A 72,089-nucleotide genomic window follows, 5' to 3' on the forward strand; every position below is an offset into this window, starting at 1 on the left:
TGCACGGTTCATTCTTGGCATTTATCTCTTGTAGTTCGGATCGGCAGTGTGCATGATCATATCCTGGCATTTAAACCTTGGTGGTTGAATCTGCAGCAGTGTGCGCGATTCATTATTGGCATTTAACTCTTGAGATTCGCGATTCATTCTTGGCATTTAACTCTTGTAGTTCAGATCAGCAGTGTGTGCAATCATGTTTTGACATTTGAACCTTGATGGTCGAATCGGCATCAGTATGTGCAATTCATTCTTGGCAATTAAAACTTGCAACTCAGATCGGCAGAGTGCGCGATCGGATTTTGACATTTAAATCCTGATGGTTGAATCAATGGCAGAGTGCGTGAGTCATTCTTGGCATTTAACTCTTGTGTTTCAGATCGGCAGACTGCGCGATCATTTCTAGACATTGAAATCTTGATGCACAGTTTGATATTCAAAGTGTATAATAATTTCTAAGCAATTGAATCTTGAAAGTCTAGATAGAGTGTGTTCTTGCAGTATCATTCATGAGCTTATCACAGTTTATTCCTGAAAACCAATGTGTTCATTCATGAGCTTATCACAGTTTATTCCTGAAAACCAATGTGTTCATTGATTACTGTTATAGTGTGTCCTTACAGTATCATTCATGAGTCTAACACAGTTTATTCCAGAAAACGAACGTGTTTATTGATTACTGTTATTAAGTAGTTTCTAGTCAAAGAAATAACTTGAGTCAGCTCAAGGTTCAGAGCATAAGATTGTATTCTACAAAACTCTCATATGAAAGCTAGCATAATCCTTATTTATTTTCCAGGTACTCAGAGCTAATAAGGTCATGATATAGGAAAGCTCTTGATCATTCATTATATCAGTATATAGATATTATGAACAAAGCTTATGAAAGTCAATGTGAATAATCTGGCTATTGTGTTCTTAACTTTTGCTTCCACAGGTCTCCATCCCCGCTGTTCACAACCTAAAACCCCATCCCCCACTTGGCCATTCTTTAACTCTGTGCTATAATGGCTAATAGAGTTTGGAGCTGCCAAGAGGTGGACATATTGGGATCAGGCGCAAACCCCGAGGATCCGGACTTCCTGACACATTCCAATTGACATTGGTACAGTACATTGATGATTGTTGATTGCATCAAAGACAAGCGAAGAGTACAAATATGACACGATTTCCTTACTGAATCATTTGGGAGAGAATGGTCATAAAGTGTCCCGAACTAAATTACAATACTGTCAGAAAGAAGTAAAATATATGGGTCAGCAGATTGAAAAGGGAATTAGGAAAATATCCAGAGAAAGGGTCACCGCCATATTGCAGATGAGTCCCCCAGCCACCCAGAGAGATGTCAGGATGTTCTTGGGAATGGTGGGCTACTGTAGCCAGTGGATTCCTAACTTTTCAGTCATATCGAAGCAATTGCAGAAGCTGACTCACAAAGAAGTCACTGATCCCCTACTGACAGGTGTGTATGAAAGCAATTTCTGAGCTGAGAGAGAGTTTGTGCAAAGCACCGGCTTGGGGCATGCCTGACTACACAAAACTCTTCATGTTGTTTTGTCATGAGCGTGATGAATGTTCTTTGTCTGTCTTGACTCAGGTCCATGGAGGTTTTCAGCTACTTTGGACCCAGTTGCAGCAGCTTTACCAGGCTGTTTACGTTCAGTCGCTGTGGTAGGAACTACTCTAAGTGCAGTCAAAAGATCTATCGAACCTCTAACTCGTCCCCTTATAATCTAACAGTGAGAAACAAAATAAGGTCAGACGCGCTAACACATCCTAGCTACCAAAATTCTAATTCGAAAAGCACGTGTGGGGCTAGGCTTTGTCACATGCAAAACTCAAAATAAGACAAAAATTAATTTGGAAAAACATCTAACTTTGGCGCTAACAAAAATATGTGGTTGGATTTCTAGGGGAAAAACCTGTAAAGGTAAACAAATGCATATTGGCTATACATCTCCTAAATGAGACAGTAGCTTGCAGAGTCTTCATCAGCTGAGCATAGGAACAGCAGGTCTTCAGCAGTCAGCATCAGGAACATGAAAAAGGCAACAGTTCAGTAATGTTGGGCTTAATGTATCTGAACTGTTAAACAAGAGCTGAAAAGCAGAACTGAACGAACAGAAACTAACCATAATCTGACTGTGAATAGAACTAAATTGATATCATCTACAACTTGCTACATTAAAGTACCAAAAGTTACTATCTAGGCTTCTATTGGGCAAGAGTATGAGGTGTAATAGTAAGCAGCAAATTAGACTCCATCTGAGCTTCAGATGTATCTTTTCTTTGTTCCTTTTCCAGGATAGGCTCATGTTCATGCTCCTCTCTGGTCTGCAGTTCCCTCAAAAATATAACTTTGTTAAAAACAACAGCACAAAACACAACATTTATCTAACATTACTTCCTTTCAGAAACCGAAGCCCATTGTTACAAATATTATCACAAGGAAGTACAGAACAAACAGCTAATAAACCGTGGGCCATATTTAAGAAAAATGGTGCGGCACACAGTGCAGTGCGACTTTTTTTGCGCCCCTCAGTGCCCCTTAGTGCCCCCCTAACGCCACCATGTTTGCACCTTATTTAAAATACGGCGCACCAGGTCAATAGTTAGAGGACTAGCATCTGAATTTTTTCTGCTAGTCTGGCACTTTGCAGGATTAGCCAATCAAATCCTGACGCTAATCTTTCTATTGTAAGCAAAGGAAGCCTCCTTTTAATGCCTGCTCTAAGCAGTCATTAAAAGTGCTGAAACAAATGGTGCAAGGAAAGGTGCTATTTCTTTGCCCCTCCAATGGAAGAATGTCCTCTTTGCATACATTATGCCTGGCGCAGGCATAATGTGGCTCAAAGTGTTACAAAGTAGCGCAATACATGCGTTGAGCCACTTTGTAAATATGGCATGACGTTTTTGACCTTCTAACGCCACATTAGCATCAAAAGATGACCCTAATGTGGCATTGGAATGGCGCTAGAGGCTCCAAAATATGCCCCAATGTTGGCAAAAGCATTTCAGTAAAGTCAGCATAACATTTCAACACTGCATGTGAATTCACTAATGCTAATACATGAAGAATAAAATCAATTTGATAATAATTTTGAACCATATTTTTGTAGTACATTAATATTAATCATCTTTTGTCAATACGTGTAATTATAATTCATCAAAATACATTTCATAGACATTTATTTTTTCACATAGAATTCTAGGTGGCGGACACCATGTCATCCACATTTTAAACATGCATGTTTTATCTTTCTAACACTCATTTCTCTATTTAGGCCTTTTAATACCCCTTAGGTGTTATATTTTGGTTACTCATTTTTATTAATAATGTTTGCTCTCTAACACCCGACAAAGCCTTGATGGCAATTTTTTTCAACAGGACTTCAGGTATGAAAAAGAGGGGGTGTCCTATAAGGGAAACACTACCTGTACTATTACAGACTCAGATACAAAGGGTAATATTCAAAAGGCCCCATCTGCTGATATTGGCGGTGTTGTCTGTATCAACACAGGTTGCTGGACTCTGCGCTCACAAGATCAGTGGAAATAGACAAGGAGCTATGTGCAGATCTGGGTCCTGAGGGATGTTTGGGCACTTCATATATACCCACAAGTGCAAGTTCTGGATTCGGGGGGCAGCGTAGTTGATCTGGGCACTACACAGTGTAACTCTGCTGAGCAAATCAAACAGACTCATAGTTACGAGACTATGGTAGACACCACTTCACCTCTCAACCAAAAGGTATCCCCAAATAAATAGGTTTAGGTTCAGTTAAGGGGGAGGAACAACAACAATCGGTCATAACACTACCTGTTTAACCTATACACATGTATCAATGGACTTGAATACCACGTGGAGAAACCTCAAACAAACATTTAAAATGTTTATTTCATTTGTGATGATTTATTCTGTAGCATTTTGTTTGATATAATTTTAACAAAAAAAATGAAATTTTAGCAAAACCTTGTCGGTACATACAATGCTTAAAACGTATACATAGATTTCCAAGCACTGTTACAATAAATACAAAATCACAAAAGTACCAAACTCAATTTGAAATTGGATCACCCCACTCACCAGACACTATCACTCGTATATACTCTTCCATGCACTCCATATACACCCATCCTTCAAGACCCCAGAACAACAAATCTTATACACAACCACAACAGAGACCATTCTTCTACAGTCTTTGTGATGTGAAAGAAATACGTCAATGGTCATATGTTTTTCACAAGGGCGGATTTCTGCCGTAATACAGTGGAAAGGAGATGGCTATGGCTATTTTCAGATGATTAAGCCCTTGCAGGACAAAGGTCATTAAGCAGTTTCACTGAACTAATTGCTAATATTGCTAAGTTTAGATAGTGATAGCGCGTCAAGTCCTTATAAATTACTTATACTTGGACACACCGGAGGTCGGTGAACCTTTTGACCGGGTTGAGCTCTCCTCATCCAAAGAATTGTCGGATCCCTCAAATCAATAATCAATAATCATTTATAATTAACAACCAATACTCAATTAGCAATCAATCAACAAATTAGTTAAACAGAAAATCAGTAATTAGACACACCATGACCTTTCAGTCATGAATAACCACACCTGTTTATTAAAGTTAATGAATTCATTTCCCTATATTAACAAAGCTAACACAATATAGGTAAGTCTCAAAATCAAATGATACACATATACGAACATTACTAGCTGTCCATAGCGACGGAAGAAACGCAATCTACACAAAATTTGGATTATAATGCACTCAGTTATAGCAATGCAAATCACTAATAAGAGTAACTGAATTTGACTAATTGCATACATCGGTCAGCATAACAAGATTTCAATTCAGCACGGTGCATCAAATGAATACCTCAACTAACCTCTGATTAGCATTGGCATGTGGGGCTTCATGCAAAATTAATTTAATCAACCCAAATTTAGAAAACTTCTAGCTTAGGCTCTGTCAAAATAAGCAGTTGGTACCTAAGATGGAAAATAAAATGAATAATACATTTATCCTTTCATAATTACCAAATACAATCAGCACTCAAGGTAAGTCTTCATCCTTCAGGTACCGGTTCAATCAGCATGGGGCAGACTTCAAAGGGGCAAAGTTTAAGGCAACTTTTCCTTGCAGCAGCAAGGAAAAGGGGGCAAAAGTTCTTGTATGGGCAAGGCAAAGTAAAGTTAAAGTTAAAGTCTCTAGGATGAGAATTCTTTAAAGCCTCTCTCTCTCTGGGATAGAGAAAAAGCATCAAAGTGTCATCAAAATGGCTTCTCGAATCTGGCTTCAAAATGGCGTCAAAGAAGAATGGCTGGCTTCTCTTTTTCCAGTGGGATTAAATAAGAAAAGTTCCAAATTCTTCAGGGTCTTCCATTGGAAGGTCCATGGGGTGGTTTCTCTTTAACCAATGAATAGTGTCCTTCTCTTAATGTTCACCAACGCATAAGGTGTCCTTGGAGTTTTGGAACACAAGTAGCAACAAAGTTGCCAATTAATTCTGCATCAGTGTCTTTATTGTCTGCCCCTGCAGAAACTGACCTTGCTTCAAAGGGGATGAAAATTGCCTAGCACGCAACTTTTAAGATAAGCGTATTAGTCATTCTACTGGAAAAATACAGCTTTAAAGGTTTAAAACACGTCTTTGTTAATACAAGTGAAAACTACGCAGTTAAAATTGAGACCAGGCCACTAGGCCAAAGCCTCTGCTAAATGTAAGCTAAGCATATAACAGTTTAAGAAGAAAATCATAGAATATAGCTGCAATTATGGCAGATTGATACATTTGTCAGTTTTCATGATTAATTAAGCTTGTTTACACTAATGGCGAACTACTTCGTGGGCACATTTTTCTACATACATTATTTTTCTTTGCTAAAATCACATTGTCTTATATGGTTTTGTTACATGATATATGAATATTTGTTAGTCTTTCTTTTTCTGCTTCATCAATAGCCAGACGACTACATCCAGCCCCACCATCATATCATATCTTACTATAAGGCGAATCAGATGGCGCTAAAGATCTGGGGTCCTATTGAGCATTAATTAGTAAGTAAAGGCTCGTGTAACTGTACTCAGAGTTCGGGCAAAGGAAGAATTAAGTGAGTCTGTTGTTTATATTTATTCTGTATGTATAGCATTCTTGGTACAGGGTGGCAATGTTTAGGCTAAAGGTGATGTTGGGATGTGAAGTACTCTAAGTTCATATGATGATGAAGAAGAATTGATGATTGCATCCATTTATATGGTGACACTGTATCAACTTGCTTTCCCTGGCTTTTGGGATTTCTTTCTAATTTTTCCTGTGTCTTTGTGATGTACGTAGTAACCCCCTTCCAATGAATATGCTTGTAAAACAAGTAAGAATAAGGTGGATGTGAACAATGTTCACAGGATTTGTGGAGTCATTCAAAGTGAAGGGAGCCTATGGGTAAAGTGGGCTGACACACTGCCCCGTACTATTGCGCTGTGGTGGGTGGAAGCAAAATGTGGGTGACAATTTAACACACCAATGGAAAAAACCTGCTGACCAACAGCCACACTATGTATGATTGGTTTGGGAAAATAATGGTCTGGTGAGACTGCTAAAGATTTCTCAAAGACCAGACTTAAAAAAGGTTATGTTTAAAATATTTTAACAGACAGAATGATCTGTGTCCATTAATGATTTTTGAGGCAGTCAAGTTTAGATGGAGAACAGGTCAATTGCTTCATAACAGAGGGCAAGTTTGCCTTATTTTAAACAAGGTCATGGCCCACTACACAACCCTAATTTTGGAAGTGGTTTTAGATAGTAATATATTCATTCTTTTGCAGATGTGAATGCAACATCTCTGGTTATGGCACCTAGGTGTAAATTTGACTTCAGCAGACAGGCTTGAAGGATGTAACAAGACAGGAGCTCATGATTTCAATTATTTAGTTAGTTTTACTCAGAAACGTATCTGGAGCAATAGAAAGAGACATTTTCTTTAAAGCTTTATTAATCGGTTTTATATAAAATAACATTGCAGTGGTAAGAGTTACAATTACAGCTTACAGTTGGTGAAGTAAGAAACAGCTTTCCATATTACAGCAAGCAATCATATATACAAAATCAAAAGGGTCCGGGACAGTCGGTCATCACTGTGAAACAAACACATACCCATACCCCGCTCAGGGGGCTGGACCAGCTTTAAATCACCAGTTAGTGCCTTCAGAGCTGTTAGAGCTATCATTATCTTCACTTATGGAGGAGTCAGGGTCCAGGGGCTTGTCATTAGAACTTTGGCATGCAAGGAGAACCTCCGTCACCTTTCCATCACATCTACTTAGCCTCATTTGAATTGCCACATCCCTGTGCCAGTGAACCATCTCTGGGGCACAATGTCCCATCCAAGTGATTGCTACCCTGCGCCTAGTGAGTACCAATTATAGCTGCAAAATGTATATGTCATCTCTTGACATTTAGGCCTTTTGATGTTCCCGAACCAGCAACACTGATGGGTTACCACAACCCACAGGGCAGTGACTCACACTAGTTCACCCACCACTTGGTTCTAGAAGTCCAGCACTGCTCCGCAGTCCCAGGCTAAGTGGTGGAAATTTGCTCCTTGAATTCCACATCAAGGGCAGTCATCAGAGTGAGCATGTGTTCTGTGATGGAGAACCCTGGGAGCCAGGTACGTGTGGTGCAAAAAGTTGTAATGTACTAGCTAGAAGCGGGCAGTGCATGATACTCTCTGTATAAGCTCGCAAAGGGGTGCCCAATCCTCATTCCCCAGGGATGTTTCTAGGTCCACATCCCCTGCCACACTGGCCTGTGACTGGGATCCTGCTGAGTCCACCCTCATGGCTTTGTAGAGCAAGGAGACCAAAAATGCCTGCCCGGCCCGCAAGACAATAGAGTCCCTAAGATAATGGAAGCCCAGGGCGCCACAGGAAAAGTGGGCAAAGTCTGATTGGCCATCTCCACCATACCAGTGTGGTGCTAGAAATTTCCTGGTCCCAGCACAAACGCTGCAAGTGCATCCGTGAAAGTAATGAAATTCTTGTTGTGTTACAGGTCCACAGTAGGTCGCAACTCCCATCCTGCCATGCCTGGAAGATCAAATTGTCAGCCAATTGTCAGTATCCACACCAGCAACTCCTGGTGGAATGAGGCGCGTTTCATCACCACATTAATGAGTTGTTGCCAAATTTGTGCTGTCGGCTGCACTACAAATGGCATGCCATTCGGGGCCCCCACTCCCTCCATTAATATCACCAGTTGTTGACCGGCCTTGATCATCACTGGCAGCAGACGCTTCTCCCAGCTGTCTGTGGGCTCCAGCTAGCACGCTGTGTGCTGCATGTGGGCAGTGCAGTAAAAACAATCTAGCCGTGGCACCTCCAGGCCACCCTCTCCATACTGTGTAGTCAATGTGGTCAAAGCCAGCCGTCTACCGGTCCAGAGCAAGGAAGCAAGGATTGAGTCTACCTGCCTGAACACTCTGGCTGGCAGGGGACAGAGGAAATTCTGAAGGATGTATAAAGAGCATGGCAGGAGCACCATTTTAGGAATGGCCAGCCTACCCATCAATGACAGCGGTAGTGTGTTACAGAAAGTAACTGAGGCTCTCAATGCTTCCAATACTCTACCCATATTTAGACGCAGCTGTTGCACCCAAGTGTGTGTGACCATGATTCCGAGGTACCTAAATTGTGCCAACTCCTAGTGCAGACCAATGTCAGGCAACCTCTCCACTGGGGTTCCAACTAGTGCAGCAAGGGGGAACAGTAGGGACTTGTGATTTACCTGGAGCCACAACAAGGTCCAAAGTCGTCTAGTAAGTGCAACAGGATCATCAGGAATTCCCTGGGGGAGATGACATAAAACAGTTTGTTGCCCTCTGTACAATGATATGATCTACTGTACATCACCTAATCTTATACCCCAGCTCCGTAGGTCCCGTCTAACGCAGACGGCCAAGGGCTCCATGACTAAGGGTGGATTGAATTCCACTGAGTCACATAAAAACTCAGAGTCTGCAGAGGTCCGCCCACCACTTTTCACAGTACTCACAACCTCAGCCCTCAGTGGTTTCACATACTACTTCTGGCATTTGTCATTGTGGTATATTAATCTTAACAAGAATTCTACGTCAGTAGTCTCCAGAGCTTACTTAACCTGCCTCTTTCTGTCAAAACCTAATTAGAACTGCATGAACATTGCTTTATGAAGGATGTAACACTAAATTATTAATTACAGTAAACAGAAATTGCCGTCTGAGCCACGACCCCGTCCAGTTAAGACTCTTCACAATGGTGGGTCAGCCTGTCTGAAGCACTCATCCAGTTGCCCGGGAGATATTAACAAGTCTTTTTGCAACCATCTCTGCATTTGAAATAATGAGAAGCTGCACGCAAAGTTTTTAACACAATACCTTGGCTAGGTGTGTATATGCACTCACACGAGGAATCATGCACTTTGCTAATAGGGTGAATTTATGGAGTAGAGGTGCAATCTGTGAACAGTCAGATGGTATCTTGGGGCCCCATTGTGGCCTTAGCGTGCCAGGCATATGGAATGCAAACTATGAGGAACATAAGCATGAGAGACCACCCAGTACCATGCACAAGAGACACCGGTACCATGCACAGGAGAGACCCCCAGTACTGTGCCCAGGGCAGATCGCAGTGCCATGCACAGGAGAGAACCTCAAAACTGTGCACAGGAGACACCCTGGTACCAAGAGAGACTACCAGTACTGTGCACATGACATACCGCATTACAGTGCAGAGGAGAGACCCCCTAAGTATTGTGCACAGGAGATACTCAGTACCGTGTACTGGAGAGACACCAGCACCGTGTACTGGAGAGACCTCGGTACCGTGCACAGAGTGCCTTCATAGTTCAGGGTGTACACATTCAAAGGGCACTTGAGAGGAGGATACATGAAGGTTACCCAGATCATGCTGAAAGGGTACCGGCCCAGAGTAGTCCAACAGGCTCCACTACTGGGGTGACGTAATCTCTAACTATGAGTGATTGCTGCAGGGTGGCTGAGAAATGTGTGCCTGTGAAGTGTTCCCTCATACTTTCTTTCCACGCTCTCTCCAGCATGTACTCCGAGTAAGAAAAGAAATCAAGAAAATGTTAGCTTGGCCTCATATCCAATTGATTGATTCAAGAGATGTCATTTGAATAAAATTACATATGCTAGGGCAGGTTGATCAGACTGCACCAAAGACGCATTTTGCCAGTGCATACAATTGGCAGCCCTCCTAAATCTTGCATGATATTTTCAGACACGTTCCTTACCTCCCGGCACCTCCCGAAGACATTAAAACGTTTGCTTCCCATGCTTTGCTTTTTGACTTGGGCAGAACAAGCGAAAATAGAAAGCCAGTTTATAATGATTGAAAGACTGAGGGAGAGTTGAGTTCCACTTCTGCCCTGTGGAATGCGCTACTTGCTTATAAAATATCGTTTCCGCCCTGGAAAAGAGGGCTCACTCATTCCAGAAGACACTCTCTGCTGTCCCAGAAAAGAATGCACTACAAATGATCGGCGTGCCACGCGTCAACCACTACTCCAGGTTGTGTGCAGAGTTGCAGAGACAGACACTTGGCAGGCCTTGGGTACCAGTAAACTCTGCTGCATGGCGGTTGGTGGAGGTTTTACCGAACTCCGTGCTCCAAGCAGAGCGCAGAGTTGGCAAAACTCCGTGAATTTCGTGGATGGAACGAAGTATATCGCCCAGCCCTATCCATGACAAGTGTGAAGAGGAGCAGGGATAGTAGACAACCCTGGTGCATTTCTCGGCTCAGGACCTAATTTCTGAGTGCCAAAGGTGCACCCTGGCACTGGGCTGGGTATTAAGTAGTTGGACCCAGCTCTGGAATTGGGGACCAAACTCCATGACCCACAGGACCTCGAGCAAGTACCCCAATCCATGGTAGTGAAGGCCTTTTTCAGATCAATAGGGAACAATGCCATTTCATCTCCACAATGCTCGACCTTGTGCATGACGTTAGATAATTGCCTGAGGCTCACCACAGTGTTGCTTGTGAACCAGGCTGGTCATTTGGGGGTTCCGACAGTTGGCCAGCAGCTTACATAGGACCTTCACATCTAAATTGATCATAGTGAGTGGCCTATAGGTTGCAGGTCGGTTTTGTCTCCACCAGGTTTCAGTAACACACCTCCCTTCCTTATAGTAGATGGCAGCACCCTCTTTTCCTTTGTCTTGAGGAAAACCTCGAGTATGCACAGAGTGATCACCACTGATAAATTTTGGAAGAACTCAAATGGAAATCCATCCACACCCGGGGCCTTAGCTTGCTTCAGCATGTGCAGTGATTCTAATTCAATGGGCATGTCAAATTACTCAGCTGCAGAGCCCCAATTCTTCCAGCAAGATCTTGTAATTGCCCGGTGCGATCACAGGGTCTGCGGTATACACCTGCTCTAGATGTTCCCAAAATGCAGTCACAGTTCCTGTCCTGGTAGTAACGCTAGCTCTGTTGGGGTCACCAAGTGCATCGTTGGGGAGGGTGCATGCTCTCTGTGCAGGATCCAAGCCAGCAGACTGTCCGAGTGGTCTCCCTCTCTGTGTAGCCACTGTCTATTGAAACAACTCCATCTTGTGCCCTATGTGCGGTGGGTTTTACTCACTGGGTTCATGTCACCCTTCCGTTGCAGCACCTTCCAGTCTTGAGCACTCCATGATTTCCCTCCCAGGAAGCCTAACCCATTGACCCTCCCATTCTGTAGCTATATAAGTTTGGTCTATTGTGCTCCTGCAGATATCACATGTCTATTTAGAATAGTTACATTTCCACTGTGAACCACTGAATTGTACCATCATGCACTTGGGGTTCCATTGTATTTGTTCATTGTTGCTAATTACCATTTGCACCTGCAAGCCCTCATATCTGTTGTATGTAACACATGATCTTCCCCAGGCTAATTGGAATATTCACCATTTCCACATGGGACACATGCCTTTCTGGAACACTCTTTGCTTCCTGCGTAAATTCTCCCTCTGAACCTGCATCAGCACTTGGCCTCATACCAGTCCTACGCAAGCAACGTCCCGCACTCACCTCCTGATTTGCCTGGTACTTCCAGCACTATAGCCTTCCAAGCCTTCCTGATGACCCTGTGATCCAGGCTTTTGCGACACCTCCAGTGTCTTCTTTCATGAGCTAATAATCCAAAGACTGATTGCTTTTAAGACATGAACACATTTTTGTATTTGACATTGCTTGAGTATGTACACCTATGAGGCCCACCGCTCTGGACTCTTTCATTGCAGTACTCTGAACTCTATTGTACACAAACTGAAAGCTTGCCACTGTCTTTCTTGACAAGTTGTATTTAGTATTTTGGGAGAAAATGTCTAGAGTTTGAATTTGTATTTGAGTTTGAATTGGAATCCCTTATACTTCAGGGTGCCAGAAAATCTCCATTTCATTATTGAAATGGGTTCTGCTCTCTCATGTAATAGCTATGGTGAGTTATTTGAGTGTAGAAATATTGTAAACAATTGATAAATCATTTTGACTTTGGAACCTATAAGTAACATTGCATCTTGTTGTTTTTAGTGTGTCACACCTGCATTGAGGATAATGAGGTCCAGGGAGTTCTGATTTAACCAGACAGTGCACGAGACAGCCAGGCAGTTCCCTAAGTGATGCAAGATCACCTTTTCTTGTTTTATTCCATCCCACGTTCCCCTCTGAGGGCACTTTTTGGAACCAGACAGTTGTTACTTGTTTCATTAAGCTGCCCCTGCTGGGATTGAAGGTCAAGCATCATTTCCGTGGTTGGAACCAGGTGAGTGTGTGACACCTTTATTGCTTTAAGGTGTATTTGTATAGGCAGGCCCAAGTGCCTGCTATCCACCTGCATGCCTTTGATTCCCCCTACATATAATCAGATTAAACTGGTCCCTCACCCGCAAATCAGCAAGGTCTGCCTCCCTCCTCCCCAGCTCAGTCTGAAGTTGTCACTGTACCCCATAAGTCAGACCCATGCAGGTTACCTGCAGTACAGCCTTAAGCACCTCCCAATCTGTGGATCTTTGTGCCATGGTGTCCCAGTTAATATCAAGATAATCCGTCAGGGCCTGAGAGAGTGCCTTCTTCTCAACCAGATCAGTGAGTATGTCAGCTGGCATCCTCCATGCAGTCTCCATTTGCGCAGTGCCTCTTATTTCAATATGCAGCAGACTGAGTAATGATTCAACAGTAGTCATGCCAGGTGTGTCACCTCTAAGTCCTCAACCCGTGGGACCCTGCCCAACAGGATCCTGTTCAGTCTGCTGTACATGTTGTGGGTTAATGAGTATCACATGCATACCTACTCTGTGGAATGACAAGCATGCCAGACACCCCCCATGCCCCCATGTTTCTAATGACCTCAGTAAGCAAAACTGTTGTGTGGGGTTTAGTACCCTCCCTGGATGGAGTTCCGTCCAGGCCCCCATCAAAAACATAATTAAAGTCTCCTAGCCAGTTAGTGGGTCTGTCCACCTCCTGTACCACGAGGTCTTGCATTGTCGGAAAGAAGAAAGGGTCATCAATTTTAGGGAGCTAATTCCTATTTACTATCCTCTGTATTGTCGGAAAGAAGAAAGTGTCATCAATATTAGGGAGATAATTCCCATTTAGTGTCCTCTGCAATAACACATATCTGCCCTCCTTGTCAGCCTCAACATACGTGCATGATGCTAGTCTCTTGGATTGTCACTTCCTGGTAGTTCAAGGGACCAGGGTTCCAGTGGTCCTCTCTGGAGCAATTGCATTTGGTGAACCGTCACTGGGACAGAGAGCTGCAGATTTGTCCCAAAGTTTCAGCCACTCCAATACGTCTTCAGGTTGGTTGAAGAAGTGTGCCTTCCCATGCAAGATGGCCATCAGTTTCAAGGATTACAGAAGTATGTATTTTAGTTCCATCACCCTCAGTGTTTACTTCATGCTTAGGAAGGATTTTCATTGCTCCTGCACCTTTTTGGTGTAGTCCAGATACATGGCTATTCTACAGTTCTCTAAGGGCGGGGCTGCCTGTTCACCAGAGAAGCATAGGATGCAATCCCTGTCATGATAATTAAGGATTTTTGCAATGAATGTCCTCGGTGGAGCCCCAGAGGTTGGTGGAGGGGCACCAGGGCCCTGTCTGCCAGTCCACCATGAAGTAGTCTGATAGTCCCTGTGGCTGGAGCTCTCTCCTCACCTAGTTTTCGAAAAAGTTTTCCGCTGAGGTTCCCTCCACTTTCTCCAGGAGCTCCAGGACACAAATGTTGCTGCTTAAAGAGTGACCTTTAGCATCCTCCACAAGGCACTCAAGCATTCCAGAGACCGTGAATATTTGGGCCATTTGATGTTTAAGAGCTGCAAACTCCTCCTGCAGTACCTCAATATTACCTTGAACTATTGTGATTTTATTTGCTACTTTCCATAGATCAGCCTGAAAGAGATTTACGTCGATGTGTACGTTTGTGTTCAAGCGTGGTCTGAGAACCACGTAGGGCTGCCAACAGCTCAGCCCTGGCGGGCTTCTGATCCCTTTTCAGGGAACCCTCTGTAATGTCCATCCCACCCTGTCATGTGAGTCTCTGGGGCTGCTGATGTGGCATTGTGTACTGCATGATGGTGTTCACAGGATGCACCAAAGCAGTAGCCTGATATGAACTCTGAGATTTTCCAGATCTGCAGGAGTCAGATTCCTGATCCAGGAGTACAAGGACATAGTTCAATGCACTACACTGGGGAAGAAATATCATGTGGACAGCAGCCTTGTCACTAACTCACTAAGTGATCCAGCGTGGGCTGTGTTGTCAGGTTACTTTTCAGTCCTGTTCATGTTTTATGGACACAGGGTTAATCCAAACAATATTTTATACTTGAACAACACAATCAAGCATATGACTAGGAGCAGCAGGCATTTGTTTAAATTATTTATTTTAAAAGTCTAAAACTAGTACTTAAAATGCACACCATGTGAAAACATAATAACAAGTATATGTGTCATAAGCAGAAAGAATACAATCAACAGGTGTAAATGTTTAGAATCTTCCTTGATTCCTGCACCCTCTAGCTATTTCTAAGCACAACATTATGTGGCATGTTTAACAAACTTCCATGCCTCTGCCTGCGTTGGAACAAAATGTGCCAATGCAGGCACCCCTACACCATGGTGCAAGGGTGCCTGTGTTATAGGCAGGTTTGTTTTTGTTCAGGAAGGGGTACCTTCCAGCACAAAAACAGTCCTCAGAGGCTTTTTCCTCTTTCTAAGTGTGTTTATTAGAAAGCGGTAACAGTGAGGAGAAATAAAGATATTTCTCGTTGTGCCTCATAGCGGAAGGCATACAATTCTGATGCATTTCCAGGTCTACCACTCTTGGTAAATCTAGGAATTCATCGGAATACATGGGTAAATGCGTGGGAACACACATGCTCCACCCATGTAATGCCCATACCCACAGTGTAACACAACTGGCTCTGCTTTGTGTTACAGTAGATTTACCAAGCCATGCAAGGCTGCACAGGGAGGCCTTGCGTGGCCTGATCAATCTCATTGTAGGTTTTGTGCTGCCCTGAGTCACCTTGTGTGGTGCAGGGTGATGAAAAAACTTATAATAAATATGTTCCAAAATGTTTAGTCAAAGCATTTAATAGCAAACTTGCCTCTTGAGTTTATTAGGTATGATTGGATTTTATAACTGTTGACAGCAAATACAGCTGTCCTTTATCAGAGTTCTGCCAGGAGTGGATTTGTGCTCCAGATGAAAAATCACCCTCTGCTAGGCTTCTATACCAATGTCTACAAAAATGAGTGGTTGATGTGGCAATCTAGTGTGACCTATAGTGATAATCTTAGTACCTCTTCTAATCAATGGTCAAATCCTGGACTTTATATAGAATTTGATCACTGATTTTACAAAAATAAAATGAGTCTCATAGGCTTGTAACACAATATGTGCTAGCTCTGTCCACATGTTGATTTTTTAGCAACTTTTACTAAAACCTTGAAATATATTCAGAGAAGGGCCATTTTAGAATTATGGTATATGTTGTTGAAGATAGTAAACATGAAGTGAGTAGTCATGAACATGACCATCATACATTCGGCTAAGGATATGCAGATGACGGGGTGTGGCCATGCGGGTGAACAAAATAGCTGCATGGCATTGTAGCTCCAGTAGACCTGGCCTTTGGAAAGGAGTGGATGGGTCGAAAACCACCCTGCCATGCATCCAGATTGTCACATATTGCCTACTGAACACCCGGAGTGACAGGGGAGGTTTCCCCCTGTGAGCTGAGAAACTCCGCTGTACAGATGGGAAGCCATGCAATTGCCAACAGCTGTGCATCTCGAAGGCCCTGCGGGGACAGCGGAGTGAGCGAGCCTGAGGTGCATGGTGGTTGGGCCACACAGTGCGGCCGGAGCAGTCTGCAGCACTCCAAACTCATCCTGTACACCACAGCACACCATAGACGTGAGGTGCAGCCGAGATGGGGTGATCGCCACTGATGCCGAAATGGGGCCTGCCTGCGTGCACCATGCCGGTGGCCTCTGTAGTCAGTAATCTGAGTCTGTTGCCTACCTTATGCGGCTCGGCCTGAAATGGTGTTCAGCATGGGGAACACAACACAATGAACAGACTGGTAGGATGGCATGTTTCTAAATCTCAAACTCGATCTGGGAACACAAAACTCACTCTCAGTCCCTGGGAGTACCACTGGCAGGCCCGCCATAATGGACAGTTTCCCCTCCTGCCCTCTACCATCACCATGCCTTCAATGCAGAGCGTGCTGACTTTGAACTCTGTCTGCCAACCAAAGACTCACCTTAATCACCCCCTGAACAGGGGATCCCCCAACGGCACAACACCAACTCTTATACCTTGACTAACAACTGCAGAGCTCCCCCTTCATAATGGAGGTGGCACCCTCCCTTCAGTTCCTGACTGTCCATCTATGATCCGGCCCCTGGGGGCCAACCATAGGAGGGTGCTGGACCATGTAATATGCTCACTGGACTACTAGAGACTTGGGTAACATCATGTCCTCTTGGTCACAAGATCCAACCAGAAGACACTGCATTTGGATTTGCGCAAGGACAGATGCACTGCACTGGCCTCTGAAATAGTGTGCAGTGACCCGAAGCAGTGCAAATTGCCATTTGAGAGACCTAAAGCAGCTGATACTCCAGGGGCAGCACCAGGTGGTGCTACGGGGGACCCAAACCCAGTCAATTGACGGTATGGATGCCATCATGGCAGAACTCAGGGCTGAATTTAGAGCAATTGATGCACACTTTGAGACTCTCACAAACCGCCTGGACCGAATGGGGTAGCATCTTGACAGGCACAGCACATGGCAAGAAGGAGCAGAAAAGTGTATATCAGGGATGGAAGATGGCACTGCCAAGGCAGTGAATAGGCTGAAGAAATTAAACGCCTGACTCAAGACGGTTGCAATAAGAAAGGAGAACCCGGGGGTGCCAGAGTATGCTGTAATAATATTTAAATTGTGGGTATTGTGGAAACAGCTGAAACTAGCCGCCTCAACCAATTCGTAGAACAACTACTCTCTGAATTACTGGGTCACCAGACATTCACATCTACTTTTTTTACAGAACATGCCCATAGGTCCCTTGGCCCACACTCTGCCCTGGGAAGCCCACAGCGACCGATCATCGCCCAACTCCTCAATTTCAGAGACATCAACAAAGCACTATGATTGGCAAGAGAGCTGGGCCCACTCCAGTACCAAGGTGCATTATTCTCCCTCTTTCCAGACTTCACTATGGTGGACCAGGAGGCTTGACACAAGTTCACTGAGGCAAAGGCTGCACTATGCAAGTTGGGTCCCTGCTATGGCATCCAATACCCAGCTTGACTTTAAGAGGATGTTGAGGGTAGGGCCCACTTCTTTGACACTTCAGCGGACACCCTGGTGTTTTGCAAACAATGCACCAAAGACCACACATCCCTGGAACACCAGACCACTCCCCACCAGAATCTCAGGTTGCTGCCAGCATGGATCTGTTTTCCCTGGACTGAGATGCCTCACTGATGTAAGACTAAAGCCTATGGCTCATACAGCTTTCCCGGTGTGACTTTATTACAAGCTGCCACTTAACCGTTATGGCTACTGTTCTCATAATGCTTCTATAACGAATGTCACATGCAACCTATCCTCTTTCTAAACGCTGTTTGACAATCCTGCAAGTAGAGCTACCTGCTGCTCCCTGGAGGCTTGTAACACACTGTTTTTGGTGGTTTCTTTCTGAGTGACTGGTTCCTTTGGGATTCACTTGGCATGTTCTCACCAAGTGTGAATGGGAGGATTGTAATTGTTGGGTTGTTTCTTTTTGTTTTTCTAACTTTATTGGCTGGAGTAACCACTCTCCATATAAAATGTTGTTGCCATTCGTCTATGTTCATAGATGACAGATATACAATGGGAAGGCTATCTCAGATATTACTTTTCTGTTCTGGAATATCAGAGGCCTTAACAACCCCATAATGGTAAACAAAGGCTACAATATTTAGACAGGCATGGTTCACAGATAGCCTTCTCGCAGTAGACACACTTACCACCCAACCCTGTGCACAAATTTGCTGCCACATGGGAACCACACCATTATTTCTCTTGCTATAGAACCTACTTACGGGGGTCTGCACGCTGATTTATAAAAACCTCCCTTTTTATCCCATAGCATCTACTCTGTCAATAGGGGCTGATACCTGATGGTGACAGGCACCCTAGTGGGACAACATACATTACTTGCCAATATTTATGCCCCAAACATGGACATTCTTGAATTCTTTCAGACACTCCAGTCCCAGATGGATCAAGTCGATGCCAATCATGTTATCCTAGTGCGAGATTTTAAAATGATTGTATATCCTCCATTAGCTACAACAACCAAGACCCCTATAGGTAAACCCCACTCACAGCGCATGCTTCTCGACATCTGTGACGTCTACACACTCAAAGACCCCTGGCACCTGCAACATTTTTCTGCCCGGCATACTGCACCACATAACACATGGCTGTGCAATGACTATTGGCTCATATTTGTCAAATTTACTCCATGGCTCACATTCATCTTGCATCTACTGCGTACACTCTCCAACCACTCTTCAATAACCATGGCACTACATATCCCTAGTAGAGGAGGTCTAAAGTGACAGTTGGCACCTCCATCACATGGCATTACACAATGAGCTATTCTATTCTGAACTCTACTCTGCGATCATTGATTAACTTCGAATTCAGTAACGATTTGTTTTGGTCACCCTACGGGAAGCTTTCAAAGTGTACATCAGGGGCATATGTATAGCAAAACACTCTGGGGTGCTATGGGACATATGTAGGAACCTAGTATGAATTGAAATGGAACTGACAGACCTAGAGCGAGCGGACGGCCAACAAGGAACTGGGTCTAAACTACACAAACGTGCAGTGAATTTTTTGATCTTGTGGAACACGAAACAAACTACATAGAGAAGTATGTAAAGGCTCTCTGCTATGGCGGCTCAGGAGTATACATCGTATATATATCTGAGTTGCAATGTGCAGATGGAAGGCATGTCACAGACGCTGTAGATAAACAGGCTCAGCTACTCAGTTATTATACTCACCTCTATTTCTCACGGCTAAGAGCAGAAACCTCTGAGATGGAGATGTATCTTGACTAAGTGGCCATGGTTTGGCTCAGTGCTGCTTAACAACAGTTCCTCAGTGAACTATTCTCTATAGAAGAGATACTACTCACTATAGATTTACTGGATTGTTCTATAGCACCTGACCTGGATGGTTTCAAAGGTACTTTCTACAAAACTTACAGACATATACAAGTACCACACCTCTTCACCATGTATACAGAATCACCTGAGGTATGCATGCTCCCATCTACACTATGGGAGGTGGTGATTACTCTACTCTTAAAATCCAATAAAGACCCTAAGAATGTGGTTCTTACCATCAACTATCAATACTTAATCTAGATAATAAGATACTGGCCAAGATGCTAGCCACACGTCTTGCACTACTGATGGACCAAATAATTTCTCCCACTCAGTCGGGCCTTGTCCCACACCGTACTACGTCTTTCAACCTGTGGATGGTTTTTGCTGTGCTTAGCATAATCTCCCTGACTGTCCCCACCACGGTGGCCCTACTGGTTGCAGTGAAAACATTTGTGGCCACATGTACAAAGATCCGGTATTGTGACTCGCAAACTGCAAGTTGCAATACCAGAGGCACAACAGTGTATTTCACACTGTTTGGGATTCCCAATGGGGTCGCAAGTGACCTACCTCATGAATATTCATGTGGTAGGTCGCAATTTGTGACCCCTTTGGGAATGGCCGCCCTCACAGGGATGGGGGCCTGCCGGAGACAGCAGACCACCATGTCTGTGACTGATATTAAATAAAGCAGTTTTTTTTTTTTAAATGCAGCCAGTTTTCCTTAAAGGAAAACGTGATGCATTTCAAAATCAAAAATGAAAAGTTTTTCATTTAATTTTTTCAGAGCAGGCAGTGGTCCGTGGAACAACTGCGTGTTCTGAAAAAATATTTTCACTGCCATTCACAAAGGGAAAGGGGTCCCATGGGGACCCCTTCCCATTTGCGAATGGGTTAGCACCAGTTTGAAACTGGTGCTAACTGCGATTGTTTTGCGACCGCATTTGCATTCATGGTCACAGAACAATCATACATAACATCTGGATTCGGTATTAGGAAGGGACGCCCTTGTCACGCCCCTTCGCAAAAATCGCAAAACCCAAACTGCGATTCGGTAACAAGTTACGGAATCACAGTTTGGGTTTTGTACATCCCAAACAGCATTTTTCAAGTCGCAAATGGGCCGATTCGCCATTTGCGACTTGAAAAATGCTTCGTACATCTGGCCCTTGATTCCTTAGAATGACCCTTTCTACAAGCCGTGCTCCACATATTGGGCTTCCTGCACAGATTCATATCCCTGATTATGTGATTGTACTCACAGTTGATGGCTTGATATGAGCCAATGGTGCACTATTGCCCTCCTTTGTAGTCATTAGGGGAAAATAGCTGGGTGCCCTCTGTAACTGCTGCTTTTTATTCTAGGAATGGACACCCTTGTGCGTCTTCTTCAGGAGAGACACTTACATTGGGGATTGCAATTTAAAACAGGCCCACTTCTAATTTTGTTACATGCTGCTGGCATATTGTTATTTGAATGGCAACCTGCTGACAACTTGCCACTAATCCTCTGTGAAAAGGTCAGATACAGAGACTTCTCCGAACTGCACATCAAGTGGTCAAGGTCTGAGCTGTTGCCTGTTACTGACACAACAAACCCAGTACAGTGTGAGTTCCTACTGACATGGTGTGATATTTACATCCAATATCCTGGCATTCATATACACTGTGACAAAGAACAAGCTATAACATCAAACTACAGCCCAGCTGTAGAAAGATTGAACGCCCAGATGGAGCGATGGATCCACTTTCCTCTCTCAATGGCAGGACGCATTGCCATTATCAACAAGGGGGTGCTACCCCACTTTTTGTATATCTTTCTAAAGTTACTTACCCCCCTCCCTAACTCTTTTTTGCAAGCCTCAGAAGGTTTCTGCTACAGCTTATATGGACAGATAGACAACCCCGAATCATGTGGGAAAACTTAATGCTCTCATACGAATGTGGCAGGTTTGGTGTCCCCCACTTTCACTTGTATTATCTGGCCGCACAGTTCTCATTGGCCCATCGCTGGTATCACCCAGACGCAGGCCTCCCTTACTCCAAACCCAAAAAAGACCTATCAGCCTTAACACCACGCACTTTTACCTGCGGGCCTGCGGTTGGATCCGGGGGATATCCAAACCCTACCACCACTAGCTGGGCCTGGAGAAAGCGTGGTTGGATTCTGGGTGGTAGAATTCACTACTCTCCCACAATACCATTGCCAAAAAATCCACGGCTTCCCGTTACCCAAGAAAAGTTGGTCCGAACTACGCTGACAAACCGTATCCTAGGCAGCTTTGGTGGCCTCTTCCCAGATGGTCATGTGATCTCCTGTACTGAGGATTATAGGTTGTTTTGCTGCAACACACATATACCATCGTGGTCTAATGCCTCCAAAGTTCCCTGTGTGCTCAGATCTCATCATATCCACTAGCCCCAGAGAAATACCTGCCACTAGGGCTAATAATAACAGATAATTTAGGAGACAGATTAATATCCAAACTGTACCATACCTGCTTAGGCCACTTGCCACCATGCAATTCGAAGCTCAGAGCCAGAGGGAAACAGACTTAGGGCAGCCTCTTATCGATAAAATTTGGTGTGCCTACTTCGCACAAACACATCTTATCGCCTTCAACCATCGGCACAAACTTCTACGTTATATGATTTTGAGTACAGCATACGTCATGTCCACAGCACTAGCACAGCTTAACCTTGCAGGATCCTCTAACTGCTCAAAATGTTACACTGTTGTGGCAGGTTTCACTCATATGACATGTAGTAGTATTGAACTCTATTGAAGAGACGTCTTCAACCTCTTAGCCTTGATGAGACACGTCATACTTTAACCTGATCCTTTATTAACACTACTGGGCTACGTTCAGGATATTGCTAAAACGGTGTGATGATTTACAGCCATAGCATTGCTCCTGGCCAAGAGCAAGATCACCCTACACTGAGGGTAAGGACCCACCTAAGATAAAGGCATGGCTAAAGAGACACATGTATGTTGACAACACTAGTGAACTCCAAACATCCACCTCCAAAACAAAAGAAATACGGCAGCCAATGAGGAGTTACCTTTTGACACTGAGGACCCAGAAACCCAACATCGAGCCATTTGTATGCCTCCTGATCACTGGCAGCCTACATACACCACATCTTGCCCACTTCAATAAAACTCTTATTTTTTTGCCCTTTAGGTCTAGTGAATTACATTGACTTCTGTCTTTACTCGGCTCTGCACATTATTAGCTACTTCCGGTTATTATACTAGATGTAATTCAACTATGCATTTCTTGATGCTCCCCTGTTCTAGGTGGTCCAGTTATGTTTATGTTTGGCATGATAAAAAATAGTAAATATATTATGGATATGCACACGAGAAAAGGAAAAATAGACTAACTTAACCTAACTAAAATGGATTTGGTTACAGTATTCACGACAAGCTGAGTAGCTGGCCCCAAAAAAGAGAGGAAAACAAAAGACAGGACAGCAATCTTTGACCCTTCCTCCCGCCCCCCCCAACACAGGTAACTCTTTCCATCATGTGGGAGAAGCAGCTTTCATATTCTGGATACTTTTGGTGATTCCTCTTGGTGTCCATTTCTCTCTTGGGCCAGAAGATGAATGACCTCTCTTAATACTGATACGATTCCTTTTTGAGCATACAGGATTTGCTATAAGTGAGCCTGACTGACCGCTGTACTCATTTTGTCAACAGTGAAAGAATGAAATCATTTTTTATCTCTTTTTGGATTGTGTCGTTGTGATTGTGATTACTGGTTTCGTCCGCAGTTAGAACTCAACATATTTCAACATTTCACAGGCTACCTGGATTATAGTTCATCTTGCTTTTCACCTTCCAATGCAAGAAATTCAACTACTGGGTTTAAGAATGCATGACCCTGGTTTAATTCATCAGGTTCCCAGAGTGCTCCATTACTAAATTAAGGCCCTGTCTGCAGTTTGCATGCCAGTTATCAGAGTTAACACAGAGAGGCCATGCAGTGTACACAGAACAACATAAGAATGTGTCAATATGGAGCAACAGTTTACCTTCCACTATGCATTTCTGGTTAAGTGTCTGTGACCAAGGCTCCCTGAAGGATGGGTGTGGAAATTAGGCCTGGGTAGAGTTCACATAGCAGTGCTACATGGAACGTCGCGGGGTCGAGAAAAAACTCCATTGTGCTACGCCGAGTTCCGCTAGCAGGCCGAGTTTCTTGCTGCACCCGTTTGCATGATGTTTTACGCACTAGCAATGCAAAGTTGTTCCTCGCGTTAGAATTCTCACCCAAACAACACCATGCGGTTTGCATGGGCACGGCCATCTTGTTCTTTTTGCTTGTGGTGCTGGGACCTACTTTTCTATCCCTCTATATCTCTCCCATCCCTCTGTTTTAAAACCAATTTTTACCTAGTTTATTTTTATTATATTACTGTTTCTCTTTCTCTTCATATATTTTAACTATTATCCTAATTTTGTTGAGTTTTTTGTGGCTTTTTAACTTTTTCTTTTTACCTTTACTTTTCCCCCCTTCCTTTTTCCTAACCCTTTCTTATCTGCCCTCCCCAAGCCCCCAGTGCCCCAGTAGTGGCAGTGCCAGACCCCCATCCGTCAGCTGCCTTCTTTGCGGGTGTGGGGACATCAAGGGGTGCAGTCCTGCACTGTATTTTCTGAGGTGTAGGTGACTGGCTTGGTGTTCTATGTGCAACACCACCTCCCCTCCACCTTGGCAGCAGGTCCAGGTCTTGGTACGTCCTCCGGGAGCACCAGCAGTGCTGGGAGAGGATGCACCACGCTGTGCACCACAGCTCTGGGGTCCACCACACCCAGCAACTTACACCAGCAGCTGGCTCACCAGTGGGCCAACATGATATTATGTGATCGTCATCTAGACAAGTGCTCATCACTACCTAATTGTACTTCTTTTTGATGCTTGCTTGGGTTGATTGAGAAGTAATGCAGAGGCTTCTCCTGTGTCCAGATAGTGATTGTAATATATACCTCAGTATTAGTGATTTTGCACGTTCTCTCACTTCTCTGTGCCTTTCTTTTTTGTAGTTCGTACAGTGCCAATTGCCAAGCAATTTCCCAGTGATGTGTAGTAGTTTTGCATGCATCTGATCTATGCACTGAGAGATTGAGAATGAGAGGAGAACTGTAGAAATCATTCATTGCAATTTGTTAATAATTCCAAAATGTAGTTTAGGTAATTAGGAATAGGGCTAGGAAATTTGAAAATAGGATGGTCCTTGACACTAATGTTATTATTATACAGGCCACCCGAACCTCTAATGTAGAAATGTTACTGTGCTTGTCTTGTGCTTTAATAAAATAATATTCTTAGAGAGATTATTTATTAACAATACTACTAATCTTTTCTAATCTTTTTCTTAGATCATCCAGCATCCAGGGGCAGGAGGAGGGCCGGTGTTGAGGCAGGTGAGGTAGCTGAAGGTGGCCCCTCCACAAGTGCTGGGGCAGATGGCTCTGTTGGACCCAGTAAGTCCTCCTGTTGTTGTTAATATTAACCTCTTAGCTGCTGGGCCTTCCCCCCCCCTCCCCCCAAGGCTGAGCCCTTTTTTGGCTATTTGGGGTGGTTCGCGCTTAGGCCTTCATAACTTTTTGCCCACATAAGCTATCCACGCCAAATTTGCGTCCTTTTTTTCCAACATCCTAGGGATTCTAATGGTACCCAGAGTTTGTGGTTTGCCCTGGAGGAGACCAACAAATTAGCCAAAATACAGTGAAAATTTCATTTTTTTCAAAAAAATTGGAAAAAAAGGGCTTGTGTTTTTTTCCCTGAAAATGGCATCAACAAAGGGTTTCTGGTGCTAAAATCGCCATCTTCCCACCTTTCAGGAATGGGCAGACTTGAATCAGAAAACCAAATTTTTCAACACAAATTTGGCATTGTACTGGGACATACCCCATTTTGACTATTTTTGGTGCTTTCAGCCTCCTTCCAGTTAGTGACAGGAATGGGTGTGAAAACAATGCTGGATCCCAGAAAGCTAAACGTTTCTGAAAAGTAGACACAATTCTGAATTCAGCAAGGGGTCATTTGTGTAGATCTTACAAGGTTTTCCTACAGAAAATAACAGCTGAAATAAAAAATATTGAAATTAAGCTGAAAACAACAGCCATTTTTCTTTCTGTTTTACTCTGTAACTTTTTCCTGCGATGTCAGATTTTTGAAAGCAATATACCATTACGTCTGCTGGACTCTTCTGGTTGCGGGGATATATAGGGCTTGTAGGTTCATCAAGAACCCTAGGTAACCAGAGCCAATAAATGAGCTGCACCCTGCAGTTGGTTTTCATTCTATACTGGGAATACAGCAATTCATTTGCTGAAATATGAAGAGTGAAAAATAGGTATCAAGAAAACCTTTTCATTTCCAAAATGGGCTCAAGATAAGGTTTTGAGGAGCAGTGGTTATTTGCACATCTCTGAATTCCGGGGTGCCCATACTAGCATGTGAATTGCAGGGCATTTCTCAAATAGACGTCTTTTTTACACACTCTCTTATATTTGGAAGGAAAAAATGTAGAGAAAGATAAGGGGCAATAACACTTGTTTTGCTATTCTGTGTTCCCCCAAGTGTCTCAATAAAAATGATACCTCACTTGTGTGGGTAGGCCTAGCGCCTGCGACAGGAAATGCCCCAAAACACAATGTGGACACATCCCATTTTTTGACAGAAAACAGAGCTGTTTTTTGCAAAGTGCCTACCTGTAGATTTTGGCCTCTAGATCAGCCGGCACCTAGTGAAACCTACCAAACCTCTGCATTTTTGAAAACTAGAGACCTAGGGGAATCCAAGTTGGGGTGACTTGTGGGGCTCTGACCAGGTTCTCTTACCCAGAATCCTTTGCAAACCTCAAAATGTGGCAAAAAAATACTTTTCCCTCACATTTCGGTGACAGAAAGTTCTGGAATCTGAGAAGAGCCAAAAATGTCCTTCCACCCAGCGTTCCCCCTAGTCTCCCGATAAAAATGATACCTCACTTGTGTGGGTAGGCCTAGCGCCTGCGACAGGAAATGCCCCAAAACACAACGTGGACACATCCCATTTTTTGACAGAAAACAGAGCTGTTTTTTGCAAAGTGCCTACCTGTAGATTTTGGCCTCTAGCTCAGCCGGCACCTAGGGAAACCTACCAAACCTGTGCATTTTTGAAAACTAGAGACCTAGGGGAATCCAAGATGGGGTGACTTGTGGGGCTCTGACCAGGTTCTGTTACCCAGAATCTTTTGCAAACCTTAAAATGTGGCTAAAAAAACACGTTTTCCTCCCATTTCGGTGACAGAAAGTTCTGGAATCTGAGAGGAGCCACAAATTTCCTTCCACGCAGCGTTCCCCCAAGTCTCCCGATAAAAATGATACCTCACTTGTGTGGGTAGGCCTAGCGCCCGCGACAGGAAATGCCCCAAAACACAACGTGGACACATCCCATTTTTTGACAGAAAACAGAGCTGTTTTTTGCAAAGTGCCTACCTGGAGATTTTGGCCTCTAGCTCAGCCGGCACCTAGGGAAACCTACCAAACCTGTGCATTTTTTAAAACTAAAGACCTAGGGGAATCCAAGATGGTGTGACTTGTGGGGCTCTGACCAGGTTCTGTTGCCCAGAATCCTTTGCAAACCTCAAAATGTGGCCAAAAAAACACATCTTCCTCACATTTCGGTGACAGAAAGTTCTGGAATCTGAGAGGAGCCACAAATTTCCTTCCACCCAGCGTTCCCCAAGTCTCCCGATAAAAATGATACCTCACTTGTGTGGGTAGGCCTAGCGCCCGTGACAGGAAATGCCCCAAAACACAACATGGACACATCCCATTTTTTGACAGAAAACAGAGCTGTTTTTCGCAAAGTGCCTACCTGTAGATTTTGGCCTCTAGTTCAGCCGGCACCTAGGGAAACCTACCAACCCTGTGCATTTTTCAAAACTAGAGACCTAGGGGAATCCACAATGGGGTGACTTGTGGGGCTCTGACCAGGTTCTGTTACCCAGAATCCTTTGCAAACCTCAAAATGTGGCTAAAAAAACACATTTTCCTCACATTTCGGTAACAGAAATTTCTGGAATCTGAGAGGAGCCACAAATTTCCTTCCACCCAGCGTTCCCCCAAGTCTTACGATAAAAATGATATCTCACTTGTGTGGGTAGGCCTAGCGCCCGCAACAGGAAATGCCCCAAAACACAACGTGGACACATCATATTTTTTCATAGAAAACAGTGCCTACCTGTGGATTTTGGCCTCTAGCTCAGCCGGCACCTGGGGAAACCTAGCAAACCAGCACATTTCTGAAAACTAGAAACCCAGGGGAATCCAAGAAGGGGTGACTTGTGGGACTCCGACCAGGTTCTGTTACCCAGAATCCTTCGCAAACATCAAAATGTGGCCAAAAAAACACTTTTTCCTCTCATTTTGGTGACAGAAAGTTCTGGAATCTGAGAGGAACCACAAATTTCCTTCCACCCAGCATTCCCCCAAGTCTCCCGATAAAAATGATACCTCACTTGTGTGGGTAGGCCTGGTGCCCGCGACAGGAATAGATCACACAACGGTCAATGTTGGTCCTTCCATGAGGCAGCTGTTGACCCTGGGGTGATCCATTCCTGACGCAGGCACTAGGTGTAGGCACTCAAGTGGGGTAGTGTTTTTATCAGGACAGGTGAGGAATCACTGGGTGGTAGGAATTTTGTGGATCCCAGCATATTCCTGTAGTTTGTGTGACAGAAATGCGAGAAAAATAGAGTTTTTATTCAACATTTCAGCTTTGCAGGGTATTCTGGGTAAGAAAACTTTGGGGAATCCACACAAGTCACACCTCGGTGGACTCCCCCGAATGTCTAGTTTCCAGAAATGTTTGGGTTTAGTGTGTTTCTCTATATGGCCGCCGACCCCAGGACCAAAAACACAGGTGCCTGCCTTACAAAACCAGTTTGTTTTGCAATAGATAATTTTGATGTCTCCACAATACGATTTGGGAGGTGGAATTTGGGGCTGAAGTAAATTGGGGAGCTCCCAAGAGAGCACTTTCTCTCTCTCTATGCTTGCCGCCGCATTCACATGCTCTCTGGGTTGGGCTAACCCACTATTACCAAGTTGCACAGACTGCTTGCGAAGGGACAGCAGGACTGTCCTCATCACCTCCCTCATAATGTACTGGAAGAGGAGTTATCGAATGGGACTCCTCCGACTGAATAATCACTCCCAGAGTCTGCACCATTGTCCTATCCCTCAGATGCTGTCTCAGTATCTGATGTCTCAGTCTCTGATCCTATGTCAGAGCTGTCCTCTATAACCCGAGTGACGGCAGCAGTCATCCATCAAGATGCCATCTCTGCTATTGGCTAAACTGTTGCTCTAAAACACTAGCCTACGTAGACAGTCACAAAATCGATGGTGTGTGTAAGATACGTGCAACTGTAGAGGCCACCTTACCTGCGCTTCTTCCCTCAATCAGCACGTTCTTTCAAGACACTCAAAAAACACCTTGTCACATACCATTCGTCATAGTCTTTTAGCACCTCCTGCGCCCAGTCCAACAATCATTATTGGTGCTCCCACTCCCTCCTCCTCGGATTCCCTCATTACCACCCAGCAAAAGTGCCCTTCATCTCTCCATAGCCGCCCTCCACCCCGCACATACATTTCATTTATATTATAGCGCAGGTAATGGCTGACTTTACTAATGTACTCAGCTACTTACATAAAATACAGATTTGCTCTTTGCAGTAGGCATATAAACCTTCTGCGCTTCTCTATGGCACTAAAACTGCCACTAGACAAGTCTGACCCTTTTGTAGCATAAACATAATCATAATACTTACTTGACTTTTTTATTGCTGCCTAAAAGCTACAGTTGAAAAGCGTCAGTTGAAGTATGTGCATTGCTTTGAAGACGCAAGCTGCAACTGCAAGACAACTGGTGGCAAATATATATATATATGTATATATATATATATATATATATATATCACTTTTATATGTGGGTCTGGTTTTCCTGGGGGCCGATCGCAGCCCCCAGGGAAACCACACACGTATTGACAAAAGTGATATATATATATATATATATATATATATATAGATCTATCTCTATATATAGATCTATCTACATAGATATATCTATAGATAGATCTATATATATAGATCTATATATATATATATATATATATATATATATATACACATACATATATCTATAGATCTATCTATAGATATATCCATGTAGATAGATATATCTACATAGATCTATATAGATATATAGATATATATATATGTTTTTTTAGTTGTTGTATGGTTTCCTTGGGGGCCAAAATGGCCCCCAGGGAAACCCTACAACAACTAAAAAAAAAAATTGCCCCCACAGGGGGTTGCCCTGCCCACGGGTTGCTCCCTGTCCATTTATTTTCAGTCTGTTTGCTTTAAAAAAAAAAAAGAAAAATTAGCCCCTGGGGGCACATACCTTTTTTTTTTTAAATATGCCCCCGGGGGGTGCGGCCCGTTTTCCGAGGGGGCCGACCCCCCCAAGTGAAATCCCTGGTGTCTAGTGGTGTTTCCTGGCCCCCGATCGCAGCTGTGCTGCGATCGGGGGCTAGGAAACCTGAAAGTGTTTCCTGGCCCCCGATCGCAGCTGTGCTGTGATCGGGGGCCAGGAAACACTTTCAGGAAGGCCTCGTAAGAAAGGGGAGCCTCTCCCCTTTCTTACGAGGCCTTCCCAAATGTGGGGAAGGCCGTTTTCCCCATTGGAGCAGGAAGCGGCCGCAAGGCTGCTTCCTGCTCCGATGGGGAAATCAACATTGTTACGTCAGCGCTCCTCGCGGCCCGCTGACGTCACAAAGGGGCGGGGGGAGAAACGGAAGCGCTTCTGTGTCTCCCTGGGACCGTAAAAAAATAAAATAAATCCTCGGGTGCGCTGCACCCGAGGATTTATTAACTCCCTCCCTGGTGTCGGCCACTGGTCATGATCCACACCAGGGTGGTAGTGCGGGCGTCGGCCAGTGGCCGACACCCGTATTGAAGGGGTTAATATTTATTTCCCTAATGTTTACCGATCCACAATTATTTTCTACCTTTTGACTGTGCCTATTCCCTAATTTTTTTAACCAGGTCTACTTCAATGTATCTGTCTCATAAATTCTTCTTATCCTTTCACTATCCTATTTACTTATTTTCTATATTTCAAGTTTCTGTATTTCAAACTGTCTAGCTATGCTAGTCTGTCTGTAGCTTCCTTTCTTCTGCTTTGTCAGTGTGCCTTCCCTCTCCCCTTACGTATCTTATCTTGTGCAGTGGTGGTTAGGCTCAGAGAACACATGTACCTAAGATTGCATGCCCATGTAAGGTATTCTACACATGTTTTGTGAGAAGGCTTTCTTTTTGTTGCGCCCGCTGAATCATAAAAAAACAGGAACATGGTCATGTAATTGTTTGTACCCTCCAATGTTGTGTATGTATTATTAGTATACTAACAGTTGATGGCCGTGCACCATGGTTGGAAGTATGAGGAGGATAGCCCCATTAGCCAACCAGGACCATAGATCCTTCATTTACCAATGATTGCACCTTTTTATTTATCTTGAAAAACTCAGATTCATCAATAGCTAGTTGTGCCCCTCCATTACCATTTTTTTTACATGAGTACCTAGCTTTAAAAAAAATCCTAAACAACAAAATGCCCTCCTGATATTTTGATAGAAGAAAATCCGTAACCGAAGTGTAGTGATGTCTTTTTGGTTGTATTTTGCTATTACAAAAAAACAATAGGGGAAGGCGTATGTGGCATCTAAATTGTATAATTGTTTTTTTCTAGCTGCACTGACCACCAGTGCTGGGGCCACCAACAGCAGCGTCATCGCCGAGGCGGCTGCAGGAGCAGATGAGGGGGGAGTCCCTACGGCTGCAGTGGCGGGCAGTAGTAAGTCCTCTAGCTTGATTTTTGACAATTAGTAATATAGCCACTACAAGGCTGTACTAGTGTTGTTGACTCACTCGTCAATACCCTGCTTTTGTAGATGCAGCAGGAGTTAAGTAAGTATTGGGTTCTTCTATCTGCAGCTAGGCAGGCTAAGGTTTATAAAATTGTTATGTTGTAGTATAGTGGTAATAGGGCTTTAAGGAAAGAGAATGTTAAGAGAATAGAACCTAGCGGTATCCTGGTAACGGGGATTTGTGAGAAGGAAGCAGAGCGTGAAGAGAGAGGAGGCGGTTAGAAAGGACGGAGCTGGGTCAGGGATTTTATTATAGATTGTACTTACAAAAATAAACTTCCATTAATGAAGAACTGCATTGCGTATTATTCTGGATGAAGACGAGAGGATTTAACAGTGGCGACGAGCTAGTATAGCTGAAGTACGGCGAATCCAGCGAGGACCGGAGGTTACTACGTGTGAATCGACCCCTGACCTCGGCAAACAACAGGACGTCCAAAGTACACAAAAGCGCAAGTACAAATAAACACTATTTTAGTGTTTACAGTTTTGCGCGTGCGGAAGCGCATTGAACGGCAGCCGCACGAGCGCACTAAACATAGAGCGTGCTAAACAGCTGAGTGCCTGGCAACGCGACGCTAAAGGAAAAAAAAACAGAGTTGCCTAGCAACGCGATGTTCACAAGATAATTAAAAAAAAAAAGAAATTGTGTCTGGAACATCGCATCTGAGCCTAAGTATTTAAGTGCATCCTAGAAATCCTAGTACTTTTATAAGAAAAAAAACAAGGAAAGAACGAACTTAACTTGTACATAACAATATGGCATCACAATAAATAAACCCACCACCAAGTTTTCTACAACATCCAGGCGAACCATGCATGGTTTGGGAAGATTGGAAAGATGCGTTTGTTACCTACTTGGATGCTATTGGAGGCGAGATGTATGTAGAGAATAGAAAATTAGCAATTTTAAAGCACTGTCTTGGTGTGGAGGGATGAAAGGTTTTGAATACTCTACCTTTGCAAGGTGTACAAGGAGAAGATTCTGATCAAGAGGAGGAGGTCTATGAGAATGCCATAAAGGCGTTGGAAGAGAACTACGGAAAAAAAATGAATATTGTGGTAGAGCGGCATACATTTTTCTCATGCACTCAGAAACAAGGAGAGACAATAGATCAGTATGTAAGCAATTTAAGAAGATTGGCTATAAGTTGTAAATTCAAGGATCTGAATGATGAAATAATTTGTGATCAACTTATAAAGAGACTAAGAGATATGAAGATACAGGAGAAATTGCTTGGTTTAAAAAATCCTACGTTGGAAAAAACTGTTGAGGTAGCAAGACATATGGAAAGTACACAACAGTATGTTAAAGAATTAAATAGTACAGATGCTGGCAGTAAGGAACAACATACTGTGAGTGAAGTAAAGTTTATCAGGAGGAATGTAAATGAAGGAGGTGGGAAGAAGAAAGAATGTTATAGATGTGGCAGTAACAAACATTTGGCGGAGGCAAAGAATTGTCCAGCTTTCAACATCAAATGTTTTAAGTGAAAAAAGGTTGGACATTTTGCAAGGGTGTGTAGGATGATTGGTGACAATAAATTCAAGAAATCTGTAAATGCAGTAAAAGAAGGCGGAATAGCTAGTAAAATGAGAGACAATAGTGCGAGTGAGGAAGAATTGGAAGTCATGACCGTCATGACCGTGGAAGAAGAAGATGCAAGGGTGTGTATCCAACAGAATGTGAAGAAGGAAGAGTATAAGCCACCTAAGTGCATCGTCGAAATAAATGAGAGACAGTTGCATATGTGGGCAGATTCATGCTCGCCATTCACATTAATAGATGAACGGGTTTGGGAAGCCTTGGGAGAAAACAAACTAAATCCAACTGATGTGGTGCCGGAAGGATATTGTGGTGGTAAGCTTCCAATTTTGGGTTATTTTGAAGCAGAAGTTGCGTTTAAGAACAGGAAAACCAAAGGGAAGATATACGTGGTGCGTCAAGGGAAATCGTTGCTTGGATAGAAGGAACAACAAGCTTTGGGAATTATATTGGATCCCAATCATCCTGAACAAGTTTTGCTGACGGAGGAAAGTAGGGAAGAGAAATGGGTGCAGAGGTTTCCTAAGTTGTTTGACAAGAGATTGGGTTGTCTCAGGGGTTTTGAACATCAGATCATTTTAAAGAAGGAAGCAGTACCCAAGATACACAAGGCACGGATGGTACCATTGGCATTAAGAAGTAAAGTGAAGGAAGAACTTCATAGGTTATGCGGAGAGGGCGTGATAGAGCCAATAGAAGTGTCTGAATGGTTGAGTCCAGTGGTCATAGCGAAGAAACCTGATGGAAGGATCAGAATGTGCATTGATTTAAGAGACCTAAATGACAACATATTGGTGGATCGTTATCCATTACCAAGGATAAACGAAATGTTAGCTAGTGTTCGGAAAGGAAGATGTTTCACAACTTTGGATCTGTCGAATGCCTATCATTAAGTGCGGTTGTCAGAAGGGTCTCGACATTTAGCTTCATTCATCACGACAGAAGGAGCATTTCGGTGTATCAGAATGCCTTTTGGGCTAGCATCTGCCTCTGCGGTGTTCCAGAGAATAATGCAAAGGATTCTGGGCAGTGTGAATAACATTTTGGTTTTTCAGGATGATGTCTTGATCTGGGGAGAAGATGAGCAAGCGCATGATAGGATATTGTTGGAAGTTCTGGAAAAGTTGGAAAAAGCAGGACTTACCATAAGCAAGAAGAAATGTAAGTTCTGTGTTGAAGAAGTAGAGTACTTAGGGCACACGTTGAACCAAGATGGCATAAAACCTAAGCTTAAACTGATAGATGCTATATCGGAAGCTCCATCCCCACAAAATAAGGAACAATTGAGGTCATTCCTTGGATTAGCTGAATATTACACAAAATTTGTAGACCATTTTGCGGACAAGGTGCATGTGCTAAGAGGTCTAATGAAGAAGGGATGTCGATTTGAGTGGTCTGAAGAATGTCAGGAAGCGTTTGAATTAATCAAGAGGGCGATATTAAAAGCAATCACATTGAAACCATATGACCCCGATGATCAGACCATAATTGTGGCGGATGCAAGTAATTACGGATTGGGGGCGGCGTTGTTGCAGAGACATGAAGGCAAGGAAAGAGTGGTAGCTTTAGCATCACGTACGTTGAAGGGTGCCGAACCAACGTATTCCACAATCGAAAAGAGGCTCTAGCATGCTGGTGGAGTGTGCAACATTTTCGAACATATGTGTGGGGAACGGAATTTGAGTTACGGACTGATCATAAACCATTAATAGACATCTTTACGACGAAAGGGGCAAGCAGGGCAACACCAAGAATTGCGAAATGGATATATAGACTACAAGAATACACGTTTAAGATGGAATATGTTCCGGGTATAAGGAATATAAATGCAGACTGTATGTCTAGATTGCCAGTGGATGATGGTGAAAAGATTGAAGAAGACGAGTGGGTGGTGGCAGATGTATCAGACATGGACGGAGCCATAGATAAGGAGGAGTGGGAAGCCGCCATACGTGAAGACATAGGGGGTCATTCTGACCCTGGCGGACCGCCAACAGGCTGGCGGTGCTTAATTGCCCATTCCGACCGCGGCTTTCGGAAAACCGGGTCCGGCGGTTTCCCGCCGGATTAGCCCCGGCTGGGCGAATCCTCCATGGCGGCGCTGCAAGCAGCGCCGCCATGGGGATTCCGACCCCCTTCCCGCCAGCCTGTTTCTGGCGGTTTTTACCGACAGAAACAGGATGGCGGGAACGGGTGTCCTGGGGCCCCTGGGGGCCCCTGCTCTGCCCATGCCACTGGCATGGGCAGTGCAGGGGCCCCCTAACAGGGCCCCAGTATGCTTTTCACTGTCTGCTTAGCAGACAGTGAAAAGCGCGACGGGTGCAACTGCACCCGTCGCACACCTGCAACACCGCCAGCTCCATTCAGAGTTGCAGGCCCTTTCCCGCTGGGTCAGCGGGCGCTCCCTTGGCGGGCGCCCGCCGGCCCAGCGGGAAAGTCAGAATGGCCCCCGCGGTCTTCTGACCGCGGAGCGGCCAATTGGCAGTTCCCGCTTGGCGGGCGGCAACCGACGCCCGCCAAACTCGGAATGACCCCCATAGTGTTGAATAAGATAATAGAACAGTTACCGGAGATAAAAAGAAGACAATTGAATATCGATTTGGCTGAATATAAGAATGTGTGGGAGGAATTGTTTGTGATTAATGGTATACTGAGAAGGGGGGACAAATTGATTGTATCAGATAGCTTAAGAGAAAGAGTGTTGAAATTAATGCATAAAGGACACAGGGGCATATCCGCCATGAAGAGGAAAGTTCGGGCAGATTATTGGTGGCCAGGAATGGACAAACGTGTTGAGAGGTATGTAAGAGATTGTGTGGCCTGCGCATGCAGCGATAAGTCACATGTCTTGTCGGAAACAACCATTAAATCGAATGAATTTCCGGAGAGAGCGTGGGAAAAGGTTGCCATTGACATATGTGGTCCCTTTGAAAGTTTGGGGTGGACGGACAGATTTGCAATTGTTATGATTGATTATTATTCCAAATGGCCGGAAGTGGCCAGTGGGAGGTGAAAGCGGGTAATGTGATAACGTTCTGCGAGGAAATTTTTAGGAGAGAAGGTTGTCCTGGAGAAATAGTCAGTGACAATGGGCCACAATTTATTTCTGGTGAGTTTGAGAATTTTCTCAAGAAATGGGGGATTAAGCACCACAGGACTCCGGTGTACCATCCTAGGGGAAATGGTATGGTTGAACGATTTAATCGAATGTTGGGGGAAAACATCCAGTTGGCTGTGGGCAGTAACTCTTCATGGAAAACTCAGATTAGAGATATGTTGTGTAATTATAGGACAACACTACACAGTGTGACTGGTGAAACGCCGTTTTTGTTGTTAAGAGGGAGAGTGCCTTGTACTGTGGCGGTACCAGCATGGGTGGTAAAGAATAGGAAAACTGTAGTAGATTCTGAAGAGATCTGCCAAAGGGTGAAGAAGTATCAGCAGCAGTATGTGTCAAGGTACAACGATAAGATTAAAAGAAAACAGGAAGTGTATGAAAAGGGCATGTGGGTAAGAGCTAGCACAGGCAACATGGTAAGGAAGGGTGAATCTAAATTATCAGAGCCTAAGTGCGTGATTGAAGTCAAGGGAAACTGTGTTAAATTGTCGAATGGTAACTGGTGGAATGTGAGGAGGATAGTGAGGTGTTCGGACGTGGAGAAGGAAGAATGGTTCAGGAGAAAGGAAATGAAGGATGTACGGATTGAAGATAGTATGAGTAAAAAGTCTAGTGACAGAGTTAAGGAAAGACAAAGGAAATTGGAAGACTATGGGGGTCATTCCGACCCTGGCGGTAAATACCGCCAGGGCCGGGGTCGGCGGTAGCACCGCCAACAGGCTGGCGGTGCTCCGCCGGGCATTCTGACCGCGGCGGTACAGCCGCGGCCAGAAGCGGAAAGCCGCCGGTGTACCGCCGACTTTCCGCTGCCCATGGGAATCCGCCATGGCTGCGCCGCCATGGGGATTCTGACACCCCATACCGCCATCCTGTTCCTGGCGGTTCGCCCGCCAGGAACAGGATGGCGGTATGGGGTGTCGTGGGGCCCCTGGGGCCCCTGCAGTGCCCATGCCAATGGCATGGGCACTGCAGGGGCCCCCGTAAGAGGGCCCCACAAAGAATTTCAGTGTCTGCTTTGCAGACACTGAAATTCGCGACGGGTGCAACTGCACCCGTCGCACCTTCCCACTCCGCTGGCTCCATTCGGAGCCGGCTTCCTCGTGGGAAGGGTGTTTCCCACTGGGCTGGTGGGCGGCCTTTTGGCGGTCGCCCGCCAGCCCAGTGGGAAACCCAGAATGACCGCCGCGGTCTTTTGACTGCGGTACGGTCTTCTGGCGGTTCCCGCTTGGCGGGCGGCTCCCGCCGCCCGCCAAGCTTAGAATCAGGCCCTATGTGTGTTATTAGGGTTATAGATATAGCACTGATGTTAGTTTTAGGATTTTGTTATTTTTAATATTTATTAGGGGCTCCACTCAATTGTTATATAGAATAGGGGATGTGTTATGTTGTAGTATAGTGGTAATAGGGCTTTAAGGAAAGAGAATGTTAAGAGGATAGAACCTAGCGGTATCCTGGTAACGGGGATTTGTGAGAAGGAAGCAGAGCGTGAAGAGAGAGGAGGCGGTTAGAAAGGACGGAGCTGGGTCAGGGGTTTTATTATAGATTGTACTTACGAAAAAAAACTTCCATTAATGAAGAACTGCATTGCGTATTATTCTGGATGAAGACGAGAGGATTTAACAAAAATGAGCTTGAACTATGATGTATTTTGCAAACTGGTAAAAGATGGAGCAGAATGGAAGGGTGAAATATAATATGAGTGAAAGAATGCATGTGTGGATGAAAGGTAGCATAATAATATTCATATAGGTAGGTGATGAGGAGGATGATAGGATGCATGTGTGGGTGAAGGATGGATGAAAGGATATACGGGTGAAGGATTCCAGCCCAGGTGGGTGAAAGGGTATGGTTGAAAGGAGTCCATGCCTGGATGGGTCAACAGACTCCTCGGGTGGGTTAGATCTCTTGGATGGATGAATAGGTGAAAGCTTGCATGGGTGATTATTGGGTAAATGTATGTTGGTGAAAGGTTAGTAGAGAGCCATGTTTGGAATTTGGATGGTTTTAAATGATGAAGGAGCGGGCGAGAGAAAGTAAAGCTTAGCTTAAATGATGTGTATCAAAGCCAAGGGTTAAGAATAAGAGTACTAGAGGAACACATTTGCAATGATGAATAGATAAATGCTTTGAATGAAGAAACAAGGGAGCTCTTCTGGACAGGGGCATTCTTCTCACCTACGTTACTTACTTGGAATGGTTTTTATCAAAGGTTTGATGCAAAGGTTTGGATGGTATTTCAGAATATTCCTTTGACTCACAGTATTTTTCACGTGAGGCAGGTAATATGTATCCCAGCATCCATTTACCATCACCTCCCTCCATCACTGTGGCTTTTTACCAGTGCCACTCATGATGATCTAACAGCTGCATGGTTCAATTTGGCAGAATTGGCACTGCATTGTTGATAGTGCAATGTGCATCTGTCAGCTTAAGTTAAGTTAATGTGGCAAACACTTTTCAGTGCATGGCAATGCAAAAAAAAGGTGTGTTTCCCTTTCCTCCCAGTGCCCACTGTGTGAGTCACTTTCTAGTACTTCCCTCCTTTAATGTTTTTTAAGTTCTTCAACCAGACTTCTGGATTATTTGAAAAATCCAATCTTTGGTTGTGCCACATTTTTCAAGCCAAATAATAAATATAATTCATTATTGCTCCATAAAGGATTCACTTCTGTTCTAATTTTTTTCCTTTCAACGTTTCCCAACCACACTGAGTCACACTACTAGCCAAACCTTAGGCACATGATGATGATGAGGAATTGATTGATCTGTAAAGTGTGTACTCTACCTACCAATCCTAATCCACTCTACCTTACCCTGCAGTTAAGTATGTTAAGAAGAATCCTTTACTTACTGTAAAGCAAATGTATTTTATTGGAAAAAAGTAGTTATTACAAAGTGTGGTGGAGGAGGGGCATGAGAACAGTGAGTAAAGTGGTCCATAAGTAAGTGCCTTAATTTTCCTGAATGGGATGGTCTGTGACGAAGCATATTCACCGCATACAATCTAGATCCCATGTCTTAATCCTTTCCCTGTACTGCAGTGCATCACTTCTCCCACCACCTACTTATGGGAGAGTGGATGTCTGCATGATTGATTATATTAGGTGGCGTGTTTCAATCTTAGAATTCATCGGCCTTGTAGTCCAGGTACATAGAAGGACACTGCTATTGGAATAAAATACGTTTCTAGTACAACTTCCCAGATGCAGAGTACGACTATGGCACCAGCTGAGCTAGCAAAGCCATGATTAATTCAGCACAACAGAGGAGAGAAGAATACTAGAACTCCATAGTGCATAATATGGCTGTGACAGTTATCACCTTAAAATAGAATGGCCTGAGGTGACCACCAAATGTACTGCTACTGTGCCACTACACTACATGATTTTAAACACGAGTTTTGCTCAGAGCATTGTTTACAAATTCTCATTTTTCTCTCTTGATATAGTTATTTTTGCTGGTCCACCATCACCGCAGGAAAGAGCAGCCCAGCTGCAAAAGACAAAGCTGGTGGCGATATGGGCCAAGTACCAGTGGCTGGTGGTCTGCGAGGAAGAAGAGGAGGCAGCAGTCGCTGCTGCAGGTACCCAAGGCCCCAGCCAGGCCCCAGTGCCTCCAGCCCAACAACACCTATGCCATAGTGCCAGGGCAGCTGCCCGCCGTCACATCATTCCGGCTGATCCCCCCTTAGTGACTGTCTTCCAATGCTGTGTCCTTCGGAGGCTGGCACAGTTAAAGGCCTCTCAGGCATGTGTGGAGGGGCTCCTCCAAGGAATATTGGCCAACCTTTAGTGTCCTTCTCTGCCCCTTTTGTAACCTTTTATTTTGGTGGGTGGGACTTGTGGGTAGAGAGGGTCAGAAGTGATCAGAAGCGAGGTCCCACTCCACCTAGGTGAACTCAAATGAAGATCCTACACAATGAGTTGAGGTCACAACATCCACCTCACCAAGTGTGAGATTTATCAATTGTGTAAATTATTAAGTGACACCTCAATCAATCACACAGAAGTGGATTAGGGATTTGATGATTGGATGGGAAAGGGATTGTGAGAAAGGTGTGACAAAAAGACAAACACAATATTCATCTGGGAAATGATCAGCAGCCTGTTGTGGGAGGAATAGAAAAACATGAATATGTATGACACAGATAACTGTACATTCTGTCAGCTCCAGTGAGACACAAGTTGTATATATCTAAAAATGTTTGGTCAGCTACGTTTGCAAAATAGTAAATATTATTAATCTTGGGGTGAAGCTAACACACACAGTTCTAAAAAAAGAATATTGAAAGAAAATGATACTAGTCTGTATTACCAAATTGGGTGATGCCTCTGCAATCTTCTTGGATTGCCCCGTCAATCTTCTTGGGTGCCTGCCTGAAGCAGTCCAATAAGGTAAGCATGAGTGTTATGATGCAGGAGAAGAGAAGTCCTGTGGATTGTAAAACAGAAATGATTATCATCATGATGATGTAGAATCAAGAAGGATGGAATGGAAGGTATGCTTCATGAAGACTCAAGTGGCAGACAAAGAGCGAAGGCCTTTGCGATCATCCATCACCAATCACAGACAAGTGTCAGTGTGTATCGAGATGACCAAACTCGCAACTGTCATGCTCATAATAACATTTAGCCTAGAGCACTGCATATAGTGGCATTGTCATCCATTAAATGTCTGTCTCCTACAGTTTCCTACAATAGGCCCCCAACCCAGCCACATAGTTTCAAGTTTGAGCCAGCCAGCGGACACACACAGCAGCATTGCATTTCCCAAATCAAGTAATTGACACACCTCTAACCACCAGTCCACAGATCTCTCTGACTCATCCTCACATCATCCTTGTTGATTTCCATGAAGTTGATAAAGTCCTTCTTTTGCCAGTTGTTTAAGTTGTCAAATCATGTTCTGATTCCTTCCATCATACTCCAGACTCTGATTAAAGATTATTATGTCCAACTCCACACCAACTGCTCCCGAAGGTCACAGTCTCACGACCCAATTGAGACAGAGAGACCTGTAACTGTTTAACAACAAGAGAAACATTGAGTATTTTTTATTTTCTCGACTAGAATTTTGTTTGTTAGCTAAATGGACTGGTTGGGTCTTCTTTGACAAATGTGAACCAGAAAGAAGAGCACCAGAAAACAAAGCAGTGTAAAAATGCCGATAAACACATTTCAGTAAGTGTGAAAGGGGAAAGGGAAATTATCTCCTTCAGGAAAACAATTATCACCCATTATTATTTTTATGTCACCGACACTGTAAATCAATCATGACAGAAACACATGCCAACATAATATATTTAAACAATATGAATACCCACTCTCTCTGTCTGCCACCACTAGACATGATGAGTCAGAGGTACCTCTCAATTCTCAACATTGAAACAAGTATTCCTCATATCAATGGTTGAGGCATATATATAGCACTACTTACCTGTTCCAATCAAGCATAGTAGCACATTGTTGATCCTATTCGATTCAGGAAATAAAACACACATTGGTCAGTAAGTTGTAAATCAGATATCTGGGACAGTCCTGCCAGGGGACAAAAGAAAGGAATGGCACAGAATGGAGGCAGGCATTGTCAATCAATCAATCAATCAATCATGGATTTGTAAAGCACGGCTAATCACCCATAGGGTCTCAAGGTGCTGGAAGTAGGTGTGCTGCTCAGTCAAACAGCCAGGTCTTGAGGTCTTTCCTGAACTGCTTCAGTGTTGCGGTCTGCCTGAGTTTGAGGGGTAGTGTGTTCCATGTCCCGGCTGCTAGATGCAAGAAGGATCTTCCTCCTGCTTTTTCAGATCTTAGGGATGGCTGGGAGGAATCAAGACTTCTGTTGGGTAGAAGGTGAGGAGGTGATTGAGATATGCCGGTCCTATGTTGTGCAGTTCCTTGAAGGTGTGGCTCAGGAGTTTGTAAGTGATGCACTTGTTGACTGGGAGCCGGTGTAGGTCTCTGAGATGGGAGGAGATTCACTGTGTCAGGAGATTCCAGGATGAGTCGGGCTGCTTCATTCTGGACTCTTTGTAGTCTTGATTGAAGTTTCTTGGTGATGCCGGCATTGAGTGCATTAACGTAATCCAGTTTAATGGTGATGAGTGCATGGGTGACTGTCTTCCTTCTGTCTGGGGAATCCATTTGAAAATCTTCCACAGGAGACGGAGGCTTGCTGAAGAGACAGCGCTAACTTGGTGGGTTATCGATAGAGAGGAGTCCAGGATGATGCCCAGGTTGCACGCATGGTCAGTGAGGCTGGGGGCATTGCGCAGAAGTTTGGGCCACCAGGAGTCATTCCAAGCATAAGGAGTGGAGCTGATCACGAGGATCTCTGCCTTGTCTGAGGTGAGCTTGACGCAGCTGGCCTCCATCCAGGCGGTGACTGATCTCATCCTGTTGTAGAAATTTCTCATGGCTTCAGCAGAGTCCTCAGACAGGGTGTGTCATTGGTGTAGGATACTATGTTTAGCTCGTTTTGTTTGGTGATCTTAGTGAGTGGGGCCATGTAGACATTGAAAAACGTAGGGCTGAGTGAGGATCCTTGGGGTACTCTGCAACAGGTGTCTTTAGGTTCTGATGTGAAGGGTGGAAGTCTGACCCTCTGTGTTCTTCGGGTGAGGAAGGACATGATTCAGTTCAGGGCTTTGCCTCTGATGCCGGTGTCATGCAGTCTGTCACAGTGGGTGGAATGGGAGACAATGTCAAATGCGGCTGAGAGGTTGAGGAGAATGATGTGCAGCAGTGTCTCCATGGTCCAGTATGATGCGTATGTCATCAATGGCTGCTAAGAGTGCGGTTTCGGTGCTGTGGTCGCTTCTGAATCTGGACTTAGTTTGGTCTAGGATGTGGTGTGTCTTGAGGAATTTGAAGAGTTGCTGGTTGACGGCTTTCTCCTTTACCTTGGCTGGGAAAGGGAGCAGAGAGATGGGTCTGTAGTTCTTCAGCTCCCTAGGGTCAGCGGTGGGTTTCTTGAGTAGCGGGCCGATTTTGGTGTGTTTCCAGTCTGAGGGGAATGTGGCAGTCTCAAAGGATAGGTTGATGGTTCAGCAGAGCTCCGGTGCTATGGTGGCGATGGCCAGGTTAAGGAGGTGATGAGGGCATGGATCTGAGGGATCTCCTGAGTGGATGGAGTTCATCAGTCTTTGGGTGTCCTCCATGGTGATGGGGGTCCAGGAGTTCAGTAACTGGTGAGGAGCTAGGTATGTGGTGGTGAGCTGTGCTTGCCGGCTTTGGTTCCTGAAGCCTTTGTAGATATCTTGGATCTTACGGTGAAAGAAGGTGGCAGGGCCGTTTCAGAGGTCGTGGGAGGGAGGAATGGATGAGGTGCCTGCCCTGGGGTTTGTGAACTCTTTGATGATGGCGAAGAGTTCTTTGCTGTTGTGCATGTTGGTGTTGAGGCGTGCTTGAAAGGCGACTTTTTTTGGCAGCTCTTATGTTCTGGTGGTACGTGGTGACTGCATTTTTGCAGGTTGTGCGGTCATCAGTAGATTTGCTCACCCTCCCTTTATGTTCTAATCGTCTGCAGGTGCGTTATAGGTCTGGTGTAAACCACTTGGGTGTTTTGCTCGATTCCTTACTGATTTCCTTAGGGGGGGCTACATTATTGATGTAGTTTGAGAGCCAGTGGTGTAGGTTGCTTGCAGCTTCATTTGCATCCCTGCGTCTGGTGGGTGTGGTTGAGAGCATTTGGGAGCTGTGCTTCTGTGATTTTGCTGCAGTGTCTGCCAGGGGGCAGAGGGTATGGTGGCGTGCGGTGTTCTATGTGTAGGTAAAGTGGATGCACCTGTGGTCAGTCCAATGGTGTTTGGAGGTGTGGGAGATGGTGATGTTGTTCCCTGCTGAGAAAATGGTGTCCAGCTCTGTGGGTAGGTACGTTGATGAACTGTTTGAGGCCAAGACTTGTGAGGTTGTCCAGGAGATTGTAGGTGTTGGGGTCATCAAGGGTATCAAGGTGGAAATTGAAGTAGCCGAGGTTGTCTCTCAAATCTCCCTGAAGTGATTTTTATGGGTTTAGGGTCTTCTTCAATGCGCACTGGTCCAAATACAATTTGGCCATGTATGTGCCTAAAACTGTTGTGGTTCATTACTCATTTAGAAAGAAACACACAATATAAAATAATAAAGTTCCCACAGCTAGCTGTTTGTTTTCCTTAAAGCTGCTCATAGTAGAAAGTAGAAAGCTCTATGGTGCCCCAGGTCTAGCTAGGAAAGAGTAGAGTTTGTCCTCAAACTAAGGTGATTAACCCACAAGTTGGTCACCTAACATACTACCATGACCTGAGTTCGACCAATCATCACCCTCATCCACCTCCTGTTGTACTTCATATATGCTGTAATTTGGTGGTATAAAGTGCTGATTCATTTTAATCATGGCCAATCTCTCGATATTTAAGGTAAGAGACTGGCCCTTCTTACTGTCACAATTGTACCAGCTGCACTGAACACATATTCAGCAGACAAATGGGCTACAGGCAAAGCCAGATACTTTATTGCCAGCCTGCTGAGCACTGTTAATTGGCGCCTCGTCCCATCAGATTACGGAAAACGATGTAGCTCTGCATGTGTTTCAGCAGGGCAGACAACACTCTGGACAATACGTTGGAAAACATAGGCTGGGATATCCCTGATACCATGGCCACAGTTGTTTGAAAAGACCCACTTGCAAGGAAATGGAGCACTGATAGCACCTACACTTGAGGGGGGATTACTGTGGGATGGCGGATTGCTGACATTAGGTCTGGCTCCACTGGGTACACAGTTCCTGGATTGTGGCACGGTCAATCCTGTAGGTGATTATCAGATTTCTTTCCTCCATTGTCGACAGGTCCGCCAGCGGTTGGTACACCGGAGGATTCCGCCATCTTCTCACATGTCCCAGCGGACGGTGCCTATGAAGGACAACAGCTAGCACAGAGTCAAACAACTCAGAGGTATGTACCCACAGTCTACACAGAACACGATTCATACACAAAATGTGGCCTGTATGTGTGTTGAGAGTAGGCCTAGGTATGTGTGACGCAGTTGGTAATTAGGCCATGTGGGCCCCTGAAATGGCGGCTGCCTGACCTGTAAAGTGGGACAATGGGATGTGAGGTAACTGCGCTGGTGTTGTACACCGTCGCGGTAGGCGGTTGAAGACCACGGCGCAATGCTGCATTGGTTAACATTGGACCCTATGGGTCCCAGGAGCCAATGACGATGTATGCCAGCGGTGATGGTACGCACTGCCGCGGACGTGACCGCCATTTTCTAGCTGTTGAATCACTCGATACCTGATCTTCGACAGGAGAGGACCTACACTGCAAGTGCTGCTGTGACCTCGGTCTGGAAGAGACAATGGCTCGTGCGTCTGGGGAAAGGGCCCCTGCCTTCACATCGGAGGAGTTGGAGAAGCTCATCGACGGGGTCCTCCCCCAGTACACGCTACTCTACGGTCCTCCAGACCAACAGGTAAGTACACAGGTGGCATGTTGTATGGGCTATGCCTGTGTGGAGAGGGCTGGTTGTAAGAAGGAAGGGGGCAGAGTTCTGAGTGCATGAAAGACGGTGGGTGCATGTGCCACATGGCAAGGGTAGGGATGGGGGCCAATCACTTTGACGGCGCAGTTGGTAATGACGTCTCTTCTTCCCCTGTACATTTCATGTAGGTTAGCGCCCCCCAGAAGAAGGATATTTGGCGTGCCATCGCCAAGGACGTCTGGTCCCTGGGGGTCCACCACAGACAGAGCACCCACTGCCGGAAGAGATGGGAGGACATTCGCCGCTGGAGCAAAAAGACGGCAGAGGCTCAGCTGGGTATTGGCCTCCCAATGTGGGAGGGGTGCCCGTCGAACCATGACCCCCCTGATGTTCCGGATCCTGGCAGTGGCCTACCCGGAGTTGGATGGGCGCTTGGGGCATCACAGCACACACAAGGGGGTGAGTACACTCTCATTCAGCTGACTTTGCGCGCAGTGGAGGGGTCTGGGTGGGGGAGGAGGGCTCTGGGTTTCCCTAGGCCAGTGCGAGTTCCGTTGGCTAGGCCCCTCAGTAAAAGGCATGGCCCTGTGGCACCCCACCCTACCTCTGTAGAGTTCCGGCTCCATGGTGTTGTCATTCCTTGTGGAGTGTGTAGAGGTGAGCGTTTTTCCTTCGAAATGCCTGTTTCCGCTGTGTTTTTATCTGTGGTGAATCCGCCCTGGAAAAGGTGGCGGATTGGCCTGTCATAATAGTGTGGGCGGTACATTGTCCTCCACCTGTCTGTTGGCGGTGACCGCCGAGCTGTTTGTTTGTACCGCCGTGGCGGTCGGAGTGTTAAAGTGGCTGTCTTTGTTGGCGCTTTCCGCCACGGTCGTAATTCAAAAATTATTTCCGCCGGCCTGTTGGCTGTCTTACCGCCGCTTTAACACCGTCCGCCAGGGTTGTAATGACCACCATAGTATTGTGTTTTATATGTCCTGACAGTTAAATATTGCTAAATTCGTTTTTCACTGTTGCAAGGCCTGTCCATCTCATAGGTTAACATGGGGGCTACCTTTAAATCTGATTAAAGTGTAGATTCCCTTTGGGAGCGGATGGTCATGTGGGGTTTGGGGTCTCTGAGCTCACAATTTAAAAATACATCTTTTAGTAAAGCAACCTGTAGGCCCCGCTCTCCAGCATCGCCTGCTCACACCGCAGCCTGGGCATCCCCAACGCCGCCGCTCCTGCTGACACCGGCGCCGCTGCCTGCACCGTGGCCTGTGGACACCGCTCGTGAGGTACACGAAGCACCGTCCCGCGCCGCAGCCTCGGTCAACCGACGCCAGCACCATCGACTCCTGTGTCGTCATGAGCCATCCAGCCTGCACCGTGGCCTGTGGACACCGCTCGTGAGGGTCACAAAGCACCGTCCCGTCCCCCACCGCTGGCTTGGGCCTACCGACGACAGCGCTTCAGCAATGACAACGACGCTGCCTGCACCGTGACCTGTGGACACCGCACATCACACTGCCCCGCTTCACTCCGCAGCCCTGGTTTCACCAACGCCACTGGATGCCATCACCGAGCCGCTGCCTGCACCGTGATCTGTGGTCAGTGCACGTCACATCGTCCCACTTCTCACCACAGCCCTGACGCCATCCCCGCCAGAGCACCTGACTTCATCAGCCTGGAGTTCTATCTGCAACGTGTGTGACCTCAAGGGCCCGACGATTCCTGCACCGACTCCGGACCCGACACCGCAAAGTCAGTGACGCCACCCACCTGAGCTCACCGCGAGGATCACGACGCCCTGCAAATCCAAGGTACTGTTTGTGGGTCTTCCCGACACCATAGCTGTCCCGCAACATCGCGGCCGGCCTGAACTGTTGGTTTTGTTGATCACGACGCCATGATAGCCCCAGGTGGAGCTATCGACTTCAAGGAACTGTAGTTTTGAGTAAATCTTGCATAATTAATATTTTTCTTACTGTATGTTGGATTCTTAATATATTTGGTCTTGTTTTATATAGATAAATATTGGTTATTTTTCTAAAACTGGTGTGGGGTCCTTTTGTAGTGTTTTCACTTATTACTGTATGTTATGTGCAAATGCTTTACACATTTCTTCTGAGATTAGCCTGACTGCTCATGCCAAGCTACCAAGGGGGTAAGCAGGGGTTATCTGAATGGGTATCTCCCTTATCCTGATCAGAGTGAGGGTCCCTACTTGGACAGGGTACAAACCGACTGCCAACTAGAGACCCCATTTCTAACAGAGGGCATTAACTGGCACTCTATTATCATGCTGGATAATCCTGAACAGCTTGTGGGCTTTAAAAGAATGGCTAAAATGAGTACACATTTCTCTACATGTGGACAGTAAGTTACTGACTCAAGGTTCTTTTTGAGGAAGTCCTGTACAATTATGTTTATGCAGTGCGCCAAACACAGGACCCTGAAATAGCCATTGTCCGTGCCAACAAATCCTAAGTTAAATCCTCTGGGATGCAGCCATTCAAAGACCTTGTTGTTAATGTCATCCAAGATGTTTGCAGCTGTATGGGATTTCTCCATTGCGAACATAGCTAATGTTGCATGCTTCCGAGCACGATTAAAAATTTCAGCTGTGTCAACACCTGCAGATATCATTTCTCTAACCCCCATAAAAGAGATCCAGTGTACAGTGATGCATATGTAATCAGCAGCTTGGCAACTGGCCCACAGGTCTGTCATCAGGTGAATTGTCTGGAAAGCACTCTGCTGCAAAGCTTTTCCAAGCAAATCCAGCACATTGTGATGTAGTGCTGGAACAGCAACTCTGGTGAAATAGGTCCTGCCGGGAACCTTCCATTTTGGGCAGATGCACAAAAGAAAAAGGGAGGAGGTCCAAGGCTAACATTTTAGCCGCTTCCAGATGTACAAACGTGCAGTTGGGTAGTTGCGTTGGTATTGCCACTCTTGCCTAAACATGGCAGTAATAGTAGCATGGATATTATTCTTTGCTGGTGCCACTGATGCAGGCGACTTAGATGGTGGTGCTAGGCTCAATGGGTATCTCAGAGGAGCAGCCCTGATGTTTTGACCTGAATCTGAGTCTTCCTGTGATATTGCGATGTTGCTGATATGGGTAACGATACTACTGCACTGCTGGGACAGGGCTGATTTGTGTAACAAAAATATGACCCTCTTCTTCACCTTCCACCATGATCGGATCAGATTTCCTGCTTTCAACACCTTCACTAACACTACCCGCAGGCTTTTCCTTTTGGCCGCTGAGGTGCGCCTCCCAACAGATTACGTGGTGTTTTCTCAAACAGGTTGTTTGGCCCCCGGTTCCATAGTTTGTACCAAGCTTACCCTGACTAATACTTGCTTGGCAAATTAAGCATATGGCAATATTTGGCTCCTATTCACTAACCGGAAAGAAGTACCAAACTGGGGAGGCCAACTTTCTTACACTGGTGCTGCTGCCAATATTTGAAGAAGTGATGGTAGGTAGATGTTGTTCTGATGATGTTTGCCTCTCTGCAGGGCCTTCTTCTACTGAGGTGGGTGTGGATGTAAGTCGCACCGGGGCGTTGTAAATATGGAAGCTGATGGACGTTGTGGTATAGCTGCCACATCTCTCGGAGCAGGTTGAGAAGATGGGGTAATGTTTGACTTCACTGGGGCTGGGCTAATATCCATGATGACTAGCTCGTCGTCAGACTCGTCATCCTCCTCTTCTTCATCCATAGATCTAAGGCTGTCAGGAACCTTCCTTTTCACTCCTTGCCTCTCCTGGTGTGTCTCAGACTGAGGTGGCATCCAAGTGGAGTCTTGATCATCAGAAGGGAGAGTTGAGGAAGAAGATGTCAGATCTGGAAAACTGTGGACTTTGTGAAAGAGGTGCTTCATCAGCTTCCATTGCATGAAGCTCAACATCCTGATGTGTTCCTACTTCAGAAGGAACTGTAATTGCTGGCTGCGGCTGTTGTTGTTCACCCCAAAAAGAGCTATGGCGAAATACTAGTGGTAGGTAGCTCATTTTCATCACTGGCCTCTTTCTTGGTAGCAGCTTTCTTTCGGTCCATCTTGAAGCTGTCAGTTGGCAGTAGCACTTAGCTTCACCAGCTGAAGAGATGTCCTTGTGGTCGAGAGTGTGGTCACATATCAAATCGAGCACAGGCCTTCTGTCTGGTAGTACTGTGGGTGATGTCTATTTCTCTTTGTGCACCTAAAAGCAAGGATTAGTGAAACATGGCATTGTTGTTTCAGTTGCATTAGTAGTAGAAACAAACGTCACCATAGAATGGTTACTTAAATAAATGAATAAATAATTATGAGATACTGTGTATCCATTTGTAAAAACAACACACCATCATTAACTTTCATTATCATGTACAGTCATGAGGGATAAGCAAGATCAACAACAACAATATACAGAATGTAACTGTAACTTTATCTGTCTGCATCAAGTTGGCATGTGACACTCCGGAAGGTGCTGGTAACAAATGGAATAATAATCATAATAATCCTTGAATAATGTTATGTTAACTAATGTAGTGCAACTGTACGTCTATGGCAAACATGGGACTAATGAGGAAATTAGGAAAATAAATAAATAAATAAACATTAAAAATTGCAACTTATTTTTTTTAAAGAAATTAAAAGCAAGAAAAAAGTTTAAAAAAATGTTATATATTATTTTTATTAGACTGATATAAAGTTAAATAAAATAAAAGTTGTGAATTTTTTTTTAATAAAGGATCTATTTTTTTAAATAGACTGCAATTGCTGATCTACTAGGGGAAGGGGACTAGCATGAAAAACAACAGGGGTTAGGGAGGCAAGGAGTGGAGGAGGGGAAAAATGCAAACAAATATATAATAAAGTATACAAAACTGCTCATATAGTGCATTTGGTAACAAGCATTGACCTACTAGGCCTGAATAAACACACAAAATGGTCACCCGCCACATGGTCAAACAACAACAAGCAAGGAGGCGTGGCCATCACAACAAAGAACACATGCAGGCATAAACTAAAGCACACTGGCTGCCTACACAAAAGGGCCACCAGCCACATGGTCAAACAACAACCAGCAAGGAGGCATGGCCACCATGCACAAAGAAGAGCACATTCAGGACTACTGGCTGCCTAAACAAAATGGCCATTAGCCACATCAGACAACAAGCAGGATGAACAGAAAACAAAAAACACATATTGGTATGGTCTGTAATTTTGACTATACAAAAAGGGTTCCTGGCTACATGGCATGGGGAACAAAGGCAAATGGTGGCCTTTGGGAAACACTCACACACACTGGCCAGAAAAAGAACGCACTGTCACAGGAGAAAAAAGACATTAAGTCAGTATTAGTAATTCCAAAAACTAAAATTAAAGGGGGTTATTCTAACTTTGGAGGAGGTGTTAATCCGTCCCAAAAGTGACGGAAAAGTGACGGATTTACCACCAGCCGTATTACGAGTCCATTATATCCTATGGAACTCGTAATACGGCTGGTGGTATATCCGTCACTTTACCGTCACTTTTGGGACGGATTAACACTCCTCCAAAGTTAGAATAACCCCCAAAGTGTCTAAAAATGTTTACAACAAAGCACACATCATAAAAAGGCATCAAGTCCTATATACCCTGATACACTGCTTATGGAAAATAAATGTGAAATACCGCCAAACAACATTTTGTTATCTTTAATCCAATGTCATCCGTGGTGTTTCAGTTCTACAGACACCACAAACAGTTGTTTTTCATCATACACCAATGACTAGTACTGGACAACAGCTGGAAGGACTATTAAATTAGAAAACTATGCCACTTCACATTAACATTCAATTTAATGAATATTGCAAATTTACAAAACAAAAATTGGAAAACATGTACTGAACTGTTAAACATTTTACCATTGTAGAACAAAAATTACAATTAAAAATATAACTAGGCTACAAATGCAGGCCACCCAACAAAATAAATTTAAAAAATCAAATAGAAGTGCAGGTAAATCCTGGAGCATGCCCCCTATCAAACAAACAAGTCATACAACACCCTTATACAAGTGTTTTTAACTTACTTGTGAAAACTCAAATACAACAGTCCGTAAATCCAATGTTATATCCAGGAGACCAAATAAGGTGATCCTTCCAGCTCAAAATCCGTGTGAAAAGTGACCATGAGATGGCCAAAGCAATCGGAGGAGCATGCTGGACATGAACAGGAAGTTAGAGTCTCTGGGGCACTTCCTGTTGTTAGGGAAAAAAAGTATTAGTCGCACAACAATATCAATATGAAATGTCAATTAGAGAAGATTTTTTACTCAAAGTTGTAGGTTTTATCTGCTTCAGCTTCGCTAGGTTGCAGCAACAGTCGATCGCGCTCACTCGCCTACATCAAAAAAGACATGCTGGAAGTCTCTGGCGTGGCGCTAACTCTCGCAAGCTGGGTAAAAAATATTGTTTGTGATCACAAGAGAGAGGAAGTCTTTCGCCTGACATGACAGAACGCACCCATCAACAGGGGAAAAACAGAAAAAACTCTGCTACATTGTGGAGTGTGGAGTCTATCGGTAACTCCGTGTTCTGAGCAATGTGGAGTTGTCGGATTCTGCAAACTCCGCTTGCGGAGCAGAGAGTTTTTTACCCAGTCCTAGTGGTGAAACACTGCATCCACTTTTGTAGGAGCTTTCAGACCCTAATTAAAGGATGGGATGCAGGTTGCTCCTACAAAAACAGTGATAGCATACTCTTTGCCACACAGTCTCTGCATCATTTAAGGAGCACCTATCAGCCACTCTCAGCCACTGTAGGGAATACCCTTCCACCTCTCACCACCCTTGAGGTTGCTGTCTCTAGCTTCACTGCCGTTGGGAGCTACTTGGAGGATTAATTCTGCCTTGTAAAAAGTTTTCTGGGTGAAAATTGTGAAATAACAGCTTTTTCTTCAGGTGTCAAATGGTGCACATGCTCAGGGTCTTTTTGGCTGTGCTACTGCCTCTGAACCCAAGTTAGATAATAAATCTTCCACTTCAAATTATTTGGAGTTAGACCTGACACCCTTAGGGTAGCTTTCCCCCAAACATTTTGCCTCCCTTATTTTACTTTTGCTGATCTGTTTTGTTGGCCTTAGGACTCTGGCCACTTTACCACTGCTAACCAGTGCTAAAGTGCATGTACTCACTCCCCTAAAATGTGGTAAGACTGGTGTATCCACAATTAGTGTACTTAATTGACTTATAAGCCCCTAGTTTTTTTTTAACATCTTTTTATTTGTATTTATTGTTCATTACACAACAGAGATAAATAAAATAACAAATTAGAAACATTCTCCACGCACAGTGTGAGTACATTTGGAATTACTCGCTTATGTGTAGTGCCAATGTTACAGTCGATTCATGGCTATTTTGGTATTTGCTAGTAGTAAACTTGGAGATAGTTTGAGAAAGAGGAACTAAGTGTAATAGTGATAGAACACGTGGAGAGGGGGCAACTGTAGGAAACCATAAAGAACTGCTTCATTGTTGTGGCGGTGTTATTCGGTTATTTATTTATTTATTTATTTTCCCAGCTGATAAGTGTTAGGGGTATGCTTAGTGCTTTTTATAAGTTATTTACTGCTTGCTATTACTCCTGTTGTTTGTTGATCTTTTTGAGTGTTTATGTTTTTGTGGTCGGTGGGGGGCGCTCATCGTCCTTGCTTTCAAGTGTTGTGACAAAGGAGTTCCAGGTTGCTAGGCCCTTCACTTTGATCCCTCTATCCTGTAATGACTGCAATGTATATGTCTCTGCTTTTGCCCAGCGCAATAGTTCTGTGTGCCAGAGTGACAACCCTGGAGCATTAGGGGCTTTCCAGTGCATAGCTATTAATCATCTGTACAATACTAATGCTAAGTCTATACATTTGTGTATTTGCTTTTTTGCCTTTAGGTCTTTCTCTTATTCCCAGTAAGCATAGCGCTGGGCTGAGGTCCAATGGAATTTCGAGCCATGCAGTTATTTGAGTTGTTATGTTGTTCCAGGCATTCAGGATCGGAGGACAGTCCCAGGTCATGTGAAAGAAGGTGGCTTCGTTGGAACCGCATCTTGGGCATCTCTGGGTTGATTGAGGAAACATTTGTGCGAGTCGGTGTGGTGATAGATATGTCTGATGTAGGCAGTTAAACTGTGTGTATTTTAGCCTGGGGTTACGTGATACTGTGTGTATCGATGATATAGCCTGGTTCCACTCATGTTGTGAGAGAGTGTAAGTGAGGGTTTGGTCCCATCTGCTTTTAGCTTGTTCTTGGCATTGTGTGAATAGTGTGGTCAGGGTTCTATATATTCCCGAGATTTTCGGCAGGTTTTGCAGGTTATTTAATAATTTGTGTAGGATTGGGGCTACAGTAGGTTCTTTGTTTCCGCATTTCCATGTAGTGTGTATTAATTGTCGCACCGCACCAAACGTAATGAAATCGCCTCGTCCTAAGTTGTGAACAGCATCTAGTGCCTCATATGTGCGTATTTGCCCATCGTTGCATAAATCGCCCACTGTTTGTATGCCTTTCTTCTGCCAGGCTGATAAATCTAATTTTGCAGTTATTATTTCGACTTTGGGTATGTCTAACAGGGGTATCATGGCAGAGTATTGTGGTGTCTTGTCTCCATGCAGCACATATTTATGCCATATTCGTCGCGCATTATGCAATAGTATATTTTGCGTGCGCCCTGTGTCGTCTCTATTTGACAGGTGGCGAATTATATTAGAGTGTCCTAATTCACCGTATATACTTTGTGCTTCTATATTTGCAGGATCGTGTATCCATTTAAGCACCCACTGTAGTTGGGCAGATGCATAGTATAGTTCTAGTCGTGGTACCCCCATCCCGCCTTGTGCCAGTGGGTAGTGTATTTTGTTTTGGGCCACTCTACGACGGCCGTTTCCGCAAATTAGATCTGACAGTATGCTGGACAGGGATTTGAAGAAGGAGGCAGGAAGTATTAATGGTAGCGCGGAGAAGAAGTATAGTAGGCGTGGTAAGACCACCATCTTTGCAATGGCCACTCTGCCCAGAGGGGACAGTGGGAGCGAGCACCAGAAGGGTAAGGAACCGCGAAGGGCCCTGATCGCGCGTCCTAGGTTACCTTCTTTTAGATCCTGGGGGTCGTGGTAAATGTTTATGCCCAAGTATTTAAATGTAGTGTAGCACCATCGTAGCTCAGTCGGAGAATGGACTACGCGGCATGCTTCTGGAATCGCCCGCATAGGGAATAGACAGGATTTCGACCAGTTGACCTTAAGCCCGGATATGGTACCAAATTGATCTAGCAGCTCAAGCATGCTAGGAAGGGAGGTGGCATAATTACGTAGAAATATTAATGCATCATCTGCATATAGGAGACTATGCGGTGCTGTGGGCCATCCTGAATGCCCCAGTCGGACGCATACGTACGAAGTCGGGCGGCCAGGGGCTCAATGGCGAGAGCAAAGAGCAGTGGAGATAATGGGCATCCCTGTCTTGTACCTCTTTCCACTCTGAACCTCTCAGATATAGTTTTGCCTGTTTTGACTCTAGCTGTCGGTTCAGAGTACAATGTTTTAATCCACCCAACGAATGCCTTGCCAAAGCCCATCAGTTCAAGTGTTTTCAGTAGGAAAGGCCAACCCAGTGTGTCGAGCGCTTTTTCAATGTCCAGTGATACCGCTACACGTCCGTTTTCATTTTCAGGGGTGCTTGCCATTAATCGTAGTAAGTTCCTAATATTGACATGTGTGTTGCGGCCGGGTATGAATCCAGATTGGTCGTGGTGCACCAGAGCCGGCAGTAGTGGGAGAAGGCGATTTGCTAGTATTTTGCCTAGTATTTTGCAGTCTGTGTTTAATAGTGACAAAGGTCGGTAGGAGCGGACATCCATTGGATCTCAGCCTGGTTTGTGCAACACCACTATTATAGCCTCTTGTTGCAATTCAGGTAGTTGACCTCGTTCTAGGGCTTCGCCCAACATTTCAAAGTATGGCGCTAGTGTTTGCGTTTGGAAGGTTTTAGAATATTCTATGGGAAGGCCATCGCCTCCTGGTGCTTTACCGTGTGTCAACTGACGTAATGCCTGTTGCACCTCCGCTAAGTCGATTGGTCTATCTAGTTCCTCGGCTTGTATTAGTGTGAGTTGCTTTATTTGTATTCCATTAAGGAACTTACGAAGCTGTTCTTGTGTTGGGTGGTATTCGCTCTATATAGTGTGCTATAATATTCTCTGAAGGCAGCATTTATTTCAGCTTGGGTATTTACGATTGCTCCCGAGCTTAGTCGTATCGCCCCAATAGGAGCACTATGGCTCTCGCTCTTCAGGAGCCATGCCAGTAGTCTGCCCGGTCTATCGCCCTCTGAATGTGTACGGGCCATATGATATTTATAGTCAAATTGTCTCAGCCGGTGATCTGCTTCCTTCCACTGTGTGCGCGTAGCTGTGCGGCTTGCGTTATCTATTTCTCCCTCTGCAAATTTACATTCTGCTGTTCTCACATTTTGCTCAAGCGTTCGAATTTCGTTTGTCAGTGTTTGTCTTACCCCCTTGGACATTGACATGCATATGCCCCTAACCACTACCTTATGTGCATCCCATTCAGTTGCTCTGGACTTCGTGGTTCCCTTATTAAGTGAAAATATGTGGCAATTTGGGTGGCTATTTCTTTCCTGAAAGGGGGGTCCAGTAATAGTTGTGGTTGCAAGCGCCACATTGGAATGCGTGTGCGTGGTCTGCCCCACTTGATTTGTGCTATGAGTGGGCTGTGATCTGAGATCACTCTGGCGGTATATTCTGCTTTGGTGATTTTGTGTGTCAGTTCGAGCGAGCAAAGTATTAGGTCTATGCGGGTGTGTAGGAGGTGGACAGGTGAGTGGTAAGAGTATTCCCTGTCCAATGGGTGGAGATGCCTCCACACATCGATCAATTGGCGCTCAGATATCCAGGATTGCAGTGTTTGTGAGTTTTTCCTTACTGGGGCAGCCACCAGCGGGGGGTGTGATCTGTCCATATCTACTTGTAGCACACAGTTCATGTCACCACCCCATATGTTGGGTATGTTTAAGGTGTTTGATAAGTGAGATATAGTGGTTTGTAGAAATTCGCTCTGTTTACCGTTAGGAACGTATAACCCAGTAATCGCTAATGGCGCTCCATCCAGTGTGCCGATCAGCTGAATATACCTGCCTTCTCTATCTGTTGTATTGTGTTTTGTAGTGTATGGTACCCCGGGGGCTATCCAGATCACAACCCCCCTCGCGAAAGATGATGTGCCTGCTGTGTATAGCTGTCCTGCCCAGCATTTTTCTAATGATTTAGCATCTGCTGGAGTGATGTGTCTTTCCTGTAATATAGCAATGTGTATAAGATGGCGTTTTAAGTATTCCCGAACCCTGTTGCGTTTAACTGTACCGGACATGCCTTTTACATTCCATGTTATTATGTTGTATGTTGTGTCCTTATGTGTCATTTTACGTTGTATTGGCTATCGCCCTGAGGGTCCGCCTCCGGGGATAATGTTGGCTCCTTGTAGCGCCCGGCATGATATCGTCGCAGCGCTTTAAACCCCCGTCCGTTTACCGTCCCGCATGTATAGGATAATGATGGCCCCAAGAAATTGGTGAGAGCACCTACTAAGAAAGATAGAATAGAGAAAAATGATAGAAACCAATAAAAAGGATATACTGGGCGAGGCCCAACTTTAAGTGTTTTGGCACAACCGGTGCCTAAAACGTGTCCGAAGGGGTACTGTTCCATTCAGGAACTGTGTAGGTAATGGGGGGCGCGTGTAGATAACGGCCAGGTTCTCGCCCCTGGCCCATATTAGTGCTGATTGTTCCCAGTGCCAACATATGTGTTTCCTTGTAGTTGGTTGTTGTTATTTCAGCGCCAGCATGCCACCAGTTTAGTTTTGAAGTGAGCTTTACCTCGTGTTATGTCCATTGGCGTTTTAAGGTAGGTATCGCACATTTCGACCTTACGGGGATACCAGGAAGTGATTCTCATATTTCGTCGGCTGCACGTGGGGTGAGGCTGGGACCTCTCGCCAGCAGAGAGAGGGAGGGGCTGGTGCCACTGTGTTGCGAGCTGCTGTCGATATACTCTGCTTCGTTGTTAGTGGTCATTTGCGAACGTGCTAGTGTACTGATCTCTTTTAAGGTTTGTGCTTGATCATCTGCCATTTGTGTTTTGGTTGGCCTCACCAAGTTATTTTTCTTTTTTTTCCCTCTATGGGGGTATGGGGTTATCCATTCTTCCTTTGTCTTGTCTTCATTTGTTGGAACGACTAGGCCTTTCGCACGTGACCAGGTCCAGGCGTCTTCCGGTGTTGGAAATATGAGTGTTTTTTCATCTGAAATTATCCAGAGGCGAGCTGGAAACATGAGTGAATAAGTGATTTTATTTTCTCTTAAGACTTGCTTGACCTTGAAGAACGAAGCCCTTTTGTTTTGAACTTCAGTCGTATAGTCCGGGTAGGCAGTGATGATGCAGTTCCCCATGTTGGCCGTACCAGAGTTTCTGAAATGGTGTAAGACAAGGTCTCTGTCTCTACAATTTAGAAATTTCGCTATCAATTTACGGGGTGGGGAGCCCGGGCGAGGAGGTCTACCTGGGATTCTGTGAGCTCATTCTATGATTGGAACTTTTGTAGAGTCTTGTATTTTTAATGTGTCTTTAAGCCAGTTTTCCAGGAATACTTCTGCTCTTTCTGGGATTCCCAAGAATCTGATGTTATTGCGTCTGGACCGGCCCTCCGCCTCCTCAGTTCTTCGTTGTAGCTGTGTGATTTCCGTTTCTAGTTGCTGTATTTTATTTTTCATAACAGTCACCTCTGTTTTCTAATGCTGTTTCTGTGTCTGCAACCCTATCTGTAAGTTTGTGGTGATCTGCTCGAAGAATGGCGATTTCCAAAATTGCAAAGTAAATTTTGCTCTCGAGAGAGGTCTTAGTATCCATAACTGCTTGCAGCAGTTTTTCGAATTGTAACGAGTGCGTGCGAGGTGTCTCATTCACTTGTGATATTGTTGTCCTTTGTGAGTCTGGTGGGGTGCCGCTGTCCGAGCTGGGTCCCAGTTTGGGAAGCTTTGGTTTGACCATTATGGCTTCTATGGTATGCTTATGAAGCAGCCGAGAGTATTGTGCCCTGCCCGCACGGGGCCGCCGAGTGTTGCGATGAGGCGGTGAGTGGTCCCCAAACGGTAGGCTATGCGAAAAGGCCCCACGCTGTTTAACTACTAGAACGGGTTGGCTTTGCTTATTTTGCACGCTTGAATCATGGCCTTATGTTTGTTTTCGGGCGTCCTTGGAGTCTGGCCATCTACGGTGCCGCGGGCACCCGGTCCCACGATGATGTCCTTCTGATCGGCCGATACCTTGTGTCCACAGCTCGAGGCAAGCCACGAGTGGCAGCGGGAAATGCCCTACAGGTCCGCTTGAATACTTTTATTGTCCTTGTCTAGGGCCGTTGCTCCGAGTTCACAGCAGTTCGGCCTAGCTCATCTGGAGCCGCGGTCACCGCCTCGCCCCGGGTCTATCACCTCCACCGTCTCCGGGCTTATTAGTCGTCAAGCAATGGGGGGGCCAGGCCTCTCCGCCGCACATAGTTCCGATTTAGTTGTCCTCAACCCGCGGAGAAGCACTCCTCCGGGGTTGAAGTGTCCCCTCTGCGCCTCCTACCTTGGGGCGCTGCTCCGAGCTCTGCGCCCGCGCCCGTCCTTAGCCTCGTGCTCTGCCCAGCCCTACCGCTACCTCCACTGGTTCGCCGAGCCTCAAGTGTATGGCCGCTGAGAGCTCCGATCTACTTAGCTGCACTCTTCCGCTGATCCGCTATTTACATCCGAGGGGCTGGGCCGCGATCCTGGCCTCGTGGGTCCGATCGGCCGGGACGAGTGGCGCCCGTTGATGTCCTCCTCGGCTCTGGTCTCACAGGACCGAGCACCGCCCGTTCCCAGCTGTTGCATGCGTTGCGGAGCCTAGCTATCGCATGAGAAGACTCAGAGGAGGCTCTGGTGTGCAATTTTAGTGTAATTTTGGCGCTGGGGCCAGGATTAATGAAGGATTCTAGTGGGCCGAGAGCGGAGCTCCTCGTTCAAGCGTCCGCTCCGGCCACCATCTTGGCCACGCCCCCCTTATAAGTCCCTAGTAAAGTGCACTATATGTGCCTTTGTCCTATAAATGAAACACTACTAGTGGGCCTGCAGAACTGATTTTACCACCCAATTAAATATTTCTATAAACATGTCTCAGGCCTGCCACTGCAGAGCCTGTATGTGCAATTTCACTGTCATGTCAACTTGACATTTAAAACCCCTTGCCAAGCCTTAAACTCCCCTTTTACTACATAAGACACCTCTAAGGTAGGCCCTTGCTAGCGGATAGGGCAGGGCGTGGTAAAAGTAAAAGGCAGGACATATACTTGTTAGTTCTACATGTCCTGGTAGTGAAAAACTCCCAAATGTGTTTTTTACTACTGTCAGGCCTCCACCTTTCATAGGATAACATTGGGGATTCTGTAGTACATAAGTGTAATTACTGATTGAGAAGGGGTAGAGCTGTAGTGTTTGGTAACTATGGACTTTTAATAATAAACCCTCCTTAATGGTAAAGACGGATTTATGATTACAACCTTGAAAATGACACTTTTAGAAAGTTTACATGTTTCTGCTCTTAAGCCCTTGTGCCGGCTGCCTGCCTCCAATGCACATCTGGGTTGGGTGACAGCTGGGCTTTGTGCATTCCCTCTAGACAGTCACACCCAAAGGGAGCTGAAGTGTGCTTGAGGGCCCATTCACATCCAGATGGGCCTTTCACATCTTGATGGGCCATCACCAGGAGTGGGATGTTAGGAAGGGTCTGACACTTGCATAAGAATACGTCGTGCCTGTCCCCACACAGAGAGATGCATAAATCCCTGTAGTATGTCTGTAGCCAGGGCAGCAAAGGGAGGACATGTGGGCACTTCAAAGCCCCTCTTTGAGGTCACCCTCCACTTCAAAGGCACTACTGGATATAAGGACCGAACTTCTGATGCTACTAAATCAGTATTCTTCTGGACCTGAGGATGCTGTGCCAGGAAGAAGGGACTGTCACTCTGCTGAACTCTGCTGGACTTTGCTAGACTCCTGCTTTGCTGTGCCTGTCCAGCTGCCTAACGCCTTCTTGTCTGGGAGTTAGAAGGACTGGACCAGAATCTCTACATCCCTAGAACCAAGTGACTCCAAGGGCTTGCTGGCTTGCCTTCTATTCTGTAGCTCAGGGACTTCAAAGGCTGCCTGCATCTCTCCTACAACACTTGGACTCTCACACATGGAAGCCCTGCTCTGCCAAGTACTGCCAATCCATTCCTTGGAAGTAGGTTCTCTTGAACTGCAACTCTCAACGCATCACAGTGGTTTTGCCGATTGGAACCGCTGCATCTCTCCTCTATGCTGATACATCGCTGCTGCCACGAGGACAAATACATCACAGCACCAAGTGTACAGCTCACAACCAGCACATCACCTTCAGTCCTGATACATCACCTTCTCAACACTTGGCTGCGTGGCTCGAGAATGACACATCACCTTTGGGAAGTGGTTCAACACCACACCAAAGTTTGAGGGTCAATGACTGCACAGCTCGACGATAATGCATCCCATGACTGCACGGAACAGAACCGATGCATTGCCTTAACATCATCTTCTCTGCTCCTCACATCGGAGCCTCAACGTAGATGCAACCCTCCATGCAAGGTACGCTTTCAAGGGACAAGCTTGGTCCCTATTGTCGGCCCATGCTCCATCGCAGTTGGCCTGAATTTTGGATTTACCCCTGTTGGAAAATGGCCCTCTTTGAAGGGTCACCCCAAACATTTTGCCTTTCTCCTTCTCTTTTTCTGACCTTGCTTTTGTTGGCTTTAGGAATCAGGGCACTTTACCACTGCTAACCAGTGCTAAAGTGAATGTGCTCTCTCCGTAGAACATGGTAACATTGGCTTATACCCAATTGACATTGTAATTCCCAAGTAAAGTGCACTACATGAGCCCAGGGCCTGTAAATTAAATGCTACTAGTGGGCCTGCAGCACTGATTGTACCAAACACATAGGTAGCCCCTTAACCATGTCTCAGACCTGCCATTGCAGGGTTTCAGTGACACTTCGATGTAGCATTTTAAAGTGCTTGCTAAAACTTAAGCTTCCATTTTATTACATAAGAGTCACCCTTAGGTCCTAGGAAAACCATGGGTCAGGGTGCTATGTAAGTAAAAGGCAGGACATGTACTTGTAGGTTTTATATGTCCTGGTAGTGAAAAACACCAACAGTAATTTTTCACCCTTATGAAGCTTGTCTCTCTCATAGGCTAGCATTGGAAATTCCCTTATATACTTTTCACTGGTAATTTCTGACCTGACAGGAGTGGCCTTGTTATGTTTGGTACGACTGGAATGGCAGTGAGAAATCCTGCTTAATGGTGAAGGCCGATTTAACATTACGATTTTAGAAATGCCACTTTTAGAAAGTAGTAATTTCTCTACACTTAGGGGGTCATTACAACCCTGGCGGACGGTGTTAAAGGTGCGGCAATACCGCAAACAGGGAATTATGACCCTGGCGGAAACCGCCAACAAAGACAGCCACTTTAACACACCGCCCGCCACGGCGGTACAGACAAGCAGCGCGGCGGACACCGCCAACAGACAGGCAGAAGCCAATGTACCTCCCACAGTATTCCAACCTACCAATCCGCCACCTTTTCCGGGGCGGATTCACCGTTGATAAAAACACGGCAGAAATAGTTACTGCAATGGGAAAACGCTCACCTCAACACATCCCACGAGGAACGAGGACTCCATGAAGCCCGAATTATACATTCTACCGGCCCTTGTATTCCTACTCATCTACGAAGACCAACGCTGGGGCGGGCGAAGACAACGGTGAGTACTGCACCTACGACATAGGGGAGGCAAAAGTTAGGGGGACACACACGAAACACCCCCACCCTCGCATATTACAACACATACACCAATGCATGTACAAAAATCACAGTAACAACCCACAATCCCCCCGGAAGAATGCAAAGACAAAACGAAATCAGTTCAAACATTGTAATGTATCAATACACATGTTTAAAAAATATACAGATATATTATAAAATCAGCCAGAAATATATACATTACGAGAAGTAGTGCAGATATGCACATATCAATGTCCGTGCACCACTAGTCCAAAAATGCATGGGCGAGGCCCACAGTAGATACCTGTCCACAATCGGAGAGAACACTGCCGGGGCATCAGATAGAAATACTACAGGCACCTCAGGGGGAAGGGAAAGGGGGGCACCTCAGCCAGATGACTGCAAAGCCAGATCCACGACGGGGCTCCATGCCCATTGATGTATCCTGGGGAGTGCAAAGCCACAGTCTCTCAAGTCTCTACAGTGGGTGGGTTGCCCACTGGACCATCCTGGGGAGTGCAAAGCCACAGTCTCTCAAGTCTCTACAGTGGGTGGGTTGCCCACTGTTCCATCCTGGGGAGTGCAAAGCCACAGTCTCTCAAGTCTCTACAGTGGGTGGTTTGCCCACTGTACCATCCTGGGGAGTGCAAAGCCACAGTCTCTCAAGTCTCTACAGTGGGTGGTTTGCCCACTGCACCATCCTTGGGAGTGCAAAGCCACAGTCTCTCAAGTCTCTACAGTGGGTGGTTTGCCCACTGGACCATCCTGTGGAGTGCAAAGCCACAGTCTCTCAAGTCTCTACAGTGGGTGGTTTGCCCATTGTACCATCCTGGGGAGTGCAAAGCCACAGTTTTGCAAGAAGATAACAGCCTCCACTGGCTCTGGAGGGGGACTGGTGCCCAGACTGGATTAGTCTCCCCGTGAAAGTTCCTGTCCCGTCACTGTCCCAGCTGCACATGGGATAACGATGCTTCATGTGGCGGTCTTTTCATTTTTCCCCGGTGCATGCCCTGTTCAGCGGTGCTTTGCCATGGCGGTCTCTGGACTGTTCAGCGGTGCTTTGCCATGGCGGTCTCTGGACTGTGCAGCGGTGCTTTGCCATGGTGGTTCTGGACTGTTCAGCGGTGCTTTGCCATGGCGGTCTCTGGACTGTTCAGCGGTGCTTTTCCATGGCGATTCTGGACTGTTCAGCGGTGCTTTGCCATGGCGGTCTCTGGACTGTTCAGCTGTGCTTTTCCATGGCGGTCTCTGGACTGTTCAGCGGTGCTTTGCCATGGCGGTTCTGGAACGGGCATTGGTGTGTGGCATGACGTTCCCTGGACTGGGCATTGGTGTGTGGCATGACGTTCCCTGGACTGGGCATTGGTGTGTGGCATGATGTTCCCTCATAGCTCAGCGGGGCTGTGGCAGCCGGGGCCCTCCTGGGCACTGACTCCGGCGGTGGCGGTGGTCTCCTGACCAGTGGCGATACCTGGGCCCTCCTGGGCACTGACTCCGGTGGTGGCGGTGGTCTCCTGACCAGTGACGATACTTGGGCCCTCCTGGGCAATGACTCTGGCGGTGGTCTCATGACCAGTGATGATACTTGGGCCCTCCTGGGCACTGACTCCGGCGGTGGTCTCCTGACCAGTGACGATACTTGGGCCCTCCTGGGCACTGACTCCGGCGGTGGTCTCCTGACCAGTGACGATACTTGGGCCCTCCTGGGCACTGACTCCGGCGGTGGCGGTGGTCTCCTGACCAGTGACGATACTTGGGCCCTCCTGGGCAATGACTCTGGCGGTGGTCTCATGACCAGTGACGATACTTGGGCCCTCCTGGGCACTGACTCCGGCGGTGGTCTCCTGACCAGTGACGATACTTGGGCCTTCCTGGGCACTGACTCCGGCGGTGGCGGTGGTCTCCTGACCAGTGACGATACCTGGGCCCTCATGGGCACTGACTCCGGCGTGGCAGTGGTCTCCTGACCAGTGACGATACTTGGGCCCTCCTGGGCAATGACTCTGGCGGTGGTCTCTGGACCAGTGATGATACTTGGGCCCTCCTGGGCAATGACTCTGGCGGTGCTCTCCGGACCAGTGACGACGGTGATGGCGGTGGCGTCTCGACCGCCGGGAAGGATGCCGCCCTTCTCCGCCGTGAAACTCACAACAGGCTGTGCAGACTTCCTCTGGCCCTTCCCCACCTTTGGAGGAGTCACAGCTGACTCTACAATCCCCTTGGGACCCCTGTGAGTTGTTTTGCCTCCAGGAGTCTTCACAGGGTCCCGTCGGCCACTTTCCAATTTCAGAGCCTTCACAGGGGGTGGGCGGCCAGTGCCTTGGCTCCGGGTCATACTGCCTGCCCTGGTGGCCGGTGCACTCCACATACCTTGAACAGGCACCACTGGTATTGGAGGCTTTTTGGCTGAGGCGCTACGACGGGACTGATGAATTGGAGGGGGGGCGGGTGGGGGCAAAAAGGTCAACTTTACAGATGGACAGTTTCTGACGAACACTGGGATGGGTAGTTGGAGGGGGCCTGGGAGTGGAGGAAGAGGAGATGGTTGTAGGAGGTGTCACTTTAGGTGTTTTGGGTGCAGGTGCAGGTACTGGAGGCTGTTGTGAGGTGGATGGATGTTGGGTGTGTGGGTGCTCGCGTTTGTGTACTTTTGGAGGGGGCGTCACAGACACACTGGGAGAGGACACAGGGTATGTGTAAATGGAAGTGGAGGTGGTGAGTGCAGGTGAGCGGGTGTGGTGCTGGGTGTTCTGTTGCGAGTCCTGGTGCCTGTAGATGTAGTGCATGCAGGTGAGAGTGTAGACAACACTGGGAGGGAGGAGGGAAAAGAGGAGGAGGGGGACACAGTGCAGGCAGTGGATGTTGCTGTGTCTGTATGTGGGTGATGCTTGCGTGAGTGCCTGTGGGTTGTGTGGTGCCTATGTTTGCTTGAGCTTCCCTTATGTGTTGACTTGCGTGCATGCTGGTCTGTAGGTGTGCTTGGGATGGGCTGGGATACTGGGGAGTGGGTCTGGGTGGAGGAGGTTGGAGGGGAGAGGCTAGACACAGGGACAATGGCTGTCATCAGTGCTGAGGCCAGAGATTGCAGGGTTCGCTGAAGGACAGCCTGACCAGAATGAATGCCCTCCAGGAATGCATTACAGTGTTGAAACTCTCTTTCTACACCCTGGATGGCATTCACAATGGTAGACTGCCCAACAGTGAGTGACCTGAGGAGGTCAATGGCCTCCTCATTGAGGGCAGCAGGGGTGACTGGGGCAGGGCCTGAGGTGCCTGCGGCGAAGGTGATGCCCACCCTCCTGGGTGAGCGGGCACGGGGCGAACGCTGAAGGGCTGCTGGGAGGGCGGTGCTGGTAGGGGAGGTGGCGGCTGTACCTGTAGAAGTGGGGCGCACAGATGGTGCCGCCACCACAAGGGAGCTCCCATCGGCGGACGAGTCCGTGTCGCTGCTTGGTGATCCGGTGGCCGACGTGAAGCTCCCCTCGCCCTCCGTCCCACTGGTGCTTTTTGAGTCCGTGGTGTGGCCCTCCATGACCATGTGGGATGCAGCTCCCTCGTGCTCCGGTGCCGCTGTACCTCCGCCTGATGATGCTGATGAACAAAAGAACAGCGAAAGCACAAAAAGGGGGTGGAAGACAGAAGAAGAACAGGTTGAGTGCATGGCATACCGCTACCGTTGGCGGACAAGACAGACACAGCAGCCCCCTGCACTACGCCGTGCTCCTGGCCTCTGCAGATGCAATTCCTGGGATCTGGCCTACATGGCTATGGTGGACATCTGCACACATGGATGCCACAGGGGCATATATACCTGTACTTGGCACTCTACTGCGGTGGTGTAGAGTGCCACATGGGCTGCATTACAGAGGGGCCTAGTCTACGTATTTCTGTCTGGCCTAGGTACACCCACAGGCCTCCTCCCCCACCCAGACCCCTTCACTGCGCGCAAAGTCCGCAGAATGAGGTTGTACTCACCCCCTTGTGTCTGCTGTGATGCCCTCAAGCTCCCATCCAACTCAGGGTAGGCCACCACCAGGATACGGAACATCAGGGGGGTCATGGTGCGACGGGCACCCCTCCCACGTTGGGAGGCCTTCCCCAGCTGAGCCTCCGCCGTCTTCTTGCTGCAGCGGCGAATGTCCTCCCATCTTTTCCGGCAGTGGGTGCCCCGTCTCTGGTGGGCCCCCACGGTCCGGACGTCCTTGGCGATGGCACGCCAAATGTTCCTCTTCTGGTGGGCGCTGACCTACATGACATGCACAAGGGAAGACAAAAAGTCATTACCAACTGCACCGTCGATGTGAGTGGCCCCCCTCCCTACTCTAGCCATGTGGCCCATTCATTCACATGCATTAATGTTCCCTGAACTCTGCCCCCTTCCCTCTTACAACCAGCCCTCTCCACCCAGGCCTAGCCCATACAACGTGCTCCCTGTGTACTAACCTGTTGGTCTGGAGGACCGTAGAGTAGCATGTACTGGGGGAGGACCCCGTCTACCAGTTTCTCCAACTCCTGAGCAGTGAAGGCAGGGGCCCTTTCCCCAGACGCAGCAGCCATTGTCTCTTCCAGACCGAGGTCACAGCAGCACTTGCAGTGTAGGTCCTCTCCTGTCGAAGATCAGGTATCTAGTGATTGAACAGATAGAAAATGGCGGTGACGTCCGCGGCGGTGACGTCCGCGGCAGTGCGTATCATCACCGCTGGCGCACCTGTTCATTGGCTCCTGGGACCCATAGGGTCCTATGTTAACCAATGCAGCATTGCGCCGCGGTCTACGACCGCCTACCGCGACGGTGTGCAACGCCAACGCAGTTACCCCACAATCCCATTGTCCCAGTTTAGAGGTCAGGCAGCCGCCATTTCAGGGGCCCCCATGGCTTCATTTACTTCTGCGTCACACATAGCTAGGCCTACACTCAACACACATACAGGAAGGGTTTTGTGTTTGGTGTCGTCTTATGTGTAACTGTGGGTACATACCTGGAAAAAAAATTACTTGTTCAACGCTGTTGTCCTTCCTAGGCGCCGTCAGCTGGAACATTTGAGAAGATGGCGGAATCCTCCTTTGTACCGACCGCTGGTGGACCTGTTGACAATGGAGGAGCGACATGTAATCGTCACCTACAGGTTTGACCGTGCCACAATCCAGGAACTATGTACCCAGTTGGAGCGAGACCTGATGTCACCAATCCGCCATCCCACTTGAATCCGCCCTGACGTGCAGGTGCTGTCAGTGCTCCATTTCCTTGCAAGTGGGTCATTTCTGACAACAGTTGCCATGGCATCAGGGATGCCCCAGCCTATGTTTTCCAACGTCTTGTCCAGAGTGTTGTCTGCCCTGCTGAAACACGTAAGGAGATACATCATTTTCCCTGAGGTGGAAGATTTGGCTACAGTGAAAGGTGACTTCTATGCCCTTGGACATATCCTCAACATCATAGGTGCTATTGATGGGACCCATGTAGCTCTGGTCCCCCCCCCACAGGAGTGAACAGGTGTACAGGAACAGGAAGAGTTATCATTCCATGAATGTACAGATGGTCTGTTTGGCAGACCAGTACATCTCCCAGGTTAATGCTGTGTTCCCTTGCTCAGTGCATGACGCTTACATCCAGCGGAATAGCAGCATCCCTGATATGATGGGTCAACTCCAGAGGCACCATGTGTGGCTATTAGGGGACTCTGGTTACCCCAACCTGTCCTGGCTATTGACCCCAGTGAGGAATCCCAGGACCAGGGCAGAGGAAAGGTACAATGAGGCCCATAGGCGGACTAGGAGGGTGATTGAACGCACCTTCGGCCTCCTTAAGGCCAGGTTCAGGTGCCTTCATATGACAGGTGGTTCCCTATTCTACTCACCGAAGAAGGTGTGCCAGATCATCATCGCCTGCTCGATGCTTCACAATCTTGCTTTGCGACGCCAGGTGCCTTTTCTGCAGGAGGATGGTCCAGATGACGGTGTTGTGGCAGCTGTGGAGCCTGTGGAGCCTGTGGACAGTGATGAGGAGGAAGCTGAGGAAGAAGACAACGACAACAGGGAGTCAGTCATACAGCAATATTTCCAGTGACACACAGGTGAGAACATTTTCATTTTTACCATTACATTCACTGTCACACGTCCTCCTCTATCCTGTGTGTTATTTCATGGGATTATTTGGTAATTGAGTTGTTTCTTTCCATTATGGTTTCACAGGTGTGGTTACCAACGTGTGTCATCTACTTACATCCTTCAAGGACTTGTGATGTGTGACATTGGTATGTTGCCTTTACATCTCACAACGCATTTTGACACTGTCATAGATATTAAATTTTACCAAATCATAGACTGACTCCAGATTGTTTTGTGTTTTAAGGGTGTTTATTGAAGTGCTCAAAAATGGAAGGGGGTTGTAAAATGGTGATGGTGATGGCGGAGGAATGTCCATGGCAGAGTCCAGTCTATTGGTCTCACAGGTGCACTGCCCATATGGGAATAGGAAGTGGAGCTGGGGCAGTTCAAGTATGGACAGGGTAACAAAGTGGGACAGTGGGGGGACAATCAGGGTGGTCTCATTTCCTGGCTGGGGTCTTGCCATCTTGCTCTGTCCTGTTCCTGGCTCTCAGGGACCGCTTGCGTGGTGGTTGTCCGTCTGCAGGGGGTGGGGTGCTGGTGTGGTGGTCCTGTGGCGGGGCGTCCTGTCCACTAGCGCCGGCGGAGGTGGTGGGCAGTTCATCGTCCATGCTAGTGTCAGGGGCCCCTTGGAGTGCCACGTTGTCCCTCAGGGTCTGCTGTATGTCCTTCAGCACCCCTACGATGGTGCCCAGGGCGGAGCTGATGGTCCTGAGCTCCTCCCTGAACCCCAAATACTGGTCCTCCTGTAGGCGCTGGGTCTCCTGAAACTTGACCAGGACCGTCGCCATCGTCTCCTGGGAGTGGTGGTATGCTCCCATGATGGAGGATAGGGCCTCGTGGAGAGTGGGTTCCCTTGGTCTGTCCGCCCCCTGTCGCACAGCAGCCCTCCCAGTTGCCCTGTGTTCCTGTGCCTCCGTCCCCTGGACCGTGTGCCCACTACCACTGCCCTCAGGTCCCTGTTGTTGTTGGGGTGGTGGGTTACCCTGGGTTCCCTGTAGTGGTAGACACACCGCTGATTGACCTGTCCTGGGTACGGAGGTTTTGGCCCGCTGGGTGGGTGCTGTGCTGGTGTTACTAGAGGGTGGAAGGTCAGTGTTGGGCTATGCCTGTGCAAGGGAAACCGACTGTCCAGAGGCCCACGATGGTCCCTGGTCATCAGGCTCCAGTAGGGCAGAGCTGCTATTGTCACTGTGGGCCTCTTCTGTGGGTGGAGTGGAGTTGTCTGGACCCTCTGGTGTGGTGACGGTCCTTCGTGATCCTGCAGCGGCATAAGAGCATGATTATTGCATGTGTGTGTGTGATGGTGTGCAATGGGTGGGTGTTTGTGTACCCCAGTGCAAGCATTCTTGTGTGGGGGCTTGTGTGATGATGGTTAGGGGGTTGTTCTGGGTATGTGCAGTGGGCATGCTTAGGTGATGGGTGTCCATGCTTAGTAGTGTCATGCAGGGCTTGGTGTTGGGATGTGTAGTTTGTGTTATTAGTACATTAGGGAGGAGTTGGGGTGATAGGGGAGGGTGTGAGGGTGGGGGTGTGTGATAGCATGCAGGTAGGGTGGGGGATATGATAGTTAAGATTTGACTTACCAGTGTCCATTCCTCCACCGACTCCTCCGAGGCCCTCAGGATGCATGATGGTCAAGACTTGCTCCTCCCATGTTGTTAGTTGTGGGGGAGGAGGTGGGGGTCCGCCGCCAGTAGCTGTGGCTATACCTGGACAATTTCCTCCACCATGACCCGGAGCTCCTCCTCGGAAAAGCGGGGGTGTCTTTGGCGTGCCATGGGGTGGTGTGTGTGATGTGTGGGGCGGTGTGAGTGTTGATGTGTGTGGTGATGTGTAGTGGTGTGTGGTGTTTTGTGCAAGGAGGTTGTGTGCCTCTGTATGGTGGGGTTGTCTTTGCTGTGCTGTCTCTCTGGCCTTCGTCTAAATTTCTGGTCGTAGGGGTTTGTGGGTGATGTGGGTGTGTGTTTTATATTGGATTGGGTGTGTGGGAGTGTTGTTTGTATGTGTATCAGGTGTGTGTATTTTGAAAAGTCCAATGTGGCGGTGTTTTGGAGATGTGTGTGTATTTTGAGCGCGGCGGTGTACCGCCAATGGAATACCGCTGTTGAAAGACTGCTGCGCGGATTCGTGGGTCGTAATAGCATGGGCGTGTTTCTGTTGACGTGGAGGTGGAGGATATGTTTTCGCCAGTTTATCACTGACCTTTGGTGTGGCGGAGTTGGGTGGGTGTCTGAATTTCGGCGGATTCCGAGATGTGCGTCATAATAGCTGTGGCGGAATTCCGCGGGCGCGGCGGTGTATTGGCGGTCTTCTGCACGGCGGTAAGCGGCTTTTACCGCCAATGTTGTAATAACCCCCTTAATGCTCCCTGTGCCTCACAGACTGTCTCCAATCCATGTCTGGTCTGTGCTGGTTGACAGCTCCACTTGTGCATTCCACCCAGACAGCCATAAACACAGGACTCTCAGCTGTATTGGTATTCAGCTGCATACTGATGGGTCTTTCTGGGCAGGAAGGGTGAACGGGCTCTCACTTACAGTTCAAAGGCTAGTGGCCTGACTCCACACAATGTACTGATAACCCACCAACAGACCTCCTGGCAGACAGGACTGGGTTTAAAGGGGAACTGGTGCACTTCAAAACCACTCTTTGAAGTCTCCTCCACTTCAAAGGCACACTTTGGTATATATACTGGGTCTTTGACCCCCTAAAATCAGACACCTCTGGACCTACAACTGAACTCTGTCAGAAGGACTGCTGTGCTGCCCAAAAGACTCATCTGGACTGCTTTTCTAAAATAACTGCTCTCCTGCTTCTTGCTCTGCCTGCCCTGCTTCCTGATGCTCCTGATGCTCCCTAACTCTGCTGGAAGGATTCTGCCTTCCCCCACAAGTGATCTCCAATGCTTGGACTGAGCTTGCCTCCTGTTAAGAAGTCTCAGGGCCATCAAAGACTTCACCAGAGAGAGAAAATCCATTGCATCCGAAAATCAACACGACGCCTGCAAAAATCGATACATCTCCTGTCTCATGGCCGGAAAATCACTTCAGTGCCTACCACATCAACCTAGCACCTGTTTCATCCTTGCAGTGTGTTTTGGATGTTCCAAGCATCATCCCGGGGCATCAAAGTAACCCCACACCTGAGGAAGGAGCCAAGGCTGCTCACCCAGAAATCAACACATCACCTTTCCCTTGAGGAAAGAATCAAC

Source organism: Pleurodeles waltl, chromosome 1_1 (genome assembly GCF_031143425.1).
Source record: "Pleurodeles waltl isolate 20211129_DDA chromosome 1_1, aPleWal1.hap1.20221129, whole genome shotgun sequence".
Taxonomy (NCBI): Eukaryota; Metazoa; Chordata; class Amphibia; order Caudata; family Salamandridae; genus Pleurodeles; species Pleurodeles waltl.